Source organism: Arvicola amphibius, chromosome 6, assembly GCF_903992535.2.
Source record: "Arvicola amphibius chromosome 6, mArvAmp1.2, whole genome shotgun sequence".
In the NCBI taxonomy this organism is placed as follows: Eukaryota; Metazoa; Chordata; class Mammalia; order Rodentia; family Cricetidae; genus Arvicola; species Arvicola amphibius.
The window spans coordinates 22760153-22820199 of NC_052052.2; the positions used below are offsets into that span (position 1 = coordinate 22760153).

The following is a 60047-nucleotide window of genomic DNA, read 5'->3' on the forward strand; positions in this document are numbered from 1 at the left end:
TCTTGTTTGAAGCCAGAACTGTGTGCAGGACCGAAACTGGCTCTGAGGAAAGCAGCCATAACTGGGCAACCTGAACAGCAGAGGGGAAAGGCTTGTGTGATGTATCTTCAAAGGCTTGAGCTTACCTACCTATTTCTAGGCCAGCCTGACTGTGCTGCTCACACCAGCACAAGCGGATGATGCCCATGAGCCCTGTGCTCCTCTGGGTTTGACGTCATTGTTTAGGTTTAGAGAAAGACCACTGTGGCATACCATGGGCAGGGAGCAATGCAGGAAGTCTCAGCTCGAGGGTCCTGAGTCTGCCTGAAACCATGAAACCTCAGAAGCTGTAGGTGGGTATTGACTGTTGTAGCCAGCTTTTTTGGGAAATGCCTTTTTTGACCTATTAAATAAATGAAGGGGGTATGAGGTCTCAGCTACCCAGCAGACAGAACCATCACCCAAGGACAGCTTGGGTTTCCAGGTAAAAGCCCTAGAAAGGTGAATTTAATCCTCACTGGTTTTGCTTTCCAAATTCATTTGCTTTTATTTTTCTAAGAACTGTAAACTCTATTTTTTCATGTTCTCAGGGCCCCTGGGTAGACAAACAAAGCTTGATTTCAGAGCAGAAATAGGCCAAGAAACCATGGCATTGAGTGTGCTGAGTCCAGACTAATGATATTTATATACACATCCAAATTTGAAGAGAAAATGTATTTCTTTAGGTTTCAAACACTGTAATAGATACAAAGCAGAAATAAAAAGTTGCAAAGTTCTAACTTGTCTTCTTTGGTTTGGAGTGGCCCTTACTGGGAAGTAAACAGAGCTGGAATGTCCATGGCAGAGTTCCTGTCTAGCATGTAGGAAGCCTTGGGATGTGGATAGTATAGAGTGCCTGACCTGGGTCCAGCACTCAGCACCATGGAAGCCAGACACTGGCATGTAGAGGCAGGAGGACCAGAAATTCATGGTCAGCTTGGCTATGTGAAATTCTGTCTCAAAACCAAAGGGGACCATCAAGACTCAGCAGGTAAAGGCATTACTGACAGCCGCTAAGGGACAAAGCCATGTGCTTGTAATTACATTATATGGAGTATTTTTTAAGTTTCTCCTTGATAATTTCCCCAAAGCTGAAGTAACTCATAAAGCACTGGACCGCACCCAGCCAACAGGCATTCTCACATCGACTGCCGTGGGACTTTAAGGTCCAGCACTTCCATCAAGAGAAACCCCCAGTCACAATCATCACTCATAATTTTGAAGCCAGTGTCAGTGCTGCTCTTGAATACTAGATAAGATTTGGCTGTGTGAGATTAAGCTTTGACCAGAATGGTGGCACATGCCTGTAACCCCAGTACTTGGTAGGGGAGGACAGTGCCAGGAAGGTCAGGTGCTCAAGATTGACTGCCTAGCGTCCCTACGTCAAAAACCAAAACAAAAGTTGCTAGGCATGGTGGTATACACCTTTAATCCAGCATGTAGGAGGAACCCCCTACTGTGTTCTCACCCTGCCACCACCAGTTCCTCATACCCATATGGTAGGCACTTTACCAACTGAACCATCGCCCTAGTGCCTATGGATTTTTTTCTTTGAAATGGCTTTATTGAGATATAATTGGCATATAATAAATTGTTTAGGGAGCTGGAGAGGTAGCTCAGAGGTTAAGAGCACTGACTGCTCTTCCAGAGGTCCTGAGTTCAATTCCCAGCAACCACATGGTGGCTCACAACCATCTGTAATGAGATCTGGTGCCCTCTGCTGGCTTATAGGATATATGTAGGCAGTATACTGTATACATAATAAAAAATCTTTAAAAAGATAAATTGTATGTTTATAATGTTAATTTTGGTAAGTTGATACACACCCGTGAAACCATCACTACAGTCAAGGTTGTGAACATCCATCACCTCCCTAGGTTTCCATGTGCCCCTAGGAGCCCTTCCTGATGTACTCCCATTTTACTGTCTCGGCCTCTTGGTTCATACCCACAAACCCCACGAAAGTCGGATGTTAGTCAAGCCTGATTAAAGCGAATCTGACTAAACCCAAGGAAGGTTTTAGTTAATTTTATTTGCTTTCCTCTTTCTCTCTGTGTACTGGGTGTTAAGTCCAAGGCTTCACAGATACCAGGCAGGCCCCAGTGCTGGGAGGGAGGCTACCCAGGATGTCGTCTACCTGCCAGGTGTCATTTGAAACAGGAGCATCAATCTGCCAGTTACCCTGGACACAAATGACATGAGCAGTTGTTGGGAACACCCTAGCGGACAGGCATTCAGCTTTTTTTCTTCTTTTTTTTTTTTTTTTTGTTTTTGTAAGTTTGATTTTTCAAGACAGTGTTTCTCTTTCTCAGTAGGTCTGGAGCCTGTCCTGGAACCCGCTCTGTAGATCAGCCTGACCTCCCTAGTGCTGGGATTAAAGACGTACACCACCACTGCCTGGCGCATTTAACATTTTCTCTTTTTGTTTCTGGGTACTTTCTACCAAGCTCCAGAACTCTGACTTCAACACAAGTATTGTAGCACTTGCACACCCACATATATACATTACATGTGCAAGTTAAATAGAAGAAAAATGGGGGAAAATTTCAAAGGCAGCCTGAGCTAAAATGAGATCATGTGAAGACCTGCTTCAAAATGGAAAGAAAGATGTTTTGGAATGTAGTTCAAGGGTAATGCCATTTTCTGGCAAGCACATGCCTTGGTTTCAATCCTTAACACAAACACAAAAGGAAGCGGGTTACAAACATAGTGGAAGCTGAGCAGTGGTAGTGGCACACGCCTTTAATCCCAGCACTCGTGAGGCAGAGGCGGGAGGATCTCTGTGAGTTCAAGGCCAGCCTGGTCTACAAGAGCTAGTTCCCGGACAGTTAGGGCTGTTACACAGAAAAACCCTAATTCGAAATCCCTCCCCCCCAAAAAAAAAGGAAAGAGAAGAAAAAAAATTCTCTGTTGGCTTAGTGGCTCAGGGTTCCTCTTGGAGGTTCTTAGCCTTATATCTAAGTTTCAATATGGAGTGAACAAGAAATGACCATTTTAATAGAATTTGAGGGAGAAAACAAGAATTGGCAAGCTGGAGGTTGTGGGAGTTGGTAGGAAGGATATGAAAAAGAAAGGAGGATACAACTTAGAGAACAGGGTACACACTGAAGAACTTCTAACAGGAGTCTTTGTTCCCTGTAGTTAAAAATAATTTTCATTTATGTGTATCTGTGTGAGTTTATGTGCGCCACATTTGTGCAGGTGTTCACAGAAGCCAGAGAGCGTCACATCCCTTAGAACACTGGCTCTCAGCCTTCCTAATGTTGTGACCCTTTAATACAGTTCCACCTTTTGTGGGGACCCCCCAACCATAAAATTATTTTCATTGTTACTTCATAACTGCAATATTGTTACTGCTATGAATCATAGTGTAAATACCTGATATGCAGGATATCTGATATGTGACCCCTGTGAAAGATCCTTTGACCCCTCAAAGGGGTCATGATCCAGACCCACAGGATGGAAACTATGGCCTTAGAACTAAACTCATAGATGGCTGTGAGCCACCTGATGTGGGTGGTGGGAGTTGAACTTGGAATCCTCTAAGTAAGGGATCTTAACCACTGACGCAGCTCCTCCATCCCTTAGTTTTTTGTTCTTTTAATTTTATGTGTATGGGTGATTTGGCTGGGTTTGTATCTGTATGTTATGTGTGTGCCTGGGGCCTGTGGAGGCTATGAGATCTCTTGGAGCGGGAGTTAGAGACGGTTCTGAGCTATCTCATGTGGGTGCTACAAGCCAAAGCTGGAATTCCATAAGAGCAGTAAGTGCTCTTAAACACTGAGCCATACATACCCAACACTTCCTTGTTACTTTTATTGAAGGTGTACAAAGCACTGTCTCACCCTTTGGGGCCAACCAAGGAGGAAATAGATGACATTGTTTGATTTAGTCTTGTAATCAACTAAGAGTTGTTCTAGGTGGACTAGAACTGAGGTCGAAACTGCCATCTGTTGCCTGTTTGCCTTTATTTTGCAGGTGGTGCACACCTTTAATCCCAGCACTCGGGAAGCAGAGGCAGGCAGATCTCTGAGTTTGAGGCAAGCCTAGTCTACAGATCAAGTTCCAGGACAGCCAGGGATACACAGAGAAACCCTATCTCAAAAAAGCTTTTTTTAAAAAATGCTTTTTTAGTTGTAGACAGTCTCACTAAATTGCCCTAGCTGGCCTCAAACTCACCAGGTTGTCCAGATTGACCTTGAATTTGCCATCCTCCTTCCAAAGGTGTGAGGCACCATGGTGGCCCACTTAGTGAGTTCTCCCCTTCCCCTTTTATTTATTTCCTTATGTGCATATATATTTGTCCGTGTGAATATACACACATGTATGGTTGCAGGGAGGCCAAAAGAGGACTTAAATGTCCTCCTCCATTGCTCTCCTCCTATTCCTTTGAAACAGGGCCTCTCCCTGCACCTGGGGCTTTAGTTTTCTTGGCTAAGCCAGAAGCCAGAAAGCCGTGCAGTTCTCTGCTCTCTGTGCTGCCCCACACACAACCTCAGGAAGGTAGAGTTGCAGGTAAGCATGGGATAGCCTCTACCTTGTCACACAGACGCTGGGATTCAAACTCTAGTCCTGTTTATCGCACACCAAGTGCTCTTAACAGCTAAGTCCTCTCTTTAGCCCAAAGACCCTTTATGAAAAAGTGTTTATTTTTATTGTATGAGTTTTCCTGCATGTATATGCAAGTGCGCTGTGTGCATGCCTGGTGACCAGCAGAGGGTGCTGGATGCTCTGGAATTTAGAGTCTGTAGACCCTTGATGACTACCATGAGGGTTCTGGGAATTAAATCCTGGTCCTCTGCAAGATTAGCAAGCACCCTTGAACAGTGGGCCATCTCTCCAGCTCCTTTAAAATTCTGTTGTTGTTCCTATTGTTTTGCAACAGGGTCTCACTATGTAGACCCGGCTGACCTTCAACAGAGGTCCATCTGCCTCTGTGCTGGGGCTGAAGAAGTGTACCATATGTCCAGCGTCCCCCAAAATTCTTAATCGCTAGAGCAACAGTTCTCAACTTGTGGGTCTCAATCCCTTTGAGTGTCGAATGACCCTTTCACGGGGGTCATCTAAGATCATCAGAAAACACAGGTATTTACATTGTGATTTGTAACAGTAGCAAAATTATCATTATGAAATAGCAACAAAAATAAATTTATGGCTGGGGTCATCATAACATGGGGAACTGTAATAAAGGGTCACAGCATTAGGAAGGCTGAGAACCTCTGATCTAGAGAATCCTCTTTGTATAGAATTTTGTAGAAACTTGATCTATATGCTGCCTCTTCAGAGATTGCCTATGTGTTACTGGGACAGAATCAGGGCTTCTAGGGTTTCTAGACACCTTCTTTAATTTTTCTTTCTTTTCTTGTTTGCTTTTTGTTGTTGTTGTTTGTTTCCCACACCCCCCCCCCCACGGTTTCTCTGTATAATAGCCCTGGCTATTCTGGAATTTGCTCTGAATTCCAGGCTTGCCTTGAACTCACAGAGATCCTCCTGTCTCTGTCTCCCGAGTGCTGGGATTAAAAGCACGTGTGCTACCACCGCAGGGCTCCAGACACCTTTAATCCTCAACTTTCAGAGCCTCAGTTCCCCCAGTAAACTAGCAAGGTTGCAGTGTTTTCTGGTTTGAGCTTTGATCATTCTAGGTAAATACTCTACCACTGAGTCTGTTATATAATATATATAATTTGCCTCTCACAGTTACATCTGAACAGACTCATAATCTCATAATCTGTTTGACAGAGTTCTTATAGAAAATGGCCAACATCTAATGACCCTAAAATAATGTGCAATTAGCAAACTTTGCAACATGCTCTACCCACAGCCTGACTCTAGCCCCTGAGACTGCAGCATTTAGACAACAGTAGCTTCAATTTCATGGCAAAGTGCTGTAATGGAAGTCTAGGCAGGCCTAGCATACTAGGGCAAACTGCAGGTTCCCAAAGTACCCTGTGAGCTGAGTGTTGAATGCTTTGCCTGCACGTGTGGTGACACGCCTTTAACAACAGCGCACCACTGGTCTTAGAAGGCAGATCTTCGTGAGTTTGAGAACAGCCTGATCTACATAGAGAGTTCCAGGCTAGCCAGCACTATAAAGCAAGACCTTATCAAACAAAAGCCACACAACGAAGAATTGAAATCACTATTGTGTTTGTTTCTGAACGATCAGTGCCTACGTTGGCATTCCCAATCGTAATGAAAAACAAAGACAAGAAAAATCTAATTTTTAAAAAACTTTAGCCCCAGCCGGGCGGTGGTGGCGCACGCCTTTAATCCCAGCACTCGGGAGGCAGAGGTAGGCGGATCTCTGAGTTCGAGGCCAGCCTGGTCTACAAGAGCTAGTTCCAGGACAGGCTCTAGAAACTACAGGGAAACCCTGTCTCGAAAAAAAAAAAAAAACCCAACCCCCCCCCCCCCAAAAAAAAAACAACTTTAGCCCCTGTGCAAGCACAGGAGTCTGCCGAAAGTGTGGCGGGGTGGCGGGATGGGAATTCACTGATTTGCCTGCAGCCAAACTCCCTCTGCCTCAGCTACAGTCCCTTCCTGAGGGAGTTACAACTAAACTGTCTCAGAGAAAGCCTGTGAAGGTGGTTATTTCTTCTGGGTAGAGAGCTGTGTAGATGAGTGCTGGCAGGCAGATCGGTAAGTTCGAGGCCAGCCTGGTCTACAGAATGAACTTCAGGACAGTCAGGGCTACACAGAGAAACCCTGTCTTGATGTTTGCTGGTGTAACGCATCTGATTTTGAATCTGCTACAACCACTCAATATTGATTCAGCTTTAAATTATTTAGCCTTTAGCTGGGCACGGTGTCTTTTGCCTTTAGTTCAACCAGTTTCATCTACGTAAGGAGTTCCAGGCCAGCCAAGGCTACACATAATGAAACGTTGTCTCAAACAAATAACAATAAACAATTTTAAAATAACCATCTAGTCTTTTCCATGCTGTCTGTCCTATATTAACTAGATCACAAAGTATTCTGTACTTTCTCCGAGTAATTATGAGGACCAAGCTATTAGATACAAGGAAAGAAAGAACATAATAAGTGTTTGAATTACTGTAAATCCTCTATTGAAAGAGAGGTGGCAAAGAATGCCAGGCACATAACAAATCACTGGTTTAGAAGTGGAATAAAGATCTCCTAATTCCCAGTTCAGTCTTCTATCCATCTTTGAGTCCTCAGAGATCTTAGAAACAATCATCATGCACACAAGGGATTAATGGAGGAATGTATAAAAAAAATAGCCGCGCGCCAAGGCTTAAGGGCCAATCATAGCTTCTTCACTAGAAAGGCGGCAGACGCGAATCTCTCGACTATACTCCATAATTTCGGACCTGCAAGATATATGGCCCCTAAAACGAAAATCTTTTACATTGCATCTCGGGAATTGTGCCCCGCCGCGATGCACGAAGGGACTCGTAGTTCTTTCTCACTCCCGACTCCAAAGCCACCTTGGCCTCGTCTTTCCCAGCAAGCTCCGCGCTAGCGTTAGCTGTTGATTGGCTGCGGCAGGAGCGGGCGGTCCTGCTGGCAGCGGTTACCCGGGTTTCCGGTGCTCGGCCAGTGCCGGGGGGGACGCCGTTGGACGTCCATGGTGAGGTATGTCCATTGACCTTAGGTGGAACGAGCTCCTTAGAGGGTCTGTGGCCCAAGATGAGTGACCCGCAGAGGAAGAACTGATTTCGTGTATGGGGAGGCTGGCGGTGGTCTGTGGCGATGTCCCCGCGTTGCGCATGCGTGCCGTGGGGCTAGAGGGCGCGCGGGGAGAAGGTGGCTTCCGCGCGCGCGCGCCCGCCCTCCCGGGCAGGGGAGGGCCCACGTGGGACCTGGAGGGGCGGAGGGGGGGCCAGTTAGAACTGGAGCATCCCGCCACGTCAGTCCGCGGCGCGGAGCCAATCCCGCGCTCAGGACGCCGAGAGGGAGCCGTGCGGTGCTCCTGGGAAGTGGCTTTCCGGAGAAAGGAGGCCTCTTCCCTCACCTGCTCAGGGGCAGCTTCTCGGAAACTCTGCAAGGGACCCTGGAATCTCCGACCAAGGCCAAGCCCGGCCCATTTGTTTGAAGCCTGGAGCGTCTGATGTTGGGATTAATGATCTAGGGTGTGAAAAATTTTCAAGTCTGGAAAATAGCAACTGTGTCCTCCTTAAAAGGACCTGCCCGTTTTCTGCCTTTGCAGATCACAATGAAGAACCAAGACAAAAAGAACGGGCCTGCCAAACACTCCACCCCGAAGAGCAGCCCGGGGCAACGGGAAGCAGGAGCAGAGGGAGCCCAGGGACGGCCCAGACAGACAGCTCCTGCAGCGGAAGCTGAAGGTTCCACCAGCCAGGCTCCTGGGAAGCCCGAGGGTGTGTGTCTGCTCCGCTCCTACAGTGGGCAGAGGGAGGAGTTTCTGGGATTGGCCTTGCTGCTGAGGCCAGTGTTTACCCAGGAAGGAGGAACAATACCCATTCTGTGTGATTCTCAGGTTCTCACTCTTAACCCGGGAGGAACCTTGGGAGCATGCTCTGACTGGTTTAAACTAAATGACAGTCAAAATGAGGTACCCCACAAGCCAAGTCATGTTCCCAGAAAACACTTTCCAGCGGGAAGTAATTGTCCTTCGCATATGAGGCATTTCTGGAACTATAAAAATAACCAAAAACAAGTTTTTTTGGGGGGGGGGTTGGTTTTTTCGAGACAGGGTTTCCCTGTAGTTTCTAGAGTCTGTCCTGGAACTAGCTCTTGTAGACCAGGCTGGCCTCGAACTCAGAGATTCGCCTGTCTCTGCCTCCCGAGTGCTGGGATTAAAGGCGTGCGCCACCACCACCCGGCTCCAAAAACAAGTTTTGAATGGGGGAAAAGATGGCTTAGAGTTGGAGCTTCTACACGCCAACCATCCCTGACGCGCGGTGCTTTACGTCTTTACATAGATCTTTTTTTTTTTTTTTTCCCAAGATAGAGTTTTTTTTGTGTATCCCTGACTGTCTTGGAACTGGCTCTGTAGACCAGCCTGGCCTTGAATTTACAAAGATCCGCCTGCCTCTGCCTCCCAAGTGCTGGGCTTAAGGGCACGTGCCATTACTGCCCAGGCTTAATTGTCTTTTAAGTATGTTTGGGAGGGAGTAAAAAAATAATTGTGTAATTTTATAAGTAAGTAAACTTAGGGTTTAAGAACAGTTAAACTGAGACCAGGCATAGTGACCTGGCCTTCAGTCGCAGCACTTGAGAGGCAGAGGCAGGTAGATCTCTGTGACTTTGAGGTCAGCCTGGTGTGCATAGTGAGTTCTAGGACAGCTAAGACTCTGTAGAGAGATCCTGTCTCAACCAAACAAGTAAAACAACATTTAACCTAAACTAGTGTATTTGTGTGGATTTAAAGAAAAAGAGTTTCTAAGCCAGTGGGGCAGTCATCTTATTTTCCTTCTGTGTCTTAATCTTTCTTACCGTAGGGGCTCAAGCTAAGGCAGCTAAGTCTGGGCCTCTCTGTGATGTCTCTGAGGAGCTAAGCCGGCAGTTGGAAGACATTCTGAGTACATACTGTGTGGACAACAGTCAGGGAGGCCCCGGTGAGGAGGGCGCACAGGGTGAGCCCACCGAGCCAGAAGATGCAGAGAAGTCCCGAACCTACGCAGCAAGGAATGGGGAGCCCGAACCAGGGATTCCAGTAGTCAATGGCGAGAAGGAGACCTCCAAGGGGGAGCCAGGCACAGAAGAGAGCCGAGCAAGTGATGAGGTTGGGGACCGAGACCACCGAAGACCGCAAGAAAAGAAGAAAGCCAAGGGTCTGGGTGAGAGAGGGCAGCTGCTGCTGAGGGGAGGGAGTCTCGTGGGCTAGCCTGCTCTGCCAGGACTCCAAGGAATTTCCTTGTCAAGACAGAAGGTTCCCCAGTTTAATCAAAGCCAGGATTATAGGGTCATAGCATTGAGCTGTTCAGATGACTTCCTTGGGCAAGGCTCTTGACCTTGGGAACAAGTGGAGGCAGGAATCCAACCAGCTTTCTCATTGAGGATATAGGTCACAGGAGGCCTGAATAGGTAGACTCTTGAGCCAACCAGCACCACCTGCTGTTTGACCTTGGGCATGTTCATTCTCCACTCCTGGGTTTTAGTTTCCCTATTTCTACAGCAACAAAATTGAGCTACATCAAGGTACAGATCTCAAATGTTGACGTTGACCCTGTAAACCACAGACCTCTTGAGACTTGAGAAAGGACTTACTTTATACAAAAAATTGACTTCTACCTGGTAAGTCCCCCACTCTCTCTCAGCTGACTCGCTGAATAATTAGCAGCTTGATAATAGAAACTAGACTAAGCAAGAGCCATCCCTGGGTTGGATTTGGTCTCTATGTTGCTGATTTACAGTCTCTGTACTAATCTTCTTGCGCTCCCCCCCACCCCCTAAGAGCTGACAGTTCAGGAACCTGGTCTGTGCTAGGAACAGGGGAAACCAAGGGAGGCAGTTGTGAGGCTTCCCGAGATACAGGCAATCAGTGGCAGCCAGGCTTGGTAGCATACACCTTTGATTCTAGCACTTGTGAAGCAGGGGCAAGCAGATCTCGTAGGGCCAACTGGCTACATGATGAGACCTTATCTGAAACAAATAAAAATAGGGAGGGCATTGGCAGTCAGTTCTTTGGTGGGGGTAGGTGGATGAATATGAATTTAGAATCTGGACTGAACTGGATGTTGTAGTATATACCTCTAATGGGGACCAGGAGAAACAGAGGCAGGAAAATGGTGAGTTTAGGACCAGCCTGGGATACGTAGAAGACCCTCTGTCAAAGAAAAAAGAAAATCTATGTTAGGTGACACTGTAACCAAATCATAGTCCCTGTTCCCTCCATATTTATTACCTGTTCTAACTTAAAGAGAGATATGAGAGAATTCTTGCTCTCCCGACCCCCCCATCCCCCATCCCCTCCCCAGGGCTTTTCTGTAGCATTGGAGCCTGTCCTGGAACTAGCTCTTGTAGACCAGGCTGGCCTCAAACTCACAGAGATCCGCCTGCCTCTGCCTCCCGAGTGCTGGGATTAAGGGTGTGCGCCACCGCCCGGCTCTGTTTTGTTTTACTTATTTAGAGGTTTTCAAGACTGTCATTGAATTTGCTCTGTAGTCAGGCTGGCCTCAAACTCAAAGATGCACCTGTTTCTGCCCCTGCCTCCTGAGGGCTGGGATCAGAGGCGTGCACCACCATGGCCAGCGTGAAACATTCATTTTAAACATAGCCATAATGAGTGTTGACAGGAGTTTGACTCAAGGGATCGCAGACCAGTTTGTTTATTTTGTTTTGTTTTGTTTTTTTACTAATAGAATTTATAATAATAGTGGATTATTATTTGCCTATTGATATGTTTTAAAATAGGTTTTCCGGGGCTGGAGAGATGGCTCAGAAGAGCACTGGCTGCTCTTCCAGAGGTCCTGAGTTCGATTCCCGGCAACCACATGGTGGCTCACGACCATCCGTAATGAGATCTGGTGCCTCTTCTGACCTGCACACAGAATACTGTATACATAATAAATAAATTTTAAAAAGTACATTTTAAAAAAAAATAGGTTTTCCTCTCAGTGGTGGTGCTTACCAAAGAGATGGAGCTGTTCATTTGCTGAGTGTATGCTAGTGATGCTACTTACGCTGCAGCGGTGATATGCGGTGGAGCCGCAGGACCAGTGTAACGGAGAAAACTGCCTTAGCACTCGGGTGTAGCCTGGGGTAGAGGGAACCCCCAAGGAGGGGTGCATACCTTTACTCCCTGTGCTTTACAGGGAAGGAGATCACGTTGCTGATGCAGACACTGAACACGCTCAGTACCCCAGAGGAGAAGCTGGCTGCACTGTGCAAGAAGTATGCGGAACTGGTTAGTGCCTCCCCATCTCCTTCTCTGCCTTTGGAAAGTCAGCAGACTCCCTGGGGTAAGGGTCAGGGTACAGGAACAGGTATCTTAATCCATTAACCTTTTTTGAATTTCATACCCCTATCTCTTAAGTGAGAAGTTATTTCCAGTCAGCTACTTAAGGACTGAGAGTATATATAAAGAGAAGAAACTTCAAAAGTAAATTTCTCCACAGAGTGATTCCCAAGTGTAGAACCCTGGCTCTGGTCCCGGGTGCTGTGCGCTCACATCTGTGTGTTCTACATGCATCTCGGCGGTGTCTCGCCTCTGCTTTCTCATTTTTGTCCATTCTCACAATAGTTCTTTGTTCTCAGTAAAGTGAGAGTCAGCTCTAAATGATCCGATTCTTGTTCAACTCTTGGGACAGGAATTCTTAGATTGTGTGAGCGAGGCATGGAGGTGCAAGAATTCAAAGGCCTGCCTGGGCTACGGGACCTTGTCTTAAAGAAAGAAATGTCAAGTCTTGCCATCTGTCTCACTGTGAAAGTGTTGAGTGGATTGTGTGTGTGTGTGTGTGTGTGTGTGTAGAGAGAGAGAGAGAGAGAGAAGTGTAGAGATGGGGCTGGAGAGGTGGTTCAGTGGTTAAGAACACTAGCTGCTTTTCCAGAAGACCTGGGTTTGATTCCAAGCACCTACATGGCAGTTCACAACCATCTGTAACTCTGGATCCAGATGATCTGATGCCCTCTTCTGGATTCTTAAGGTACCAGGCACACAAGTATAGCATAGACATAGATGCAAACGAAATACCCATATACACATTAAATAAAACTATAAGAAACACAGAGGTTGGTATAGTGGTGTATGCTTTTAATCCCAGCACTCAGAAGGGAGAGGTAGGCAGATCTCATCTCTTGAGTTCAAGGCCAGCCTGTCTAGTGAGTTCCAGGACAGCCTGGGTTATATAGAAAGACCTGTCTCTAAAAACCAAAATAAAGGGAAAGAATTATAGAAAGGATAAATTGATTTTGGAAGGATTTAGCTAAGGAAATATTGATACTGCAAGGGAGGAGTAATTGAGCTACTGGGGTGATATTCTGAGTATAGCAGGGAGCTGAGGCCCAACGCACGAGGAGAGGACTCCACCACTGAGGGAGCTATTGTACCTGTCTCTTCATTTACAGCCTTCTAAAGAAGAAGACGGTACAGTCGGGCAATGGGTGGGAAGCTTGTGCTGGTGGTCCCCTGGTTTCTTGTGGGTTTCCAGGGAAGTGAGAACCATAACCATATCTAAGGAAAAGCTATGAAGAGGAGACAAATGGTTGTCTTGGAGAAGGATATAGTTCACAGGAGAAAGTGGTGGCAGTTGTGGAGAGTCTTCCAATGTTGTATCTTGTTTAAACTGAGACTCTTCAAGTATCGCTTCAGTACTATTGCCACATAAGCAGGAAGGGGCTTTGCCTAGGTTAAAGCGGACCAAGACAGTAGACTGTTAAGCCTAAGCCAGGGAAGAGGGTGAGTCAGGTAGGGGAATAGAGTGAAAGGTTGGTTGGGTTATAGTAGGTTGAAGTCTAGTAGACACTGATAGGGATCACCTAAGGAAGTTATCAGGGCCCTGGCCTGGAGTGACCAAGTCTAGGCCTTTGCTGCCTAAGACAACACCCTCTTAGTAATCTGACTTAGATCTGCCAAGGTTTGAGAACTGTGTTAGATTTTAGAGACCTAAGATTAAAAAAATGTGCTTGGGAGGCTGAGGCTGGAGAATCATCGTGATTTGTGGTCAGCACTGGTCTATTTAGTGATTTCAAGGACAGTATGGGTCACTTGGCATGACCTTGTCTCACAAAAACAGCTTAAATTTTTACCTTTTTACTTTTTTTGGTGTGTCTACTAGAAGATTGTAATCATTTATACGGGTTGCATTTGTGCTATCCAAGGCTGGATGTAATCGTGGGAGAAGAGCTGAGCTGGGAAGGTGTAGGTCTGTGGGAGGGGTTCAGGACTGTGTAGCTGGGAGGATTAGAAGGCCTTTCTGTCAGCAGTGAAATAGCCACAAATAAGAGTAGTCGTTGGGGGGAAGCTGTGTTTTGAATGAGTTCGAGCCTGAGAAATGAGGTGCCGATGAGCTCTGCTGAGTTGTCTGGGGTTAGTTGTAGTCTGGTAGTGTGCGGGCATGACGGTCTGCAGTGTCTGTGGACTCAGGAGCAGAAGCTGACGTATGCTGGCTCTGCCGTCACTGCTCCATGATGATTCTTTCTCTAAGAGAAGCCTTTGGGTTAGTCTGAGATGTTCCTGGGAGGAGCGTCCTTTTGTCTGAGCTGTTGTGACTGGAGTGGAAGGAATGGGAATCTCTAGAGCTTAGGAATTTCTAGAGCCGTGTAATGGTGCCCGCTCTAGACACTCCTACCCTCCTATTCTCAGCTGGAAGAGCACCGAAACTCGCAGAAGCAGATGAAGCTCCTGCAGAAGAAGCAGAGCCAGCTCGTCCAGGAGAAGGACCATCTCCGTGGTGAGCATAGCAAGGCTGTCCTGGCCCGGAGCAAGCTTGAGAGCCTGTGCCGGGAGCTGCAGCGGCACAACCGCTCCCTCAAGGTAGGCCTGTTAGTATTGACTGGGCTTGGTGGGCTTTCTCCTTTAAAAGCATTGAGTCTAAGCCAGGCGGTGGTGGCGCACGCCTTTAATCCCAGCACTCGGGAGGCAGAGACAGGCGGATCTCTGAGTTCGAGACCAGCCTGGTCTACAAGAGCTAGATCCAGGACAGGCTCTAGAAACTACAGGGAAACCCTGTCTCGAAAAACCAAAAAAAAAAAACCAAAGGCATTGAGGCTGGTATGCAGTGAGTTCTAGGCCAGCTTGGGAGACTTTATTTAAAACAAACAAAAAAGCTTCAGTACAGGATAGCTCTGTCCCAGTTCCACCAAAGAACAACTGTGACCACCTGTGTGTCTGACTGACGAGCCATGAGCACCAGATACAGCAACCAGAACCTTTCTCAGATAGCAGATCCCTGCTGCACTAGTCAGCTTTCCTCTGCAAATACTGAGCTAATCAACTTTTGTTTTGTTTTTTGAGACAGAGTTTCTGTGTGCAACAGTCCTGGGTGTCCTGGATTCAAGCGCACAGAGATGATCCACCTGCCTCTGCCTCCCAGGTGCCACCACCACTGGCTCAACTTTTTAAAATGCACAAAGAAAGATTGTCTAGACTCACACTTTTGGAAGTTGTAGTCTGTGACTGGTGGGACATCCCTCCTCCCACCCTATCCCAGCTTTTGAAATCTGTTGTGGGTTTTCAGGAACAGAATATGGCAGGAATATAGGGTAGAGCAAAATTGCTCCAGAGGATGCCTCCAGAAAACCAAAAGCCATTTCAGCCAACCTTGAAAGTTCCATCACCCGGTAGCACCACCAAAGGTTCCAGAGTCCTCTACAAAATAAACTTTTGAGGACTTTAGGATCAGTCAGAAAAGTGCTTATTACAAGCATAAGAGCCAAAATTTGGATCCCCTCCCCCCATGTACAAAGCTGGACTGGGTAGTGTGTCTCTGTACCTGCAGTGCTTGGGAGGCAGAGGCAGGAGGATCGCCGGCCCATGATGTCTAGCCAGTCTGGCTGAATCAGTAAGTTCTGGGTTTGATGAGAGATGTCTTTAAGAAGAAGGTAGAGAAGGCTAGAGAGACAGTTGAGTGGTTAATAGCACTCACCTAGTCTTCCAGAGGACCCAATTTCTGTTTCTACCCACATTGAAACAACCTCAGACCATCTCTAGGGGATCTGATACCCTCTTCTGACCTATGGGCACCTGCATATATGTGGCATACATTCACAGAGGCACATAATAAAAATAAATCTTAAAAAACATAACAAGGATGGGCTGGGCAGATGGACCAGTGGCTAAAACACAGGCTGCTCTTCCAGAGGACACACGTTCACTCACTACCACGCGTATGGTAGCTCTCAACTGTGTGTGACTCCAGGTCTACAGAGCAAGTTCCAAGACAGGCAGAGCTACACATAAGATACTTGGTAAACAGAAGGAAACGGGTATAAATTAGTCCAAGTATCTATCTTTATGCTAGGTACTAGCATTAAAGGGAGTAGGTGACTATCATCACATTTAATCTTTTCTTTTTAGTCTTTTGTTTTTTAAGGTTTTTTTTGGGGGGGGGGGGACTCACTTTGTAGACAAGACTAGCCTCTAACTCACCAAGATCCACCTCCCTTAATTCCAAGTGCTGGAATTAAAGGCATTTGCCACCACCACCTGGCTACCACTTTTAACATTCTGTGTAGGCTTAGAGACATGGCTGCTTTTCCAGAACTCAGGTTCAATCCCCAGCACCCACATAGCAACTCACAACTACCTCTAACTCCAGTTCCAGAGGATCCAATGCCCTCACACAAACATATGCAAGCAAAACGCCACAAGAAATAAGGTCAAACATGGTAGTGCATACCTTAAACAAACAAGAACCTCTCTTTAAAAAAAAAAAATCATCTGTCAACTTAAGGCAATTTTTTGTTCGATTACATTCACTGCTTTATGTGTACATGCATGCCATGGTCCATGTGTGGAGGTCAGAGGGTACTGGGTTTCCTTCTCTGACATGTGAATCCCAGGAATTGAACGCAGGTTATCAGGTTTAGCAGTAATTACCTTCACTGGGTAAGCAATCTTGCTGGTCTCATTCATTTTACTATTATTTTTTTCTTATGTTCATAAGGATTAAAGCCAGGATGCTGGTAATGCTAGGCAAGTACTTTATCTCAGATATATCCCAATGCCCCTTTTATCCAGTATTCTGGGGTAAGATCTTGCTAAATTGCCCACCCAGGCCTTGAATTTACAACCTTTCTACCTCTGCCTCACATATTAAAGAGAGAAACACTGGGCTGGAGAGATGGCTCAGAGGTTAAGAGCACTGCCTGCTCTTCCAAAGGTCCTGAGTTCAATTCCCAGCAACGACATGGTGGCTCACTACCATCTGTAATGAGATCTGGTGCCCTCTTCTGGCCTACAGGCATACACACAGACAGAATATTGTATACATAATAAATAAATATTAAAAAAAAATAAAAAAATAAAAAGAGAAACACTATGCCAGGCAATGGTGGCACACGCCTTTAATCCCAGCACTCAGGAGGCAAAGAGGCAGGTGGATCTCTGAGTTCGGGGCCAGCCTGGTCTACAAAGCAAGTTCCAGGACAGGCTCCTTAGCTACTGTCTCAAAAAAAGAAAAGGGAAAAAAGAGTAAAAAGAAAGAAACACTAAACATGAACAAAGTTAAGACATAATACATCACATCTTGAGGTCATACATATCAGGAATAATCTTAAGACAAGCCTCTCTGCCAACACAAATAATTCCAGTCAGACCAAATTAGAACAAATCAATGCTCACGTTTACTGCAGTGCTTCTGGGTGGCCAGGAGAGCATGGAGGGGGGCACACAAAACCAAAGACCACATGTTCTTTTTCTTAGGGGCGGCAGCCTAAATAGCCTAGGGAGGTCCTGACTCCCTGGGAAGGGGTCAGCATGCTTGGCTGGCTTTTCCAGAGGTGGAGTCCGGACCAAGGCCTCCTGAGTGGTGGAATTAAAAGCTTGCGTCACTGTGCCCTGCGGCTTTTTGCTTCTTGTTTTCTGTGGGGAACAGGAGGGAAATTTAATTGAGAATCTGGGGACAAGAATTTAGAAGATCCAAGTTGTCTCAGAGTGCCACTTAACATGTATGCTGAGTATTTCTAGGGAGAGACTCAATTGATGTCACTTGACTTAGAGAGTCACATTAGGAAACCCCATTGTATGACATCCTGGATCCTAGATGCTTCTCATTTGGGGCCAGTAACTCTGTTGGCAGAGACTGTTGACTAGTTCGGGGAGCTTTGTACAGGACTTAAAGCTATGGATGATAGTTCCAGAGTTGGTTTCTCTTTTTAGGAAGAAGGTGTGCAGCGAGCCCGTGAGGAGGAGGAGAAACGCAAAGAGGTGACGTCACACTTCCAGGTGACACTGAATGACATTCAGCTGCAGATGGAACAGCACAACGAGCGAAACTCCAAGCTGCGCCAAGAGAATATGGAACTGGCTGAGAGGCTCAAGAAGCTGATTGAGCAATATGAACTCCGTGAAGAGGTAAGATGATCGTGACCAGCAGCTAGTGAGGCTGTAGTGAGTGCCAGGGACTGGGGCAGCACTCTGCAGACCTGCCTGGTTTTGCTCTTCCTTTAGAAGATGATGTTATTCATAGACAAGGAACTGAAATGAAGAGAAGAGAGTTGACCCACATGCCTTATCTCTGGTCTTGGACCAGGGATCCATCGAAGTACTCAGTTCTAGAGTAGAGGTGTATACTGTCCTATCTGCAGATCAGATTGAGGTTAGGAAAGGAAATCTCCAGATGCCGATATGTTCGTACCAAGATAAGACTAGAGAAGTACCGTGTTTTCTAGAGTTGGGGCTTTCTTACAAGGGAATTCCTGGCAAGCAGACCCATTAATACCTTTCCTACAGCATATCGACAAAGTCTTCAAACATAAGGACCTGCAGCAGCAGCTGGTAGATGCCAAGCTCCAACAGGCCCAGGAGATGCTGAAGGAGGCAGAGGACCGGCACCAGCGGGAGAAGGAGTTTGTGAGGCTCATGCCCCAGGGCTGCGGTGGGGACTACAAGGAAGTGGGCTGGGTTTTGGCTTAGCTCAGAGTCTAGTTCATAAGGATGGGAGCGGTTTTACCTGCCCAGTCCAGTAACTGCTTGTCCAGACAGCAGTCTGAAAGCAGGTAGCCTCAGTGGGTTCAGTGCTTATGGTTAAAGAAGGCCAAACATACCTCCCAGGGGCTTCTGACAGGTTCTGGGGTCCTGTCTTGGAAATAGCTCCTGAAAGAAGCAGTGGAGTCCCAGAGGATGTGCGAGCTGATGAAGCAGCAAGAGACCCACTTGAAGCAGCAGGTGAGACTAGAATCTGACTTGCAGTCACTGGTTCTGTCTTCAGGGTAGTGGAAACAAGACCTCGTCTTAGGCTGCTTAGAGCCAACTGCTGTGTTAATCTCAACCAAGCCTTTTATTTATTTTTTAAAGATTTATTTATTTATTATGTTTGCCATGTTCTGCCTGCATGTATGCATGCACACCAGAAGTGGGCAACAGATCTCAGTATGGATGGTTGGCTGTGAGCCACTCTCTGGTTGCTGAGAATTGAACTCAGGGCCTCTGGAAGGACATCTAGTGCTCTTAACCGCTGAGCCATCTCTCCAGCCCCATCAGTGTTTTTGTTTTGTTTGTTTTATTGTTGTTGTTGTGTTGGCTTTTTGTTTGTTTGGGGTTTTTGTTTGCTTTGTTTTTTCAAGACAGGGTCTCTCTATGTAGCTCTGTCTGTCCTCAAACTCACTCTATAGACCAGACTGGACTTGAACTCACAAGAGATCCGCCTGCCTCTGCCTCCCAAATGCTGGGATTAAAGGTGTGTGCTGCCACTACCCGGCATTTTTCAGTTTCACATGTTGCAACACATCCTTGCTGTGCATGGCTTTGGTGTTTTACTAGGAAATGGTGTCTCGGTAGAACGGCTTTGTCAGTGGACCAAAGAGATACTTGAGGGCTGGAGAGATGGCTCAGAGGTTAAGAGCATTGCCTGCTCTTCCAAAGGTCCTGAGTTCAATTCCCAGCAACCATATGGTGGCTCTCAACCATCTGTAATGGGGTCTGGTGCCTTCTTCTGGCCTGCAGGCATACACATAGAATATTAATAATCATAATAAATAAATAAATTAATTAATTAAATAAATAAGAAATACTTGAGTTGAGAGGTGCCTTCAGAGAAGCCTAGGCTCACGTGCGCTCTGCTTCCCTCACCAGCTCGCCCTGTACACAGAGAAGTTTGAAGAGTTCCAGAACACACTTTCTAAAAGCAGCGAGGTGTTCACCACCTTCAAACAGGAAATGGAAAAGGTAATCACGGAGGGTTCCGGCCTCCCCAACTGGAGACCTAATCTACTTCATTCAGAACTACCTTTGGGCGCCTCACAGAAGCTGTTCCATTAATGTTGGAATTTTTGTTGTTGTTGTTTATTTGCTTTTCAAGACGGGGTTTCTCTGTAGCTTTGGAACCTGTCCTGGGAATAGCTCTTGTAGACCAGGCTGGCCTCGAACTCCCAGAGTTCCACCTCCCTCTGCCTCCCGAGTGCTGGGATTAAATGTGTACGCCACCACCATCCAGCATTAATGCTGGAATTTAAAAGTAGTAGAGAGTATGTATTCTTGTACTTTTTATGTTTGTTTATTTGTTCTTTAGAGACATGGTCTCTCCAAACCACTGGTTGCCCTGTATTTCTATTTAGACCAGGCTTGTCTTGGACTTAGATCCACCCTGCATGTATATGAACTAAATACATACATACATCATAGAATGCATATGGAGGTCCAAGGACAATTTGCAGAGTCTGTGGGTTTCAAGCATGGAACTGAGATCATCAGGTTTGGCAGCGGGCTCCCTTACTTCCTAAGCATTCTTACCAGCCCCATAGTGGCTTAACTTGAGGCTCCCAGTTGGCACAGATGTAATGTTTCCTTCAGATGTCCAGACAGCTCAACTCTGACCTTTTCCTTCCATCTGTCATGTAACAGATGACAAAGAAGATCAAGAAGCTGGAGAAAGAAACCACCATGTATCGATCCCGGTGGGAGAGCAGCAATAAGGCCCTGCTTGAGATGGCTGAAGAGGTGGGTGGAGGGCGATGGGCTGGGGGCAGTGACACTGTACACACGAACTGGAATTGCATTTCCAGTCGTATTCATCCAAGTGCGGTGATGACGCCAGCTTCTGCCCTTAGCAGCAGGCACCCAGTCTAGCTCCCAGTACAGACAGCTGAAGAATCAGCAACTAGTGGGTACTGTTTAATGGTTGATGTGGTTCCACATGCCAAGCATCCCAGGGTTGTGACTGTGGCTTGCAAGCTACAAGACAGACACTGACTTGGCGCAGCAGCTGCAAACCAGGTTTACCAGGTGGTCTGTTTTATTTGCGAAGGGACTTCAACTGTTTGTTTGATAATGCTCGCCTTTGAACCTTCTTTTGAGACCTGATGTTGGTCAGCATTGTTTAACAGATGACACAGATTCAATATGCAAGTGCTTTGCCTTGGATATCTGGTAGGTAAGTGGAGGGATACATTGTCTGACACTGACGTCATACTCTTAAGTTAGGGCTGTTTACTACAGGGGCCAAACTTGAAATGAGTATCTTACTGGATGCTCCATTTCTCTACCTAGAAAACTCTCCGGGACAAGGAGCTGGAAGGTCTGCAGGTGAAAATCCAACGACTGGAGAAGCTGTGCCGAGCACTGCAGACAGAGCGCAACGACCTGAACAAGAGGGTACAGGACCTGACTGCCGGTGCCCAGAGCTCCCTCACTGACACTGGCACTGAGCGGAGGCCAGAGGCTGCCACTACCTCTAAGGAACAGGGTGTTGAGAGTCCTGGGGCTCAACCATCCAGCTCCCCGAGGGCCACAGAAGTTCCTGGCTGCCCTGGAGCACCAAACACAGAGATAGCAGCCCAGACAGGGCCCCGGCAGCCCACCTCTGCTACCGCCTAGAGTCATGGTGCTTGGGCGTGCTGGGAAGGGAGCAGCAGCCCGGTCAGGCCTGGCCCATACAAGGCTCCCACGCTGAACGGCTCAGTGCTGAAGCCAAGGTGTTCTGACCTGGAGGGCATTGGACACTTTGCAATTTTTAAATTGTGAGTTAGTCTTACTTATGTGGATGAGGCAGGTGTGCAAGACCTCACGCGGTTCCATAGTTAACACCTATAGGTGTACAGTGGGCTTTCATCAATGGTGGGGTGTGCAGATGAAGCTGGTTGTATCTACACTGAAGAGTCTTAGAGATTTCATCTGAAGCTGCCATCCCTGTAAGCCAGCAGGTCCAACGACTTGAACATTTTCCTGCCTGATTTTGAGGCTCAGACCCTTCAGCCCTTTGCAGAGCTCATGACGAGTGAAAATACCCAGGCCTGGACTCTTTTGTAAGCAGAATTTGGGCAGTTGGGCTCTTGTCGCTCCCCTAGAGGTTCTGTTGATTCTCTTGACCTGGGAATGGTGTTCCTGGGCAGAGCCTTTGTAGGAAACAACTGGTCCCTGAGCTTCCTCCTGCCTAAGACAAGAAAACTGGTGGGGTGGGAGGGGTGACTGTGTGGAAGGAGCCCTTCAGGCTACCAGTTCCCTGCCCTCTGATAGTGCCAGGTCCAGGCCAATGTTGCTTCTCAGTTCTCAGTAGCCTTATCATTCACAGGTGCCTCTAGCCTGCACAAAAGATTGACATAAGGTCACCCAAAGGATTCTTTTTGGAGGTTTTGTTGTAGTTTTGTTTTGCATAAGAGTTTGTATTAAAGATCTTCAAAGGGTAAGGGATACACTAGCGGTGGTCCCAGGTGCCTGGCCTCCAGTGCCCCATTCAGAACAACCCTATCAGGGTCCTTTGCCATGTTAGTGTTGAGGTGTCCTGTGTCCTGTTTGGGAAATTAAGATCATTAAGAGAAAGGATGATGGCTTTGCCACAAACTTGCCTATGGGTTTCAGCCTGGGAGGCTACCACTAATTCATCAACGTCTCCATGCTGCCATTGCTGGACCCCAGATCCAGATGGCCCTTGGCTTATGGGCTTTTTTTTTCTCCCGCCCCCTCACCCCAGCTCAGATGAGCGATTTTTGAGGACAGCTCTGGTGCCATTCCTAGCACCTCTTGGCCAAAAAGTGAGTCCTTGGGATTTTACCTCTTGCTGCCAGATCTTGAGGTGTCTAGCAGGTCAAGAGTAACTTCTAACAACAGACCGATCCCAGGAACCAAACTAGCCGCAGGGCGTTGTGTTTGCCTTCCCTCCTAATGCCGCTCACACCTGTGTTCAAGTGGCGGCTCTGCTGAGGTCCTTGTTGCTCACCTGCCAGCGTGTTAGCCAGGTTACACAGCAGTCCCTGCATTGACAGTGCTTCTGTGAGCTAAGTGAACCATGGGCCAAGATTGGATGATTTTTGCTTCTTGTATTTCAACTATTGAATTATCCTGTAAGTTCCTTCATCTTTCATGACTAGCCGCTAAGCCCACACGTACACATTCAGAATTGAGTTGGGTGTGATGGTGTGTCTGTAATCCCAGGCTCTACAAGAGGCTGAACTTCAGACCAGCCTGGGAAGCAGGACTCCTTGTCAGAAACCAAAAGTACCTAGACCATTACTGCTTATAATCATGTGTTCAAGAACAGAAATTGCAAACTAGTGCCCCTTTCCCCATGCCAGGCACTACCACTTCAAGCACTCACCACCCTGGCACATTATTCACTCAGGGTGCCCAGCAGCTGTGTGATAGCTGAGGCTTTGCCATCTCCAGCTGGGATCTGATGTCCTGGTGAGATTTTCCCAAGGTTTTTTCCCCTTGGAAATCAGTATTCTCCCTGCTCCTGTAAGGCCTCACACACAGCTCTTGTGCCAGGCCAAGATCTAAACTGTCAGACCATGGGGCTTGCCCGGCCCCCTTGGAAACGGAAATGCTTCCTGTGGCCCATAGACTTGGCCCGGCCTCGCTCCAGCTACCTCTTCCATACAGCCCATGCAGGGGTTCCAGTGTCGGGTCTCAGCGTGGTAGGCTAAGAGGCCATAATGTATCTGTAGAACCTTGGCAGTTAGCTCCATTTCTAGGCACCCAGGATAATATCTAGATGGTAATCACTTCTTCCCCTCCTCTCCGCTGACCAAACCTTAACAGCCACTACAGCTGCTCTGCTTTCCAAAGTCAGCCCAGGAGCCTGGGCCAGCTGCAGGGAGGTGGCCTGTCTGTGAGGCCAGTACCTCCTCACTTGGGTGAGTCCTGTGCATGTGACCTCATTTTAGGACCAAGATCTGTGTTGGTTTATAAGATTGTTAGCTTTTTTTCTAGAGGACCACAGTGGGTAAGACTTAGAGCAGGGCCCTTGGCTATGCCAGCAGTAATATTTAGGTCCTTGTTCAGTTGAAAGCTTCATGTATACCATGTCAGAGCACTTTTTTAAAAAAAAAAATCTTTGTTTTCCATTCGGTTTTTGGACCATGGGCAGAGCTCAGGCACTTTGTGTGAGAATGTTGTTTCTGTAAAGATGGTTATTTAACTCTCCCTGATCCCCACCTTGTTAGCCCTACTGAGGGCTGACCAGAGGCCAGTGGAGCTGCCCAGGTGTCTACAGGGAGGCTGAGGCCTGCTGAGTGCTGCCCCAGCCCTCCCACCTTAGTAGCATGGGTGGGTCACCAGGCACCTGGTTGCCCCTCTTGACCAGCTTGGGATAAGAGGGCCACCTCTGTTCCCATAATTGCTTTCCTCTGCTACCCACACTTGTTTGAGGTTGTGCTGACAGGTTTTTCTTTTTCTCGTAGATTTTTTTTCCTTCCAAGTCTACTTTTCGTATTCACAACAGCCAGGGACTTGATATTGATGTATTTTACACCACATTAAATAGTCTGTTGCCTTATTTGTATCTCCGCTGATTGGATCATTTGATGTTTCTGGATCCACCTAGTCCTCTCTGTTATGGACTTGTCTGGATCAGCCAAGTGGCCATAACAGTGTCCTGGCATCTTACATATTCCAGAATGTCCTGTCTTCTACTGGCTACAAGTTCAGGACCCTGACAGATTGCTTGAACTGTGTTTGCTCTTGGCATAGAAAGAACATCAAAGGACTTTTAAGTAAAAGAAAAGAAAATTAATTTCAATAAGGTTTGGTGCTCACCTGTAAGCCCATCATGGAAAGGCGTGATTGATGTGAATTCCAGGCTACCTTGGGCTACATCACCTAGGGTTATATACTGTCTCAAGAGATGGGTGTTTCCTTAGTCACAACACTTTGAAGGGAAAGGCAGGAGGGTCTGTATGAAGTATTACAGGGTGCCATTGTGATACCTTGTCTCACAGAAAAAAGGGTGAGGGATAAGGTGCCAGATGGCTCACTGGGACCCACACAGAGAAAGTACTTCAAGTTGTCTTTTGCCCCAAAGCACATCTTCACACATGCTTGCATATACTGCATACATGTCATTTTTTAAGTAATTGGTAGCAAAGGGGTAGGTCTTTTTTTTTTTTAAGTAGGGAAAGCATTGGAAAGGACAAGCTTAATGACCATATTTAACAGTTGAAACCCAAAAGAAAAAAAACTGGGCAATGGTGGTGCATAACTTTAATCCCAGCACTTGGAAGACAGAGGCAGGCAGATCTGTGAGTTCAAGGCCAGCCTGGTCTACAAAGTGAGTTCCAGAACAGCCAGGGATGTTACACAGAGAAACCCTGTCTCAAAAAACCAAAAAAGCAATTGTTAGTTGTGCCTGCCATAGTAGAACGTGCCTTTAATACCAAAGTTGGGGCAGGCAGAGATCTTGAGTTCAAGGCCATCTTGGTCTACAGATACTGAGTTTCAGCCCAGCCGTGGCTAATGAGACCTTGTCTCAGAAAAGTAAAAAGGGTTTCCCTATGAATGTTTTCCAAGGTGCTTGAGAGGATGAGGGAGGAGGTGAGCTTTATGCCTGGAGTTTAGGTGTCACCTTAGGAAGTTTGAACCAGGCCTACTGAAGGAATGTTTAAAACAGTGGAGTAAGGTCTATACCATTGACAGCCTACTGTGACATTGACCTTCGTCAGGGGAATGCACAAGGGCTTTTGGGTTCCTGTAGGAGAGAACCTACAGGTGGCATCACCCAGCATCTTTCCTCTCTAGGCTGATGAGGCAGAAAGGATGGAAATGCTCAGCAACCTGGCATCGTAGGGGCTTCGTTAGCCAATGCATGGGTTGGGCCCAGGAGGCTCTTTCTTTATAGGGGCTTCGTTAGCCAGTGCATGGGTCGGGCCCAGGAGGCTCTTTCTTTGGCTGCTCTAGCCAGAGGTGGTAGACTAATACTCCCGTGTACACCACATTGGTCCCAAAGATCCTCCAGAAGGGTGGAGGGGATCCCTTTCTTGTTCTGAGCAAAGCAGCTCTGCTGGAGCTTCTGGCCCCTCGGGAGGGGGCTGAAGGTGGGGACCACAGAGGTGCTTCTGATCCTCTGCCACTGTGAGGGGCCTGGCACCTCTCCAGCAGATCTCATAGGAAAGAAAAAGGATGTCTCCATTGTCCCCTCTCTCTGGCCCTTGCTGTTCAGAAGTCTGGAAATACTGTCCCTTCCTAGAGTGGTTTGGGTGTCTAAATTACCTGGGAAACATTCCTATATCAGTGTTGGCAGAAACAACATCCCTGGGTCCCCAGCAGCCAATGGCCCAGGTCAGGACAGCCTGCTCAGGGAAAGGGGAAGATGAATGTGTTGCCTAGGTCTGAGCAGCCTGGCTAGGGTGCTACTCTCCTGTGGCGCTGGATGCTGCTCTGGAATGCTGAGCCAGGACCTCTGCCAGGTCTATAAATAGCGCCGCAGTTATGGAACCTCCCTCCTAGCCAGCACTACAATCAACACTTCTGGGTCAGGCTCTTTCAGGAGCTCAGGTTGCCAGGTCTCCTGTCTGCTCTGGTTCTTCCTACATAGGTGAGAAGAGATCCTGTTGGTTCTTCAACACTTACCAGCTAGGAGTGTCTGGATGCTACGTTGCCCAGGAATGAGTGATGATTGGTTATTTTCAATAAAGTTGGAATAACAATTATATTTTATGACTATAAAGATTAAATGTACATAAAAGTCTCAACAGGACACTTAGATACTTGGCTGTCTTTATTTCTTCTGGTGGCTGCTGCCTAATTTTTATATGTTGCCTATACCCACGCATTCATTTATTCCCATCACCCCCATCCTGCACACAAAGCCACCACCATTCTGTAAGAGGTTCCCCTCCGCCGGGCGATGGTGGCGCACGCCTTTAATCCCAGCACTCGGGAGGCAGAGGCAGGCGGATCTCTGTGAGTTCGAGACCAGCCTGGTCTACAAGAGTTAGTTCCAGGACAGGCTCTAAAGCTGCAGAGAAACCCTGTCTCGAAAAACCAAAAAAAAAAAAAAAAAAAAAAAAAAAAAAAGAGGTTCCCCTCCAAACGTGACGAGAAACAGTATTTTAAATACTTATCTAAGAGAGTATGCTTAGTTCATAGGGTAAGAGTCAGCATGAGGACTCCTCCCGGTTCAGCTCCCAGTGAACCAAAGAGGGTTACTTTCTCTTTAAATGCAAATCACCTCCAGCCAGCCTAGCTCCCACCAGCTCTAGTTCCCGGCCAGCCGGCCGGGAAGAGGGAGACCTGGGTAGAGGGAGATTACAAAGAAGCACCATTCCACACTCCAGACCCCAAGCCTCCAGGTCAGTGGCTCCCCAAGGGATGTGGGAAGGGAGCGATGCAGGAGGGGTGGGGTAACGCACCTGATGCTCCTTTTTGAAGCCAAGGTTCAGAATTGCGTGATTCCTTGGACACAGCCTCCCAGGCCGAGCACGGTCACTTGGTCACTTACTGGCTCACTGTTGCATGGGGAGACAGTTGTCTCCCTTCCACCCCGCCCCAGCCCCACTGATGCTCCCCAGCCATTCTGTGCTGCTGACGTAAATGTGTATGCTCCTACTCCATCATCGCCATCTCAGAAGTGAAGTGACGGAGCTTTATGACAGCAACTTGGACTGAGACCTCATGGAGAGGCCCCAGCAGACCAAGTGCCTAGGCGGTAGGGCTGCATGAGAGCCAGGCTAAACTGTGCCGGCCATAGTTGGAGACATGGGTGGAGAGCCAACCGCAGAGACTCACCGGAAGAGGCTAGAAGCCGTCCCAGGGACCTTCTAGGCACCCCTAATATTTGCAGTTGAAGTGGAAGAGAAATGCCGGTATCTAAGGGAGGTGAGGCTGTGAGTCAGTCATTCCTAGTCACTGTGGTGGACAGGTTGACACTAGAGCCTTCCCCGGTGCCCCACCTTACGTTGGTCAGATCTCACACAGAGCAGAGCCTTGTTAATACACCCGATCCTCAGATGACTCCCAGTCACATCCACCTCTCCAGCCCCAGGCTGTAGGCTGCAGCAACAGGAAAACAGCAAGATGGGTCCACTCCAGCCCTCTCAGGCAGGCCCATGGGGTTCTCGGGAAGGAAAGAGCGTTGAGTAGCCTTGGAAGGTCCTTCAGATGCATAGCCACAGTCCAGCAACAGGCTGGCATTGGGCCCTGTACAGACAACAGGACAGAGCTCCTGACTGCTGGACAGGAACAAGTTCTTGTCAGTTCTGAAGAGCTGCTGAGTGAAGGGGCGGTTTGGCCCTCTCCTTATCTTCCTTCCCAGGCCTGAGGTCCAACCAAGTACCCAATGGATGACAAAAAGAAGAAGAGGAGTCCTAAGCCCTGCCTGGCCCAACCAGCACAGACCTCAGGCACACTGCGGAGAGTTCCTGTGCCCACCAGCCACAGCGGCTCCTTAGCCCTGGGATTGCCTCATCTGCCATCACCCAAGCAGCGAACCAAGTTCAAGAGGTGAGTACAAGAAGGGGATTTGGCAAGAATGCAGGACCCTCAGCTATGGGCTGAGCACTATGGGAGGGAGGACCCCAGACATTAGCTGCCACGCGGTAATCGATGCCTTTGTGTGTACTAGCTCCACGTTCACGGAGGGTGGGGGAGATGGAGGCCCAATGCTTGCCCTCTGATGCACAGAGAGAAAGCAGGGAGACACTGGGACCACACAGAGTGGGGCTGTATCTCTGCAGACTCCCTGACAGGGAAGAACATTCAGAACTGAAAAGCTTGCAGGGCATGAAAACAAAGACACTGCTGGAAGGCTCCAGGAGGGCTGAATAAACGCCTCCGCAAAGATTTGTCCCCTCCCCTTTCGTTTTTTGAGACAGGGTTTCTCTGTGTAGCCCTGGCTGTCCTAGAACTCACTCTGTAGACCAGATCGGCCTCAAACTCACAGAGATCCACCTGCCTCTGCCTCCCAAGTGCTGGGATTAAAGGCGTGCACCACCACTGCCTGGCCATTTGTCCCCTTTTATTTCATCTTAGCGATGCTGGGGAATTGAACTCAAGATACTGGGCATGCGAAGCAGCTCTACCACTGAGCGACCTCCCTAGCCTATTTAAGGTCTCTGCTCAATTCTTTTTATGTTATTATTTTTCTTTTTGAGACAATGTTTCTTTTTCTACCCTGGCTGTCCTGGAACTTGCTTTGTCAGCCAGTCTGGCCTCAAACTCAGAGAGATCTGCTGTCTTCTGCCTCCCAAGTACGAGAATTAAAAGCATGTGCCACCACACCCACCCCGTCATGGTGGCACATACCTTGAATCCTCGCACTGGGTGGCAGAGGCTGGTAGATCTCTATGAGGCCAGCCTGGTCTACACAGTAAATTCCAGACCAGCCAAGGCTGCATAGTGAGACCCTGACTGAAAAGAAAAAAAAAAAAAAAGAAGAATTTGGATCCTACAGTATAGTTGTCCCTGTTTGTTCCCATGAATATGGTGTGTTCCTTTCCCTAGCGTTCTATAGAAGCAGTGCCCCTGTGGACGTCTGTACCATCTGCCCATCCAGCATGTGCCAGGGTGGCTGTAGAAGCTGTAGCTGAAGCTCAGGGCTTCTTGAATAGTAGGGGATGCAGCAGGAGAGGAAGGCAGGCCTGGCTAACTGGAGTGTTCACTGTTACTCTGGGGAGCAGAATGTATTACCCTGCTGCAGCCAGAGCCATGCCTGCAAGGAGATGGAAAATTCACAACAGTTTTGGAATGAGAGCAGGAAGATTTTTGGTGGGAAGTGCTTTGCTGGCAGTAAAAAAGGAAAGGTCGCTGAAGGCCAAGGCCAAGTGACCCACCCAGAGTCCTAGGAGCAACATAGGCTCTCAGACAGGAGGCTGGGTCCATCTTCTTGCAGGCACAGCTCCGGCTGCAGCACCATGGATACAGACTTTCTGTCCTCTTCCTTCCTCCCCTTTCTTAGCTCCTTTCCCTCTACCTATCCCACTGCTCAGGGCAAGACCTGAGAAAAACGTCCATTTGTGCTGGTGAGTGGGCTGGGCAGATGAAGTAGTACAGAGAGACATGGCACCAGAGATCTGAGCGTGCCTGGCCGTTCCCAACACCCATGACCATGGTCATGTCCACTTCACCCAGAGCAGGCAAGGAGAAATGCCGCCCGGTGCTGGCTGGAGGTGGGGGCGGCTCTGCAGGCACGCCCCTGCAGCACTCCTTCCTGACTGAAGTGACCGATGTCTACGAGATGGAGGGGGGGCTGCTGAACCTGCTCAATGACTTTCATTCAGGCCGCCTGCAGGCCTTTGGTAAGTCCAGGGGCAGGGGATTTCTGTGGGTGGGGCTGGAGGTCCTGGTCTGGGGACCTGCTGGGGCTAGGGTCCCAGGATGGCTCCTAAACTCAGGCGTTGTCCAGGGAAGGAATGCTCCTTCGAGCAGCTGGAGCACGTGCGGGAGATGCAGGAGAAGTTGGCCAGACTGCACTTCAGCCTGGACGTGTGTGGGGATGAGGAGGACGAAGAAGAGGAAGACGATGGGGTCACAGAGGGCTTGCCTGAGGAGCAGAAGAAGACAATGGCTGACAGAAACCTGGACCAGCTGCTTAGCAATGTGGGTCATAAAACTGACTGTTTGGGATCCTGGGGGCACCAAGGGTGGAGAGGCACAGGCTCCCAACTCCCAGTGAAACGTTTGGGGGGTACATGAACCCAAGATCTGTGAGCTCCTCCCCATCCACTAGAAGGGCTTCCCCCTGAGCATCCGCGTTTGGCGTTTGTTCTGAGTCCCCTCCTGACATAAACCTTCTCTCTCTATCTACAGCTGGAAGATCTTAGCAATTCCATGTATCCTTTCCAAGGGGCTTGATAGGGTCGTGTGTCTCTCAGCAGAGGGAGAAATCCTGCACACATAGCAAACACTCCCATCTCCTGCAGTCCTGACTCAGAGTTAGCCACACACTCTGCATTTGAGAGGAGGAATGTAGAATTTCCTGACTACTGAGAGAAAACGGCATCACAAGTGGTGGCACAAAACTAACCCAGCCCTCCTTCAGAAAGCAGAGGCAAGCCCTGGCACGATTACAATCTCGGAAGCCGACGTTCTCCTACCCTTTAAGCTTTTCATAATTATCCTTACTTAGGCTGTGGCCTGGTGTGGTGGCACTGGACACACACACAGCCTGTGCAGGATGGGAAGGTAGGTAGGTGGAAACACTGGGGTCCAAAGCGTCACAGTCCTTGACTGGCACAGACAGAAGCTGCACTTGGCGGAGAACGCAGAGCCTGAGGAGCAGCCAGCGTCGTAGGTGTCGGACCCAGGCCTCGCTGCTTCTCTCCTTCCCTTCAAACTGTGACTGTTTACGGACTCGGGAGGATTCCGCAGCCCCCCAGGTGCTATGAGGTGGGGGGCACTGGATGGAATTAAACGGAAAAGCCGCTCCTTTTCGGTGTCCTTCTTGCTTTTATTGTGTCGCACACTGGGTCGAGCGGAAAGGCTCGGGGCGGGACCGGGTGCGTAGTTGGGTGGGAAGAAGAAGCCTTGTGCGTGACCCTGGAAACGAAGGGCGGGGCCCTGTATTTGCGCCTGCTCAAGAGCGGCGTTGCCTAAGATGCACTGCGCAAGCGCACGCATGCGGCGGATGCACAGCACAGGGCGGTTGACGACATGATGGACTCCGGCTTGTTTCTTCAGAAGGTGTCAGCATTGCAGGTCATGATAGAGCAAGTGCACCTCGGGTCAGGGACCGGGACCTTCGGCAAGATGCAGCTGTCACATGGCGTCCCTTACCCGCACGGCACTGAAGAATGTCCTGCAGGGGCGGGGTTGGAAGAGCTAGAAGAACCTTAAAGCGAGGGGGAGGGTCCAGCCCAGCACTTTCCGCCTCCCAGAGCTCCAAACCATGGTTGCCTGTCCCTTCCACATAACTGTATTTTCTCTGGCGGCCCCCCCACACCCATGACCTCTCCAAGAAACATCTCTCTTTTGAGCTAGGGGTGTAGTTAAGAAGTAGAGCGCTTGACTAGCATGTTCAAGGCCCTGGGTTCGATTCTCCAGCCGCCAATAACCACAATCGAGTGTGTTTGCCAAGATACCCTTTTTCTTTTTTTCCTTCCTTCTTTTCTTTTTCTTTCTCCCTCCTTTTCTTGTGTGTGTGTGTGTGTGTGTGTGTGTGTGTGTGTGATGTTTGTTCCGAGACAGGGTTTCTGTGTAGTCCTGGCTGCCCTGGAACTTGATCTGTTCCAAGGGTGGTCTCGAACCCAGAGATCCACCTGCTTCTGCCTCCTGAGTGCTGGGATTAAAGGCTTGCGCCACCACCGCCCAGCTCAAGATACCCCTTTTGTAAAAGTGTTAAGAGGCATTTTCCCCGCTTCTCCACATTAGGCTTGTATCCGGGGCTTCTTGGTCCGACGTCAGTTCCAGAACATTCGAGCTGAGTATGAAGCAATTGTACAGGAGATCGAGGGTGACCTCAACACACTTCAGTGGACTGGGGGCTGGATTCCCAAGCCCATATTTCTCCCAGAGGTAGTATAATCCCCAGGGGTAAGAGAGAAGGATAACCTGGTATAGGGTTCTGGGAAATGGTGGAGCTTCCTCTTAAGATTTACGTGTATGGGTGTTTTGCCTGCGGTCTATACCATGAGTCTGCCGTGTGCCCCCAAGGCCAGAATCGCTCACATTTCAATCCTTCGCCTACTAAACTCTGGTTTCCAGACACCTGAGGGGGTTTTAACACTTTCTCATACCTTTCTGATTTTTCACAAGGCAAAATCTCATTGCTCCTGGAAAGCAGAGAAAATACCAAACCCAGAGCAGAAACTTTGGAGCCATTTCCCATGTAAAGACTCTGAGAAAGACGTCACCTTGGACGAGATGGTGCTGAAGACAGGAGGGAGCCCAGCAAAACCAGGAAGTCTTTGCCAAGATGACGGCTTCTGGCTTCAGACTGAGCAGAGCAGGAGAGCCAGCCAGGAGAAGACCAGAGAGATCCCTGTGTCCGAGGTGGACGATGCAGGTACCTCTTTGCCTAGATCAGGGCAAGACCCTGACCTTCTCTGGGTCTCGGCCTCCCAGCTGAAACACAGAAGAGTGCAAGATAAGTTGCCGCCCTCCCTCACCCCTTCCCCCTGCCTGCCTCATGAACATGGAGGGCTGTTACCGCCCTCCCTCACCCCTTCTCCCTGCCTGCCTCATGAACATGGAGGGCTGTTGCCGCCCTCCCTCACCCCTTCCCCCTGCCTGTCTGATGAACATGGAGGGCTGCCAGGATCTAGGACTGGACTAGTTCCCAGTGTCTACCCCTCAAGGCATTCTCCTTTTCCTCCTTTCTTCAAAGAAGTCACAGATCTGAGACTGTCCCAGAGACAACGTGAACTCCAGGACCAGCGCAACCATTTGGCCATGGAGCTGCTGTGGCTACAACAGGCCATCAACAGCCGGAAGGAGGTAGGCACTAACTGATAATCTTTCTAAACAGGTCAGGGGTGGGGAGAGGCCTTCTGCCATTCCTGAGCAAGCTTGTTCCTGTTCTTTCCTAACAGTACCTCATTCTCAAGCAAACACTGAGATCCCCGGAAGCAAGCCAGACCAGAGACAAGCCTGACACGTGCCTGGACCACAGGGGACAGGCCTGTGGGAAGACCTGGCTGCAATCTAGCTGCCTCCTTAAGGACCAGTTGTGTAGGGACAGGACTGTAGGAGAGCCACACTCTGCGGATGACTCCTGCCACAAGGGCAAATCGCAGCCCCGGAAATCCCCATACAGTCTAGCCAGTACGGGGAAAGACACAGTTGGGGCTAAGGGCAGGGAACTATGCTACAGGAAGGCTGGACCACAGCTGCCTGCAACATTAGATAGCCAGGCCGGAGGGGATGGGACCACCAAAGGGCCAGATCATGGAGGACAGGCCTTTAATGAAACCTGCCTACAGCAGTTGAATCTCCTAGAGGATCAGACCCTTGGGGACCCCAAGTCTTGGAGTCCTTGTTCTGCAAAGGCTGTGACACAGCTGCCCCCACTCTGTGGACATCTAAATACTATGGACACATATCCCAGAAAGCCGAGCTACAGAGAGGCTGACTGCCAAAGAGCTAGGCCACATGATTTGAGTATCTCAGAAGGCCATGTGATTTGGGATGGGACATCGGCAGGGCTGGAACATGGTAGCCTGGATCTCAGAAGGACTAAGCCACCCAAGAGCCAGCACCCCAGTGCTAGGAGTTCCAGCCATGGAACTACCAGTGAGCTGAGTGAGGAAGGATGGGAAAACCAGAGGACCCTGCTGTGGAGATGAAGATCTTGACTTCCCCAAGAGAGGATCAGTGGACGAGCAGACCACGAAAACAGGACCATCAGGCAAGACCCGAGGATCCAGGAGAGTAGGTTCCCAAAGGGGGTGCTCTGAAAAGGCGATAAGGGACCTGGTTCCACCTCTGTCTCCTGCCCTTGCTCCTGGCCATTGGTAGCTGTCAAGCCAAGCTGCAGGATTGTGCTGGCACAGTAGGGGAAAGAAGGGCACGCCATTTTAGCCTCTGCCTGTGACTTCATCCAAATTTCACCTTCCCTTGGGGTAAGGAAGGTGGGAGGATCGTGGAGAATAAAAGGTTTTCTTGGTTATGAGCCTGTCTGCTTTTATCTCGTGCATCTGAACAGGACCGATTCTGGGCCACCTGGTTCACCTCTACTCACACAGCGCAGTATCTTCCTTGGGGAGCAGCCCCCAGACTGATTAAGCTTGGTCTCAATTTGAAGGAGCCCAAGCCCTGGAGAAGACTGGATGCGTGTGGGAATCTCCGTCTTCCTCCCGCTGAACCCCAGGTCTTCCTTTTGTAATGTAAGCAGACTGGGCTGCACAGACAGCTCAGAACTAGTGTTCACCGATCATAGAAGGGCCAGGGTTTGATCCCAGCTCTGCAAGCAAATGAAAAAAATGATTGTATCTACCCTGCACATGTGAGGCCCTTCGAGGGCAGGTCTGAGACCCTGCATTCAGGAGAATGCACCTGTCCAAGGTGCCTGAAGCCTTGGGGGGGGGGGGTGAATAAGAAGGCAGGACTCCACCTTTGGCATAGCTCCCAGCCCTGGCTTAGTTGCTTGGCAACTGCTCTGTGTCCGTGAGTGAGGATATACTATGGCAGCCAAGAGAGTACTGGTGTATCGCAACGGGGACCCCTTTTTCCCAGGCCGCCAGCTGGTGGTGACCCAACGCCGCTACCCCACCATGGAGGCTTTCCTCTCTGAGGTGACATCAGTGGTACAGGCCCCACTGGCTATCCGTGCCCTCTACAGACTTTGTGATGGCAATCCCGTCACTGAGCTGGCTGACTTGCAGAATGGGGGACAGTACGTGGCTGCTGGCTTTGAAGGATTCCACAAGCTCCAGTGAGTGGGTTGGGGCTGGCCAAGTGCCTAGGGAGGGCCATGGGAGCAGCAGTGTATCCCGTACTTAGCTCCAAGTCAACAGGCTGGTTCTCCTGGAGCCTGGGGACAGGCTGTGCTGGAAGAGCTAGCAGCATGGTGAGAACTGCCTGAGTCTACATGATCAACAAATAAGTCATCTGTAACTCAGACTGCATTCTGTTACTAAAGCTAGTGTCCGCCACAACCAGGACCAGCCTGTGGGGACAATTCTCAAGTTGAACTTTGTTTAGGAATTACTTTTCCCCCAACCACGGCATGCCTTCTGAGATGGTTTCTCCGTGTAGCCCTGGCTGTTCTAGAACTCTTTTGTTGTTGTTGTTGATTTTTGAGACAGGGTTTCTCTATAGCTTTAGAGCCTGTCCTAGAACTAGCTCTTGTAGACCAGGTTCCCCTCAAACTCAGAGATCCACCTGCCTCTGCCTCCTGAGTGCTGGGATTAAAGGCATACGCCACCACCGCCCAGCTGGAAATCACTTTCTAGATCAAGCTGGCCTCAAACTAAGAGATCTGCCAGTCTCTGCATCCCAAGTGCAGGGATTAAAGACCTGGTTACCACACCTGGCCAAGGATTTATTTTGTCTGAGGGTTTTGCCTGCATGTAAATTTTTTGTCATGCCCGGTACCCTCAGAGGACAGAAGTGGATGCCAAATCCCCTGGACCTAGAGTTAAGGATGGTTATGAGCCACTGTGTGAGTACCAGGAGCTCAACCCAGGTCCTCAGCAAAAGCAGAGGGCTCTGGTTGGATGCCGAGCCATCTCTCCAGCATTTTGTTTTTTTGAGACAGGATTTTCTGTGTAGCCTTGGCTATCCTGGAACTCACTCTGTAGACCAGGCTGGCCTCAAACTCATAGAGATCCACCTGCCTCTGCCTCCTGCGTGTTAGGATTAAAGGTGTGCACCACCACTGCTCAGCTTTCTCCAGCCTTTTTAATCTTGTGTGTTTGTCATGCAGGTCAGGGAACAACTTGCCAGTTCTTTCCTTCATCCATGTGGGCTCTAAGGTGGTAGGACTTTGGCAGCAAAATGCCTTTGCTTGCTGAGCCATCTCTCTGCTCCTGAGAGCTGTTGATTAAATCTGTGCCATCACCACCAAACCCTAAAACTGTCCACTTCCTCCCTGCTGCGCGTAAGCTTCTGAAACTCCGTTAGAGTAGGGTCATCTCTTTCAGCAAGATGAGGGTCAAGTGGTAGATAATAATCTCAGCACTCGGGAGGCAGAGGCAGGTGGATCTCTGTGAATTCAAGGCCAGTCTAGTCTACAGAGCTAGTTCCTGGACAGCCAGGGCTACACAGAGAAACCTTGTCTCAAAAACCACACGGGGGGGGGGGGGGGGGGGGCGCGGCGGCGCTGGAGAAATGACTCAGCAATTAAGAGCACTGGCTGCTCTAACAGAGGTCCTGAGTTCAATTTCCAGCAACCACATATTGGCTCATAGCCATCTATAGCCATCTATAGTGGGAATGATGCCCTCTTCTGGCATACAGGTGTACACAGAGCATTCATATACATTAAAACACAAACACACACACATACACACACACACAGAGAGAGAGAGAGAGAGAGAGAGGGAGGGAGGGAGGGAGGGAGGGAGGGAGTGAGGGAGAGAAGATTGTCTTCCAAAGTGGAAGACAAATGACCTGAGCTTCCCACTCAGGCCTGGCTCCTAACCCTGCTCTGAACACTGAGCTGGGATAGTTCAAGTTTATTACAGGGAAGGAATATGGTGTCTGTACACTTCCTGTGTTATTTTGACAAGCCATGTCTTTGACTGTCATACAAAATGAAAATAAAGTCACCTCATGAATGGGGAATTTCTGGACTACAGTAAGATGCTTATGGCTTCCCTCAGCCTTCAACACCTAAAAGCCACATGGATTTATAGCCTGACTCAGTTCTCTGGGATCCTGCAGCAAGTTCAAATATCCACATGTTCCTGGCCCCAAAAAGGCAGAGTGCTCCAGTGAGGAGGGACTCTTAGGGGGCTGGGCAGCTACTGAAAGATGGCCTCATCCTAGCCTAAGGGAGAGTCTGAGAGGCTTAGCTACAGCAGGAGAAAGCATGGAGAGATGACTGGGGGGAGCAGGAGATCAAATGAGAGATTTTGGAGTCAGACTAGTAACTACATGGGAGGTGGCAGTCAGAGGCTCAAAAGTTGAAAGTCATCTTGAGTTACACAGAGTAGACTGGACCACTTGAGGGATTCCATCCTCCCGTCTCAGTCTCACTTTGGAGTGCTAGATCTTTATTGTCTCTGAGCCCTGGCTGTCCTGGAATCACTCTATAGACCACTCACACTAGGCCTGGTCCACCACACCCATGCTGTCTCAAAATTAATCAGGGCAGCCGGGCAGTGGTGGCACAGCCTTTAATCCCAGTACTTGGGAGGCAGAGGCAGGTGGATCTCAGTGAGGTCGAGGCCAGCCTGGTCTACCAAGCGAGTTCCAGGACAGCCAGGGCTGTTATGCAGAGAAACCCTGTCTTGAAACTGCTCCCTGCCGCCCCCCATTCCCCCGTAACCTACAGAGTGACCACAGAGAAGCCTTGCAATGAACCCGCCTATGGGGCTCTGACTTCCTTAAGGTGATGGAGACCCACTTGTCCTTTCAGCTATTTGCCTCCTGGAAGGAAACACCCAGGCAGGAAAAGCAGCCAACAACATGTAAGTCCGGGGAGACCTGCAGCCTTTCTCGTCCCACCCCTCCTCCTCGGACTGCTTCAGTTTGGTGGGTGGAAAAGGGTCCTGGAAACATCAGGAGGTGTCCAGTCCAGGGACATGCCATGCTCACTCCAGCCCCTGTGCAGTCCCTGCCTTTTACCTAATCTCCAGCCCATGCCAAAGAATGAGTCAGTTGTGAAACACAGGGCCAGGGTAGGAGTCATGTGACTCAGGGGCTACAGGTACACCTCTCAGAAAGGTGTGAGCAGACTCGTCCCTACTCACTCGCTCTCCTGCAGGAGTTTGCTTCCTGCCTGCTCACCCCATGTTTTTAGAACCAGCCAGTCCCAAGTCTTGGACTTTCCCTGGCTTGGGTTTCAGGAGCCTCTCATGTCTCACCCCCCATGTGACGGGGCCTCTGGACAGTGGCTGCCAGCAGACACCCCCTGCTATATCCTGTGAGTGCCGGCACTGGGGGTGAGGGTATAGATTTTTGTGTCAGTGGGTTTTCCCAGGAGCCCCATTACACATGGGAAATTAAAATTGGAACGTGTGAAATGGTTCTTGGACCACTTGGTTCCGTGCCCCTTTCACATGTGGAGGCTCACTTACCTGGCTGTTCTTTGTCTCAGTGTGTTCAGGAATGGGGACCTACTAAGTCCCCCCTTTAGTCTGAAGCTGTCCCAGACTACCATCCAGGACTGGGAAACGGTACTGAAGCTGCTGACGGAGAAGGCCAGGTTACCAAGTGGAGCTGTGCACCAGTGAGTATGGGGGCAGGAGGCCAGGCTCCCAAGAACCCCGCTGCTTGGTCTGCTCTTAAGTTGGGAAGGGCACAGAAAGGCATGTTCTCTCCAGCAGGACTTTCTTTTGTGCCTCAGGGGACAGGCTCCCTAACCCAGCCCTTCAAATCAGGCCAGAACCTAGATTAACATTGCCCAGAGGACCAGAGGAGGATCCCCCAGGGGCTGTCCCTACCTCAGCAGCTGCTGGCGGAGAGCAGCCTGTTACCCAGCAGCCCTCACCACCTCTCCCCCCCAGACTCTGCACCCTCAGGGGGCTCCCACTGTCAGCAGGCACAGCTCTGGTGAGTGGCTGTCACTATGTGGCTGTCGGAGAAGAAGAGTTCAAAGCCCTCCCCTACATGGAGCTGTTGGTGCCCAGCCCTTCTCTGTCCAAGGGCTGCTGGTATGTTTGTTTGAGGTGGAGGGTCACAGGTCACAGCAGAGGAAGTGCCCCCTGCCTGGGAGCTACGACTGTGTGCTCTTCTATCCACTACAAACCTGTCTCTCACTGCAGGTATCCTCCAGGCCGGAAGCAGAAGTCCCACAGGCAGGGGGTAGGTAAGAGTGGGACGCAGGGGAATGACTGGCTGAGGGATCCAGCCTCACCCCGTCCTATGAAGTAGTGATTCCCCCTCCTTGGGCTAGGAGTTATAGAGTGGCACATGCCATGCCAAATGCCTCCCCCTAGGCTGGCTGTTGGAACTGGCTACTTGGCATAACAGGGCCCAATGGAACCTCCACTCACCACCCCATTCCAGGCCTCCATTCTCCCAGATGAGCCAGTGAGCATGCGGTACCAGAGTAGAAAGCAGCCTGGTTTCCCTGGGCATCTTTGGATGCTGGTATCAACCGCACAGTTCCTGGGTGGACAGCCAGAGAGGAGCAAATGCGGGCAGGAAGGATGCAGACTCTATGGGACATGGCCCTCACAAGCCTGTAGGCAGCAGGGCACGCTGGGCAGCAGGGGAGGCAAGAACAGTCAACAAATGGATTCTAACTCGGTTTCCCTCCTGTAGGCCCAGGGCCACCAGGCTCAGGCAGCTCGGCCTTCTCCAGAGGAACCAAGACAAACTGAACCATCTGTTTTCTACGCCAGATCCCAGCAGTCCACTCGGCCAGGAAGCAGGCTCTCTCCCCTCTTATTTCCATCAGGTGAGGAGGGGTGGGCCCTTCACATCACTCCCTCCTGCTTACACTCTGAGAAGCAGGCCAGCTCAGGTCAGGTCCACCACATGCTGGAGGTGTCTGCAGGGGACTTCAGCAGAGCTGAGTGCCAGTCTTCCACCTCCAAGTCACTGACTCTTTCATAAGGACGTATGTAAAAACCACACAGAAAAGACATTGCTTAAAGTCAAGAGGTTCGGAGGTGGAATCGCAGCTGGGAGCTAAAGGCTAGCCTCCAACTTCCCTGCCCTACTCGGAGGCACTGAACATGGGACCCAGCTCAGGGGAAGGAACTGGTGCAGCAGGTGAAGGCAGTGAAGGCGGAGGACCCTCTCAGCCTGGGCATCAACCAATGTTGCCTCCTTATTAGGAGTTAAGGGAGTTTATGGGGTTTCCTACCCAAGGAAGGAGACAGCCGAGGCTCAGGAAGTGGATGAAGACGAGAACACTTACATAGAGGAGCCTGTGGGCCAGGTGAGCCCATCAGACTGGGAAGCCTTAACCTGAGATGGGCAGAGGTCTGAGCTAAAGTCTGGGCTCCCAGGACACATCTTCCCAGTGACCGAAAGCCTGCCCTCCTGTTTCCTAATTACTGAGGCTTTCTCATTCCCAGTCTCCTTTCCTGGGTTGGGGACTTCTGGCAGTGGAGGCAAACTGGGCATCTGTATGGCTCTGTATGTCTCCACATGTCCACCAGAGGGCAGCAGAGACAGGGGAAGAGGCCTTGTCCCCCAACATCTGCCTGGCCCGGGAGAGGCAGCCTCATGTTCAGCCAACGTGTGCGCCACCATCTTAAGTGCCAGGAACGCCAGTCAGAAGCTGAGGACAACCACTCCAAGCTATCCCAGCATTCAGTAGCCTGATCCCGAGAAGCCAGGCCTCACTAGGCTTGCAGTAGATATAGCCTCCTCAGCCCCTCCCCATTCATAAGCCCAGCAAGTTCTGTGGAGGCCACTTCCTTGTGTGATTCCCTGGCAGAGAAAGGCACTGCAGACTGGGTTTTGGAGCAGGCTTGTCACAATAAAGTAATGCTTGCTAAGCTTTGTTTGCTGCAGATTTATTGAAAGCTGCTGCTGGCCAGGTGTTTGCAGCGAGGAACTGGAAGTTGAGCATTTTTGCCCAGGGCCAGCTCATTTTTCTTCCATCTGCCATTCTAATGTAACCACTCTCCCTGAGTAATGCCCAGTAACGAGGCTGTGGAGCTCTCCAGACACAACCTGGTTCAGAGACTGCAGCCAGCCCTTTCCACACAGCTGAGGCTATGTGGACTAGAGCAGGGCAGTAACAGACAGCTGCTGGGCAGGGGCTGCTGGGGTGTGTGTAAAAGTCTCCAGTGTGAAATCTCTTCCTCTCCTTCTCTCTCATGCAAGGCTTCTCTGTGTAGCTGCCTTTGATTGATGGAATTAAAGGTATGTGCCACGACTCCTGGCTCCAGTGCTAAATCTCAACAACAGCTGAACCCACCAGAGATTACAAAACCATCCCAGGGCTGGTCCTTGGTCCTTTTTCTTTTTTTCTTCTTTTTGGTTTTTTTGAGACAGGGTTTCTCCATGTAGCCTTCCTTGGCTGTCGTGGAACTCTGGACCCTGAGGTAGATGTGATCCGAGAGATGAGGGGGCTAAGCTTAGCGAGCCAAGCTGGTGTATCCCCCCGGTGCACCTCAGTGCCTGGAGTCTGCTGAACACAGCACAACACAGTAGAACTGAACGTCAGGGTTGGCCCTGGGTCTTGGTCACCGAGCTTGTGATGCAAAGTGTGACCCCTGTGATGGCGAGTACCATGCCAGCCACTGCCTCTGAGATAAAGAAAACATCAAGGGGCTGGGGGTGAGCTGGGCCAAGGAAGACTGACAGGGCCTGGTCCCGATTCCTACCCCAGGACAAGATCAGGGAAGACCTCTCCTCTCCCACCCACAGAGACAGACGCGGGGGAAATGCTCACATATGTCAAGGTCCAAGAAGCTATCCTTACATGCAGCAGCTTGACTTACGTTTTCCACCAACATCTTCTCCAAGGATCTTCCCAACAATCAGTGTGAAGACCATGGCCAGAGAGTTACAGATGGGCACAGCTAAAGTCAGATCTGGGAAGTCAGAACAAGAAAGACGCCTTTCTAGAGACAAAGTCCTTATTATCATCACCACCGTCACAAGAGTAGCACAACACAGCCGTGGTCGCACACTTAATCACTCTGGGAGCCAGGTGGTGGTGCACACCTTTAATCCCAGTACTTAGGAGACAGAGGCAGGAGGATCTCTGAGTTCCAGGACAACCAGGGATACAGGCTGCCTCAAAAAAAAAAAAAAAAGACAAAAACAAAGAAAGAAAAACAAAAATCATCATCACTCTAAAAGCAGTTCTAAGAGGAAATTTCATAGCACTAAGTGCCCACATAAAGGAAATGCAGAAAGCTGACACTAGTGACTAAACAGCACACCTGAGAGCTCTATGCAGAAGCAGGCAGAGCTCTGTGAGTTCAAGGCCAGTCTGGTCTACCATGGGAGTTTCAGGACAGTTTGGGCTACATAGTAAGATTCTGTCTCAAAAATAAAGAAAACTGAGCATCACGAGGCAGATATTGGGAACAAACCATGATCCCAGTGACCAGGAGGCTGAGGCAGGAGGATCTCCAGTTCAAGACCAGCTTGGGCCACACAGCACGACTGACTCTATTAAGGTGGGGGTGGTCGGGGAGATGCTCAGTCAAGTGTCTGCCATGAAAGCATGGAGGTCTAAGTTTGGATCACTCCAGGGCTGTGCAAAGCTGGGCCAGATGGACTGTGTCTGTAACCTGAGTGGGGGAGACCGGGGTGGCAGAGATGGGTGGGGCCCTGAGCCAGCAGGCCAGCCCGGATGGGCAACCAGTGAGCTCTGGTGCCAGTCAGAGACCCTGTCTCAAACACCACAGTGGAGGGTGATTCAGAAAGACACCCAGCATCGACCTCAGCTTCCACACGCAAGCACAAGCATGCACTCCTCTGTATGCCACACACATGACTAGAAACAAGGCCAAGTGGCATGTGCACAGCTGTGCTCCTAGCACACAGGAGGCAAGCGGACTTCTTCAGGTTCAAGGACAACCTGGTCTATGTACTGAATCCTACCCAGGCCAGCTAGGGTTACAAGGAAGATTTGCTGAGGATGACCCTAAATTTCTGCTCCTCCTGCCTCCACCTCCTAAGTACTAAAACCACCACAAAGGGTTTATTTGGTGCTGAGGATGGACCCAGAGCTTTGTGCAGGCTGGGTAAGCACTCTACTGAATAAGCTACATCCCTGGCCCACTAACTAAAGTCTTAAGAGTATTGGATCTCTCTAGTCAAAACTCAAGTACCGGATCTGGAGACTACCTTACCAGGTCCTTTCCTCCTCTTGGGGCTCTTGACTCAAGGGTAGGCAAAACCACAACAAGGAGACTTTTGCAGAATTTCAAGAGCATAAATCTTGGAGGTGGGGTATAGTTTCTTTTTTTTTTTTTTTTTTTGAGACATGTTAGCCTATAACCCAGTACTCCAGGATGTCCATGAACTTGTGATAATCTTCCTGCCTCAGCCTCTGGGTGCCCAGCTTTAGCCATTAATATACAATTTCAAATCCCTTTGCACTAGCATTCTGCTGGGATTAAGGCAAGCATGGTAAATTCCCCAATATTATAATTTATGAAGTTAAGCATGTTTGTCTCCGAAGGTCATGATATGAATATGTAATCTTATGTATTAGGAACAGTTAAGAAACATTTGGAGAAAGAAAATTTATATTTATTGAGCCTCTACTGTATGTCAGACACTCTGCTAGATTTTTCTCACACACTGAATCAATCTTCTTCACAATGCTATGAGGCCCACTATCTAAAACCAAGATTCAAATAAGGGGCTTATTTTAGGCTAAGCAAGCAGTGCACAGTGGGATCAGAGACATCAGAGCCTCGCTTACACGGGTGACTGGTGAACACCTCTAATCCTAGCACTCAGGATACAGAGGCATGAAGATCATGATTTTGGAGCTAGACTGAGTTACACAGTGCGACTCTGTCTCAAAAACAGCAAACAAGGGCCAGGTGGATGCTCAGTGGTGACGGCACCTGCCCATGGAGACTGAGGATCTGAGCTCATCAGAGCACCTACAAGGTAAAAGGAGAGAGCCTCTTCCCAAATCTTGTCCTTGACACACACACACACATGCACACACACACATGCATGCATGCGTGTGTACACACACACACACACACACAGAGAAAATAAATGCAATAAAAAAATAAAACTACCAGCCGGGCGGTGGTGGCGCACGCCTTTAATCCCAGCACTCGGGAGGCAGAGGCAGGCGGATCTCTGTGAGTTCGACACCAGCCTGGTCTACATGAGCTAGTTCCAGGACAGGCTCCAAAGCCACACTCACACCCACCTCACTGCCGCTGGGACCCGGAGGGGGATTAGAAATAGGTGTTCTCCCTCACTGATAAGCACAAGGTGTTTCTGGTTCCCTTCACAAAATATGGCCTCCACCGCGGAGGACTTCCAAGCCAGAGACCCACCTGTTGATGCCAAGGTCAGGTAGTAGAGAAGGGAGCCACTCTGGTTGAGTAGAAAGGGCATCAGATACTGGAAAGAGGAGAAGTCTGTCAGCATTGCCTGCTCATGCAACATCCTCTTCTGACCTACTAGCACAGCGGTTCTCAGCCTTCCCAGCACTGCAACCCCTTAACACAGTTCCTCGTGTCCTGGAGACCCCCAGCCATACAATTGGTTCATTGCTACTTCATAACTGTCTGTATTTTTGCCACTGTTCTAAATCATTTTACTTATTTTTTTAAAAGATTTATTTATTTATTATGTATACAACATTCTGCTTCCATGTATGCCCGCATGCCAGAAGAGGGCACCAGATCTCATAACAGATGGTTGTGAGCCACCATGTGGTTGCTGGGAATTGAACTCAGGACCTCTGGAAGAACAGTCAGTGCTCTTAACCTCTGAGCCATCTCTCCAGCCCCCTCATTTTACTTATTTTATTCTCTGCATAACCGTCTATGCACCAAGTGCAGACAGTACCTTCTAAGGCCAGAAGATGGTGTCAGAGTCCCTGGAACTGGGTTTACAGACAGTTGTCAGCTGCTACGTGGGTGCTGGGAATTGAACCTGAGTCTTCTATGAGAGCAGCTAATGCTCTTAATGGCAGAACCATCTGCCCAATGCCTCCACTATTAATTGTAATGTAAATATCTGATATCCAACCCCAAGGTGTCATGACTCACTGGTTGAGAACTGCTGTTCTTACACCTGCTTTTCCCCAAAAGGGGAGGCATAAATAAATGCCTATTTTTATATATAATAAACAATTTTTATTTCAACAACATTTCTAATACAAATAATTACATTTATAAATAAATTCCCAGGAAGACTCACCTACTTGAGGACCCTTTTAGAGCACAGAGAAAAAAATTCAATGTACACTCTTGCCGTAAACGCCCTCTCCCTCAACTTGGCCAGTTCCCATCTTCCCTACAGCCTGTATGGCCTTGATACCAGTTCACTCCTGAGAAGTTCACTCCTGGTCCTCCAGCTCCATCCCTCTCCTCTCCTCTCCTCAGAACTCACAGGAGTTCTTTCCCTTCTTTCCCTTGGCCCAGAGAGTCCAGCAGATCTAGCTGGCTAGCGTACCTGGGCAGCCCTGGGTTGGAGGCAATCCTCGATACCCTTCCTTATGTTCTACGCCAGGGCAAACTGAGCCCAAAGAAAGCTTTTGGAAAGGCTCACAGTAGTTATATAATTGGTGAAGTGGCAATAACAATAATACCAGCCATGGACAGAACATATATGCTGTAATAGGCCAGTGCTAAGTGTTTTATGTGTCTCACCTCAATTCTTTTTTTTTTGTTGTTGTTGTTTTGTTTTTTCGAGACAAGGTTTGTCTGTGTAGTCCTGACTGTCCTGGAACTTGCTATGTAGACCAGGCTGGCCGCTAACTTACAGAGATCGCCTTTGCTTCCCGAAGGCATGCACCACCACCGCCCCGTTCCCTCAACTATTACATCTGCCCTACACATAGGTTAGTTGTCATATAGTTTCCATTTTACCAAAGATAACGCCGAGGATCACAAGGAATAAGTGACTCCTCCCGGAGCTTCTAATGAGTAGGAGGTAGGCTGGGATGTTGGCTCAGCGGCTCCTGTGAGGGAGCGCCAGTCCACAGACGCACCTCAGTATTCAAGAAGAGAGTCTTCATCTCCTGCAGCAGCTGCCGGGCCCACGTCTGCTCATGCACTTGCTGCAGGCCGGCGGAGGCCCGCTTCAGCAGCGGCTGCGTGCCACCCCACAAGGCGGCCACCAGCACCAGAGCAAGGACCTGCCCTGAAAGCAAAGGAGCAGAGAGTCACCCAGGCCCTCGCCGGCCTCCTCCGGCTCGGCTGACCGGCTCCATCTCCCTCCCGAGCTCTCCGCGCTGGGCTGCGCTAGGCCGGGAGGTCCCGCACCAACGGTGGGGAGAAGTGAGTCCGTCCGAGGCTTAGCAGCGCTGGGGTTCACGGGTGCCGGGGGGAGTGAGATAGGAGACCCAAGCCGGAGTCAGTGCCCGCGGAGGGGCGGGGCCAGCTACCCACCCAGAGACGCCGCCATGGTAACGCCAGGCCCTTCTACTTCCGGGAGTCAAGGGGCGGAGTCCCCGCAGCCGGAAGTTGCCTCTAGTCCACGTCCGGTCCTACTCACATTGCCTCTCCTCGCATCAGCGCCGGGATGGTGAGTGCTGGGCATATGGTGCTGCCACATGGGGTGTTGTGGTTGTGGGGCCGCAGTCGGGGTGGGACGGGATTCCTGGCGCTGACACTCCCGCTCTGTCCACGCAGAAGCCCATCCTGCTGCAGGGCCATGAGCGGTCCATCACGCAGATCAAGTACAACCGCGAAGGAGACCTCCTCTTCACCGTGGCCAAAGACCCTGTGAGCGGCGCCGGGAGGGAGAGAGGGAGGGAGAGAAAGAGGGCGGGAGGGCGGGGCACCCGGAGGGGCGAGTTCGCACCCTCGGGATGGTGGGTGAGCTAGCCTTGCCGCCTGAGGGGAATTCTTTTGAAAAGCGAAGAGAACCGTCCTTACTGGGGTAGGCTAGCGACAGCATTCTACTTGGGAGACCTACGATAAGTTGATGGTCGGTAGGAACGAGTACCCAGGAAGAGAAATAAGACTGTGGTGGGGGGCCTGGGGACTGGGAGGGGATCAGCCCTAGTGACTCGCGGATGGGAAGAACCAGAACGCACAGCCTCTACAGTCTGGAGGATAAAGTTGGTCCTTGGGCGGTGAGTCGTGCCATTATGGGGGTCTTGGGGTTGTAGTTCAGACTGCAGTGGTTAACGTGTGCACCTAGCTCTGGGTTGGATCCCTAGCACCAGAAAGGGAAAGAGGAAAAAGACGTGGAACTTAGTGAGGCTGTCCTTAGCTTAGTCTGTTCAGTCCTTGTTGAGACTCGCTGCTCCGTCTCTTTGGGTACGGCCTTTTGAGGCGTTTGTAGGAGGAGACAGTTAACTGATGCTATCAGTGGGTAGTCTGAAGTCAGAGCTTGATGTGAGCCCTAACCCCTGCACCTGCTAGCAGTGTGACTTGGAACCTGACATTATGCTGTTCTAAATTACAGTTTTCCCTTTTAATAAAACATGGCACTTCAAGTACCTCCCTCAACAAAATGAGATCGTTAACTGGTTTCTCACCATACTTGGTGTATGGTAGACACTTCCATTTTATGTTTCTTGGACATTTGTTTTTATTGGAACTTCACAGCTGCCCTTTGAAGAAAGCTGTTGGCAAGGATGGGCTGTCTTTCCAAGCTGCCTTTGCCTCTCCATCCTCCTGCCTCAGCCTCCCACTCCTGAGAATATTAGGTGTGTGCTACCACACACTGATTGTCGTTTAAAATATGTTTATTTACATATGATGAGTTTGTTGATTTTATGGGCATGCGTGTTTTGCCTGCATTGTATGTCCATGTGTATACCTGGTGCCTGAGGTGGCCAGAAGAGGGTATCAGATCCCCGGAACTGGATTTACAGATAGTTGGAGCTATCACATGGGTGCTGGGAATCAAACCCAGGTCATCTGGAACTGGATTTACAGATAGTTGGAGCTATCACATGGGTGCTGGGAATCAAACCCAGGTCCTCTGGAAGAGTCACCGGTGCTCTTTAACCTCTGAGCCATCTCTCTAACCCTTTTAAAGATGACAGAGTTAGCCTGGCAATGGTGGCACACACTTTTAATCCTAGCATTTGAGAGGCAGAAGCAGGCGAATTTGAGGGCAGCCTGGTCTACAGAGTGAGTTCCAGGACAGCTAGGGCTACACAGAAAAACCTAGTTTCAAAAAAAAAAAGGACAAAGTTCAGAGGGAGGTGACAAAGTAGCACTGGAGCCCATACATCCTTACTTGTTTATTCCCCAGACTGTAACTCACCTTGACCTTTGGTTGTAAAAGCAGATACTAAGGATGCTATCACAGGCCTACTTTCAATACTGCTTACCTTTAGGAAGACCCAGGAGCTGGTCGGCTTTTATAGTGCTCCTCTAGTAAAGGAGCAGAGGCAGACTGGGCTCAGCTAGAGTCTACAGAGGGTTTGTTGGGCCAAGTAAGCTGTTGCTTTTTCTGGGATGTGACCCAGCCTGTCATTTTACTCTTCCAGATCGTCAATGTGTGGTACTCCGTGAATGGCGAGAGGCTGGGCACCTACATGGGCCACACTGGAGCTGTGTGGTGTGTGGATGCTGACTGTATCCTTTTGGCTGTAAGTCAGCCAGCCCTGAGATGCTGGCTGTGAGGTTGGGAGTTTGACAAGCTATGGAACTCTGGAGAATAGGGTCCCCTACTCCCAATCGCTTCATCGGTGGGGGAGACAGAAGGTTGGAACACTCTGAGGTAAGAGAGTGAGGTAGGCTCTTTGGAACTGAGCTGGAAGATGCTTTGGATGACCTCCAAGAGAACATTGGCTCAGGTTGTGTGTATGTATATCTGTGTCTGTGGTGAATCTGTGTGTGTGGACCAGGTGTATGTATATCTGTGTGTGTGGTGAATCTGTGTATGCGGACCAGAAGTCAACATCAGCTGTCCTCCTTAGTCGCTCTTCAACTTTCCTTCCTTTCTAAAGGATGTAGTTTTATTTATAAAGATGTTTTTCCTGCATGTGTGTCTTCCTGTGTACCATGTGTGCAGTGTCAGCAGAGGGTAATTCTTTAGAACAGGAATTACAGATGGCTTTAACCACCCTCTGGGTGTTGGGAGACTAACCTGGGTCATCTAGAAGAGCGACCACAGAGCCATCTCTTCAGCCTCCCAATCCTGCCAACTACCCTCCTACAGGGTCTCGCTATGTAGTCCTGGCTGTCCTGAAACTTGCTCTGTAGACCAGGCTGGCCTTGAACGCAGATATCTGCTTGCCTCTGCCTCAGGAATGCTGTGATTAAAGGTGTGTACCACCACTGCCGCTCTTTTTTGAGGCAAAAATTGGACATAACCTGTCACTAAATCTGGAACTCACGGATTAGGTGGGCATGGCCATCTAATAACTGAACTTCCTGACTTGACCTCTCAGCACTGGACTGCTGGCACACCTGAGTCTTTATGTATGTGCTGGGGAATTCTAACTGAGCTCCTCATGGTTGCATAGCAAGGACTTTATCCAGTGAACTATCTCTCCAACCCTAAGAATGATTTTCCTACATGTATGTATGTGTGTGTGTGTGTGTGTTGTCCCCAGGGACCAGAAGAGGGCATTGAATTCCCTGGAATTGGAATTGTGAGCCACCATATAGGTACTGGGAATCTAGCCTGGGACCTCTGGATCAGCCAGTGCTCCTAACTAGTGGGCCACTTCTTGAGCACGAATCATGTTTCTTAACGCCTTGTTCAGGGGACACCAAGCATGTCCTCACTGGCTCAGCTGACAACAGCTGTCGTCTCTGGGATTGTGAAACAGGTAAGCCTGGTCATTCGCTTTTCAGCAAGAAGTTACCAACTTCATGTACCTGTCCAAGCAAATGTGTTCTGAAGAATGAGAGCAGACGGTCCAGTCTGCTGATGAAGAGACAACAAACAGACAGCAAGGAGTTAGCTGGGGGAAGAAATTGCACGCTGGGTAGTAGGACGTGTTCAGGAAGGCCAGAGAGGGACAGTGGACCTCTGGAGTGGGGAATGCGTGGCCTTGGAAGGTGTGAGCAGGGACTCCCGGGCACAAGCAGGAGTGAAAGCAAGGAGTGTCTGGGTAAAGGGCTGGGACAAGCTGTGTGTGACAGCACACAGACGCTGAGGCAGGAGAATGTAGAGTTTAGATGAAACTGAAGGCTGAGACCAGAGAAGCCTTTATTGTGGAAGCAGAGAACTTAGTTCCAGATTCAGGGAGCGCAGAAATCATTGCCTTCATTTGTGATCCCAACAGGTTCCAGTGGACACTCCCAATCCACTGGTCACATGGGTGGCCCTGCTTAAACTGGGTCACAAAACAAAAGTAGAAGTCACAGACCTGGGAGATGGATTGATGGGGATACAAGTGGTGGTGGTAGGACTGGGAGGAAGAGTAATCGGAGTATATTATATACATATGTGAAATTGTCAGGCAACAAAATGAATAATTAAAATACAGAACTCTGCAGGCGGTGGTGGTGGTGGCGCACACCTTTAATCCCAGTATTCCCACAAAGTGACTTCCAGGACTTTGGAGAAACTTTGTCTGGAAAAACACACAAAATGTGTAGAACTTCAGCCAGCCAAGGTTATAGCATGAGAACCTGTCTTTTTTTGTTTTGTTTTTTGGGACAGGGTTTCTCTATGTAGCTTTGATGCTTGTCCTGGAACTAACTCTTGTAAACAGTTGTGAGCTGTTGTAAACAAGTGAGTGCTGAGAATTCAACTCAGGACCTCTAGAAGAGCAGCCAGTGCTCTCAAGCTGTACCATCTCTCCAGTCCCCAAGCTTTGTTTTTTGTTTGTTTGTTTTTTGTTTTTTGTTTTTCGTTTGTCTCTCTGTAGCTTTAGAGCCTGTCTTGGAACTAGCTGTTGTAGACCAGGCTGGCCTCGAACTCACAGAGATCCGCTTGCTTCTGCCTCCCAAGTGCTGGGATTAAAGGTGTGCGCCACCACCACCTGGCTAAATCCTCAAGTTTTTGGTTTTTGTTTGTTTGTTTTATAAGTTTTACATGTATGGATGTTTTGCCTTCGTGTATATCTTGTGTACCATGTGTGTACGATACCCATGGAACCTGGAAGGAGGCATCAGATCTGCTGGCACTGGAGTTAGAGAAAGCTGTGAGCCAGCTGTGACCCTGGGTCCTCTGGAGGAATAGCCAGTGCTCTTAGTCACTGAGCCATCCCTACAGTCTGGGATTAAGTTCTCTCTCTCCTTTTAGTTTCTCTTTGTTTGTTTGTTTTGTTTTATTCTAGACAGGGTTTCTCTGTGAAACAGTCCTGACTGTCCTGGAACTTGCTTTGTAGACTAGGATGGCCTCAAACTCACAAGCGATCCACCTACCTCTGCCTCTCAAGTGTTGGGATTAAAGGTGTGCACCACCCCCGCCCAGCTAATTTATTCATTCTTATTTTATGTGCGTTGGTGGTTTGCTTTTATGTGTATCTGTGCCTGATCTTGAATTATAGACCGTTGTGAGCTGCTGTATGGTTGCTGGGACTTGAACCCTTGTCTTCTGGAAAAGCAGTCAATGCTCTTAACCACTGAGCCATCTCTCTAACCCCTAGGTTTAAGTTCTTAAAAGAAAAAACTTAGTTTTGCTCTGTAAAACTTGACACACTGAGGCATATAGTAGTGGTGCAAGCCTTCATTCAAGAGGCAGAGGCAGGCAGATCTCTGAGTTCAAGGCCAGCTTGGTCTATGAAGTGGATTTCAGGACAGCCAAACAAACAAACAAAACCCAAAAAAACTTTGCATACCGGGGAGTTTGATGAACAGGGAAGAATAGTGGACTGGTGGGTTTCAAGGTCAAAACAGTTGAAGAGCTGGAAGCAAAGAGGAGGCCATTCTGTTATTCTGGCTACTGGGTGATTGGTGTATGTCTGCTTCTATGCCGGGACATGCAGGAGAAATGGAGTCTGGGAGAGAGACATAGCTTGGACCCCGCTGTGACAAGAGCCACATTCATCTTAGGACTCATGAGGAAGTGCTGCAGGATGGGACTGGGAAGACAGCGGGAGAGCAGCAGTGAGGAAGGGTTCTGGCCTGCTGTCCTCGGCAGGACCTCTGAGACTCCTGCTCCCTGCTATAATGTTAAACGAGAGTAACCGAGACCCCGCCTCTCCCCAGGGAAGCAGCTGGCTCTACTGAAGACCAACTCAGCTGTGCGCACCTGTGGCTTTGACTTTGGGGGCAACATCATCATGTTCTCCACAGACAAGCAGATGGGGTACCAGTGTTTTGTGAGCTTCTTTGATCTGCGGGATCCAAGCCAGATCGGTGAGGGCTAGGACCAGGGGGGCAGAGGTGGAGGATGTGGCTTCAGACCCCAGAGCCTGATCTCTGCTGCTGTGCACAGACAGCAATGAGCCCTACATGAAGATCCCCTGCAACGACTCCAAGATCACCAGTGCCGTTTGGGGACCCTTGGGGGAGTGCATCATCGCAGGCCATGAGAGTGGAGAGCTCAACCAGTACAGTGCCAAGGTAAGGGGCCAAGTGTTACAGGATGACATTAGGTATTGGGAAGTGTGTCACCAGCTACTCAGGACAAGTTACGGTGGTCACAGATAAGCTTTTTCCTGTCACTAGAGAGTTTTAGGCCCTGGGTGAGAGTCCTAGAAAAACAATGAGAATCAGAGACCAACTTAAAAATAGCCACACTAGATTTCAGCTAAATTCAGAGTGTACCCTGTCACAGAGGAGGTGGCATGTTTGTGGACTCATGAAAAGTCAGTACAGTTTCCAGGGTTAGAGAAGATGGCTCAGTGATGAACAGCACTGGCTGCTCTCGCAGAAGCCCAGGTTCCATCACCCACATCGCAGCTCGCAGATGTCCTTAATTCCAGGTCCAGGGGATCTGATATCTTCTGGCTCCTTGACTACTAGGCATGAACATGGTAAACACACATGCACATGTACACAAAATACTCATGACACATAAGATAAAAATGAATAAATTTTTTAAAAAAAGCTTCTAGCAGGAAAGATAGTTTTCCATAGTCAAGAGGAATAGCAGAAGCAAGGGTCTGTAGTGTAGCCCAGGGGAAGGGCACTTGCCCAGCATGTGCAAGGCCCTGAGTTCAATCCCCAGTAGTGGGGACTGGAGGTTCAGCAGAAGCTCATGACTGTGGCCCTCTGGAAAGTGGAGGGGCACTAGAGAGTAAACGTCTCTGTATGTCAGGTGAGGAGCTGGTCCTTCTCTGGGCGGTGGGTTGTTTATTATATTCGCCATTTAGAAGGCTTCTGCAGTTACCTCTTGGAGAATGGAGCTGAACGAGTCCGTGTGCATGAGGATGTGGAGTTCTAGACAGCCCACAATGCCTAGGTGTTAGGCAGAGGGGTATGCACGTGTAGGTCAGTTTCTTGGGAAGCTAAGGTAGAGTGATCCTGAATAAATGAATAAAAAGAACTGGAGAAGCCAGGTGGTGGTGCCACATGCCTTTAATCCCAGCACTTGGGAGGCAGAGGCAGGCGGATCTCTGAGTTCGAAGCCAGCCTAGTCTACAAGAGCTAGTTCCAGGACAGGCACCAAAGCTACAGAGAAACTCTGTTTTGAAAAATACAAAAAAAAAAAAAAAAAAGAACTGGAGAGCTGGGCGGTGGTGGTACTTGCCCTTAAAACCAGCTCTCAGGAGGCAGAGACGGGTGGATCTCTGTGAGTTTGAGGCCAGCCTGGTCTACAGAGCAAGTTCCAGGACAGCCAGAGCTACACAGAGAAACCCTCGAAAAATAAAACAAAGAGAACCGGAGATGTGATAATGAAAAGGAAGAAATAATGTATTTCCAGGTAGGTGTGGTAGTCTAGACCTGTGCCCTCCTAGTGACAGATGGGACCAGTGAAACGGGGGGACAAAAGTGCCAGGCTTGGGTCAGGCTGAGGTGGCCCACACCCCACACCTTTACTTGGGAGGCAAAGGCAGGTGGATCTAAGTTTGGGGTCCACAGAACCAGTTCCAGGCCGGCTATACATGGAGAAAAAAAGAAAAAAAGTTGTCTAAAAAAAGAAATCAAAGGTTCCAGGTGTGCCTGGGCTACAGAGTGAGTTCAGGGCCAACCTTAGACAACTCAGTGGGGAGAAATGGCTCAGTGGTTAAGAATACTTGCTGCTCTTGCAGAGGACCTGAACTCCCAGCACCCACATCAGGCAGTTCACAGCTGCTGTGACTCCAGTTCCAGGGAGACTCGTTGTCCTCTGGCTTATGGGCACTGACATATGCATAAGAAGGCACCCAGCCGTATACACAAATTTTTGTTTTGTTTCTAATTTGGCTTTCTTTTTTGAGACAGGGTTTCTCTGTGTAGCCTTGGCTGTCATGGAACTCTGTAGATCAGGCTGGCCTTGAACTCACAGAGATCCACCTGCCTCAGCCTCCTGAGTAATGGGGTTAAAATCATGTGCTATCACGGCTCAATCATAGAGCACTTAGGGTCAGTCGATCCATCCAATACCAAAAATAAGAGTCGGGGGAGGGGGAGGAAGTTAGGGGTAAGAGATTAGATTGAGGAGGTAAGGAAGAGGTAAAGTAAAAAGTTTAGCTTGATACTAGGCAGTGGTGGTGCACACCTTTAATCCCAGCACTTCGGAGGCAGAGGCAGGCCTATCTCTGTGAGGTCAAGGCCAGCCTAGTCTACAGAGTGAGTTCTAGGGTAGGCTCCAAAGCTACACAGTGAAACCCTGTCTCAAAAAAAAAAAAATAATAATTGATTAACTAATTGTTAAAATTGTCCAGCTTGTCTCAGGTTTCTGAGGAGCAGTGGCTTGGGACTCCAGCAAGTCAGTCTAATTCTTCCTCCTTTTCCAGTCTGGGGAGGTGTTGGTGAATGTTAAGGAACACTCCCGGCAGATCAATGACATCCAGTTGTCTAGGGATATGACCATGTTTGTCACTGCATCCAAGGACAACACAGCTAAGGTGAGCCTGGGGGAGGAGTCTGGTGGAGCTTTGCGTGTGCTCATGATGTCAACCAGTCTGACCTGCCCAATCACAAATTCTGCCTGCCCTTTCTTGCCCCAGCTCTTTGACTCCACGAGTCTTGAACATCAAAAGACTTTCCGAACAGAACGTCCCGTCAACTCAGCTGCCCTTTCTCCCAACTATGACCACGTAAGTCATTCACCCCACTCAGGCTGCCTGCTTTTGGAGTCTGCATGTTTTTCCAACAATTAGACCGTAAATGTCGGGGGAAATGGTTTCATATTCCTAGCATTGTAACACTTCTGAGTGATGGATGGGGTAGCCCAGGGAAGTGAGTAGGGGGTACCTGAAATGGCTACACATCCCCTCCCTAAGGATCCTCCCACTGTAGGCTGGTAAGTAAGTCTTGGTTGCATCTCCACTTTCTTTTCTTTAGGTGGTGCTGGGAGGTGGCCAGGAAGCCATGGATGTAACCACAACCTCCACCAGGATTGGCAAGTTTGAAGCCAGGTAAAGTGGAAACAAGCTCTTCCACATTGGAACCACACAGACCTGAACACAAAGGATCACAGGGCGTGTGACAGGTGTCTGGTACAGCAGTGAGGTCAGAGGTCAGCTGGGCAGAGAGCTGGCTAACGTGCCTGCCAGCACTCCATGTTGTGTCCCTGGCACTAACCATGGGTGGTAGCCCCACGTCTGTAACACAGTTCCAGTTACTCCAGAGGTGGAGGCCATGAGTCAAGGTCATCCTTGGCCTCAGCCAAACTCCTAGTTCCCCTGGGCTACGCAGGGCCTTGTCTCTACAAGACAATGAGCTCTGAGGGCCTGGGTGGTGCTGTATTTCCCTTCTGTGCCTGGGACTCTTTAGACGGTTAGTGGGACAAGGGTACTATACTCACCTCAGAAATGTGTGCAGATTAAGCAAATGCATTCGTATTTCACTTTAGAGCACTGCCCAGCTCCTGGTAGTGCCTGGTATTTGCTGGATGTTGAAGCTGACATTTAGGTGCTCTCCCTATGACTTCACTTTTTTTCTTCCCTGTATCCTATTACTTCATTGACTTGGTTACACCAGAATGCCTGTCTCAGCAGCCTTCATTTCGTTTAGGACTGCTGCTCGGGTGTGTTTTGGAAGGAGATGGAGACTGAATAGCTGGTCTCCTACTCACCCTCCCCTCCAGGTTCTTCCATCTGGCTTTTGAAGAGGAGTTTGGGAGAGTCAAGGGCCACTTTGGACCTATCAACAGTGTTGCCTTCCATCCTGATGGCAAGAGGTACGGCCCCACTGGAGAGCATGCTCTCAGCGGCCAGAGGGTCTGCCCATTTGCTGTGTCTGACTGCCCAGGCTTCCCCTCCCAGCATCTGACCATCCCCGTCCGTCTCTTTCCAGCTACAGCAGTGGTGGTGAAGACGGTTACGTCCGCATCCATTACTTCGACCCACAGTACTTTGAGTTTGAGTTTGAGGCCTAAGAAGTTGGATCTCAGTGTGCACTGGGGAAGCTGTTCAAGAGGGTTTTAGACTCTGAGAAATAAATTAGTTTGTTAAAAATAGTTCCTGGTCAGAGATTTTATACAGCCTGTTTGGTTCTTCCCCTTCGCTGTCCCCGGCAGGCTGATAGTAATGAGTACCTTGTTCTTGAGGCCTTCTCTCTGCACTCATACTTTGCTTTGCTCTGGGCTTTAGAACCACTCCACCACATTCAAGAAGCCAGGGCTTAGAGGGGCTCAGACTGACGCTGTGGTCCAGAACCTTTCCTCTTCCTTTTCCATTTGATGCCTTGGGTAGGTGGGCGGGGCCATCATGGAAAACCCAGACAGAAAGATAAGGAAGCCCCCCCACAGGGAGAGAATTCTGGGGGAATAGTTGGGGATTACCTCACGATAGGCTCAGGTTCTGGAGATCCACAAGCTACATGGCTAAGGAACTGAGGATATAGAGTAGGTGACTCTCAGTTCCAGCACCCATGTTGGACAGCTCAGAACTGCCTGTAAACCACATGAGCCCGGTAACCTGAATTTAATCCCTGGACTCACGGTGTGGAAAAGAACCAGCACCTGAGAGCTATCTGCTGACCCTCTCATACCTTAAAGCTGTCTATGTGGTGGCACATACCTTTCATTCTAGCACTCAGGAGTTTGAGGCCAGCCTGGTCCACAGAGCCCGTTCCAGGACAGCCAGGACTGTGTTTAGAGAAACCTGTCTTGGGGGGGTGGGAGGAAGCAGCTGTGGTACTGACCCTCAGGTCCCATGATATGTGCGCCTGTACACACACCACGCACTATGATATATGTCTTGTGTTCGTGCCCTGGTGCTTGTGAAGGCCGGAGAGGGTGTCAGATGTCTTGGAAATTGAGTCACAGACAGTTGTGAGTTCTGAAAACCAAATCCAGGTCTTCTGCAAGAGCAGGAACTGCTCAAACACTGGACTCTCCACAATCCCTAAATCCCTAAATGTATTTCCTTGGGTGTTTTTTTTGTTTGTTTGTTTTGTTTGTTTTTTTTGAACAGGGTCTCTATGTAGCCCAGGCTATCCTGGAACTCACTATATAGACCAGGCTGGCCTCAAGCTCTGCCTGCCTCTGCCTCCCAAGTGGTGGGAGTGTACATTACCACATATGGCTAAAAATGGTTTTATTGTGGTCCTGGGGATGGAGTCTGATCTTTGTGCTAGGCGAGCCCTCTAGCCTGTACCAGAGTTGTAGTGCTAAACGTGAACACAGTAATTCCTTAGAAAAAAAAAGCATTAATTGCTTACAGTTTCAGAGGTTTGGCCTGTTGTCATCATGGCTTGGGAGCATGGTGGCATGCAGACAGACACAGAAGCAAGAAGTAAGCTTTTTGAAAGTCCTTTTTCAAAGCCCACTCCCAGTGACACTAACTCCAGCAAAGTCACACCTCCTAATCTTTAAATAGTGCCATTCCCTGGTGACAAAGCATCCAAATCTATAAGCCTATGGGGTCCCCATTCAAACTAGCACAGCTGTTAGCTGCCTCCCAGCCCTGTGCTCAGTATTTCTAAGGTGCACTTGTTCTTGGCTAAGGAGAGTACGTTTTGGACCATCTTTCTGGGTTTGCAGAAAGTTGAAGAGACATGACACAGGGAAGTTCTTGGGAAAGGAAAGTGAGGCGCTGCTAGTGGGCATCTGTCGTTTCCTGCTTGTCCCTGGTCACCTTCTCCAAGCTGGCGTCTCCACTATTGAAGAGGAGGGTGCCAAAGGAGAAATAGGTGTGTTCAGGCAGTGCCAACAGCAGCCCCTCCCTAAACTACCAGCCACAGGAACTGGAAACCGAACTGCCCCCTGCAGTTAAGAGAAAGATGGTTGCCCTGTATTTGCAGTGGACAAGGAGACAGCCAAGTAGGCATAACAGCTGGAAGGGGTGGCCAGCTAGGCCCAGGGAGAAGCCCTTGGGACCAGGAAAGGGTTTCTGGAGAGTTGCCCAGTGACCTGGATCCATTCTGCCCTCTTAACTGGAACCCTGTCCTGGTTTGGCTCAAGGGGCCCAAGATGAACTGATTCAGCAAGGTCACGAGCAAGCCGCTGTCTACTGTTAGCCTTGGGTGCCAGGATACAGGCTCCTCCCCTGTGCACCCAAGGCTCATCAGCAGTGGAGTCTTCCCTGGCCCAGGTGGCCAGGTCAAAAGTAAAATAGGCTGAGTTCTAGACTATATATATACTTAGATATAAAGACATGTGTATGTGTGTGTGTAGCAAGTCATGGTTTTGTGCCAGGGCTGAAAGCCACACCTAGCCCTCAGTCTCAGAAGATAGGAACCTCATCTCATAGCTTTGGGCTGCTAGGCAGAGGGCACTCAGTGCCTCCTTCACAGTTTAGTCAACTAAGACAGCTTTCTGGTGCTACTCTGTCTCTAACCTCCTCTAGGCACCCAGCGGCCTCCAGGAGGGGTCCTATCCTACACATCCTAGTCAAGTGAAAACCTGTCATTCTTTCCCTGGTGAGCCCAGCCTGGGAGAAGAGCAAAGATCCATCCCAAAGAGGAGACAGAGCCCTCCCAAAAAAAAAAAAAAAAAAAAAAAGGAACCCCCAAGTGATGAGAATAACTCAGTTTCCTGATAAGAAACACCCTGGGGTCATCTTCCTTTTGGGGAAGGGGTACCTTGGTTCCATGGGACATAGGATGCCCTGAAAAGCCCCAATCTGCTAAGAGGAACAATGTCTTTGGGGTCAGCATCTACTCCTACCTTCTTAGGAACTGCCCTGCCTAGGTTACCAGTGACTGCCAGGACTTTGAGTCACCCTCATTGACTTCAGTCTGTCTTGGGAAAAGTTAAGGCTCATAGTGAAGAGCACCCAACACTTCTGCTGCTTTCGTTCCTTTATCCTCACCTGCTTTCCCTCCTCCCAGAATCACTGCACTTCTCCAAACAGGACAAACGCCAGGTTCCCTCTGCACCTGTGCCTGCTGCTTCCCTGGTGTATAGTACCAACTGCCTGTCTACCACGGGACAGTTCGTGAGTCGGGCAAGGGGCTGGAGACTGCAGCACACAGAGACATGGGTCATCCTTGAAACAAGAATGCCTCTTTTATTGTGTTCCAAGGCAGCTTATATAGGGCTCTCCTTGACTGATGGCCACGCCCTAGCTCTCAGATCTTTTCTGCAGCAAGCCCACCAGAAACCACTCCCCTGCCATCAGAAACTCATGAGTCTCATGCTCAGAGCAGCTGCAAACACAGGAAAACAAGTTGTTTACTCCGGTAGGGAAGGGGTCATAAAGAATTCAGGGTCTGATGGTTTGCAGTCCCCAACACTCTGGTGATATCCTTCATCCTCCTAGTTACTTCCTTTTCCTTTTGGGGGTCTTAGAAATCACCCCATTTCCCTGGGAAACTTCCTTCAGATGGCAAGAGGAAGGTGGCTCTGTGCTAGCCTCACCTGCCTCTCAGCCCCTGTCACACTGGGCTGTCCACCAGAGCAGCTTCTGTGCTCACAGATAAATAAGTAAGTAGAGGTTTGTGTATTGGATAGAAAAGCATCTCACACTCCCCCAAGCATAGAACCTCCCTCTGGACCTTTTCTTGGCACCGACTTGACCTGAATGAAGGCAGGGAGCAAGTACACATCTGGTTGGGCCAGGCATTCAGAGGTGTGTGTGTGTGTGTGTGTGTGTGTGTGTGTGTGTGTGTGTGTGTGTGTGACCTGACAGAAGATCAACTTCAGTTGAGTGTGAAGATGCTTTTCCTCTCCACGC

The 60047-nt window shown here is 49.4% G+C and overlaps 6 protein-coding genes and 1 long non-coding RNA gene across 10 annotated transcripts; 5 read left to right on the top strand and 2 right to left on the bottom strand.

Annotated features, from left to right (window-relative positions):
- The first annotated feature begins 7517 nt into the window (after positions 1-7517).
- Positions 7518-24314, top strand: Txlna (taxilin alpha). Of its 2 annotated transcripts, none has more exons than XM_038334631.2 (11): positions 7518-7614; positions 8189-8360; positions 9444-9782; positions 11760-11851; positions 14249-14419; positions 17765-17959; positions 18338-18457; positions 18698-18772; positions 19679-19771; positions 20447-20542; positions 21092-24314. In XM_038334631.2, the coding sequence occupies exons 2-11, from the start codon at positions 8195-8197 to the stop codon at positions 21416-21418; spliced, it is 1674 nt and encodes a 557-aa protein (XP_038190559.1). In that variant the 5' UTR covers positions 7518-7614; positions 8189-8194; the 3' UTR covers positions 21419-24314. The 2 variants fall into 2 exon arrangements, with proteins under 2 accessions (XP_038190559.1, XP_038190558.1); XM_038334630.2 differs by having other exon boundaries at positions 7566-7609.
- A 2695-nt stretch (positions 24315-27009) lies between these two features.
- On the top strand, positions 27010-31177 carry Ccdc28b (coiled-coil domain containing 28B). Its single transcript, XM_038333134.1, has 6 exons — positions 27010-27105; positions 28068-28255; positions 29882-30048; positions 30156-30349; positions 30560-30582; positions 30989-31177. The coding sequence occupies exons 2-6, from the start codon at positions 28092-28094 to the stop codon at positions 31041-31043; spliced, it is 603 nt and encodes a 200-aa protein (XP_038189062.1). The 5' UTR covers positions 27010-27105; positions 28068-28091; the 3' UTR covers positions 31044-31177.
- LOC119816463 lies at positions 31176-32806 on the bottom strand. Its single transcript, XR_005285774.1, has 2 exons — positions 32602-32806; positions 31176-31547 (listed from the first exon to the last, which is right to left on the bottom strand). It is a non-coding gene; the product is annotated as an uncharacterized LOC119816463 (long non-coding RNA).
- On the top strand, positions 31284-34358 carry Iqcc (IQ motif containing C). Its single transcript, XM_038333132.1, has 5 exons — positions 31284-31447; positions 32120-32263; positions 32504-32753; positions 33075-33184; positions 33280-34358. Exons 1-5 carry the CDS (start codon positions 31403-31405, stop codon positions 34030-34032), a joined length of 1302 nt encoding a protein of 433 aa, XP_038189060.1. The 5' UTR covers positions 31284-31402; the 3' UTR covers positions 34033-34358.
- Positions 34359-34836: 478 nt separating this feature from the next.
- Dcdc2b (doublecortin domain containing 2B) lies at positions 34837-40937 on the top strand. Its single transcript, XM_042055287.1, has 9 exons — positions 34837-35120; positions 37770-38042; positions 38200-38276; positions 38321-38582; positions 38860-39006; positions 39118-39157; positions 39620-39755; positions 40138-40241; positions 40465-40937. The coding sequence occupies exons 1-9, from the start codon at positions 34870-34872 to the stop codon at positions 40561-40563; spliced, it is 1389 nt and encodes a 462-aa protein (XP_041911221.1). The 5' UTR covers positions 34837-34869; the 3' UTR covers positions 40564-40937.
- Tmem234 (transmembrane protein 234) lies at positions 40804-46398 on the bottom strand. Of its 3 annotated transcripts, none has more exons than XM_038333136.1 (5): positions 46363-46398; positions 45963-46114; positions 44299-44365; positions 41758-41850; positions 40804-41562 (listed from the first exon to the last, which is right to left on the bottom strand). In XM_038333136.1, exons 1-5 carry the CDS (start codon positions 46376-46378, stop codon positions 41477-41479), a joined length of 414 nt encoding a protein of 137 aa, XP_038189064.1. In that variant the 5' UTR covers positions 46379-46398; the 3' UTR covers positions 40804-41476. The 3 variants fall into 3 exon arrangements, with proteins under 3 accessions (XP_038189064.1, XP_038189065.1, XP_038189066.1); XM_038333137.1 differs by having other exon boundaries at positions 41709-41850; XM_038333138.1 differs by lacking the exon at positions 46363-46398 and adding an exon at positions 46237-46353.
- On the top strand, positions 46379-56386 carry Eif3i (eukaryotic translation initiation factor 3 subunit I). Its single transcript, XM_038333133.1, has 11 exons — positions 46379-46498; positions 46606-46698; positions 48423-48510; positions 49647-49712; positions 52045-52194; positions 52274-52401; positions 54720-54830; positions 54933-55022; positions 55270-55343; positions 56015-56107; positions 56224-56386. The coding sequence occupies exons 1-11, from the start codon at positions 46496-46498 to the stop codon at positions 56303-56305; spliced, it is 978 nt and encodes a 325-aa protein (XP_038189061.1). The 5' UTR covers positions 46379-46495; the 3' UTR covers positions 56306-56386.
- The last annotated feature ends 3661 nt before the right edge of the window (positions 56387-60047 follow it).

Bases quoted from the DNA above. Each gene is read 5' to 3' on its own strand.
- Txlna (XM_038334630.2), top strand. The intron at 14,420-17,764 runs GTAGGCCTGTTA...TTCTCTTTTTAG, and splicing joins GGCACAACCGCTCCCTCAAG to GAAGAAGGTGTGCAGCGAGC. The intron at 18,773-19,678 runs GTGAGACTAGAA...TTCCCTCACCAG, and splicing joins AGACCCACTTGAAGCAGCAG to CTCGCCCTGTACACAGAGAA.
- Ccdc28b (XM_038333134.1), top strand. From the start codon at position 28,092: ATGGATGACAAAAAGAAGAAGAGGAGTCCTAAGCCCTGCCTGGCCCAA. The intron at 30,350-30,559 runs GTGGGTCATAAA...CTCTATCTACAG, and splicing joins TGGACCAGCTGCTTAGCAAT to CTGGAAGATCTTAGCAATTC. The intron at 30,583-30,988 runs GTATCCTTTCCA...TGACTGGCACAG, and splicing joins GAAGATCTTAGCAATTCCAT to ACAGAAGCTGCACTTGGCGG.
- Iqcc (XM_038333132.1), top strand. From the start codon at position 31,403: ATGATGGACTCCGGCTTGTTTCTTCAGAAGGTGTCAGCATTGCAG. The intron at 31,448-32,119 runs GTCATGATAGAG...TCTCCACATTAG, and splicing joins AGAAGGTGTCAGCATTGCAG to GCTTGTATCCGGGGCTTCTT. The intron at 32,754-33,074 runs GTACCTCTTTGC...CTTTCTTCAAAG, and splicing joins GTCCGAGGTGGACGATGCAG to AAGTCACAGATCTGAGACTG.
- Dcdc2b (XM_042055287.1), top strand. From the start codon at position 34,870: ATGGCAGCCAAGAGAGTACTGGTGTATCGCAACGGGGACCCCTTTTTC. The intron at 35,121-37,769 runs GTGAGTGGGTTG...TTGTCCTTTCAG, and splicing joins GAAGGATTCCACAAGCTCCA to CTATTTGCCTCCTGGAAGGA. The intron at 39,158-39,619 runs GTAGGTAAGAGT...TCCCTCCTGTAG, and splicing joins AGAAGTCCCACAGGCAGGGG to GCCCAGGGCCACCAGGCTCA.
- Tmem234 (XM_038333136.1), bottom strand. The intron at 41,851-44,298 runs GTGGGTCTCTGG...CTGACTTCCCAG, and splicing joins CCTGACCTTGGCATCAACAG to ATCTGACTTTAGCTGTGCCC. The intron at 41,563-41,757 runs GTAAGTCAAGCT...TCTTTATCTCAG, and splicing joins AGAAGATGTTGGTGGAAAAC to AGGCAGTGGCTGGCATGGTA.
- Eif3i (XM_038333133.1), top strand. The intron at 52,195-52,273 runs GTGAGGGCTAGG...TGCTGTGCACAG, and splicing joins GCGGGATCCAAGCCAGATCG to ACAGCAATGAGCCCTACATG. The intron at 56,108-56,223 runs GTACGGCCCCAC...GTCTCTTTCCAG, and splicing joins TTCCATCCTGATGGCAAGAG to CTACAGCAGTGGTGGTGAAG.